The sequence below is a fragment of the Meleagris gallopavo genome, chromosome 12, assembly GCF_000146605.3.
Source record: "Meleagris gallopavo isolate NT-WF06-2002-E0010 breed Aviagen turkey brand Nicholas breeding stock chromosome 12, Turkey_5.1, whole genome shotgun sequence".
Taxonomy (NCBI): domain Eukaryota; kingdom Metazoa; phylum Chordata; class Aves; order Galliformes; family Phasianidae; genus Meleagris; species Meleagris gallopavo.
In genome coordinates, this window is record NC_015022.2 from 18568026 (window position 1) to 18636554 (window position 68529).

At 49.5% G+C, this 68529-nt stretch overlaps 3 protein-coding genes and 1 long non-coding RNA gene across 18 annotated transcripts in view; all 4 read left to right on the forward strand.

Moving 5' to 3' along the window:
* The first annotated feature begins 5449 nt into the window (after positions 1 to 5449).
* On the forward strand, positions 5450 to 15905 carry GLCE (glucuronic acid epimerase). 2 transcript variants are annotated; one of them, XM_003209595.4, is made up of 4 exons: positions 5450 to 5537; positions 7178 to 7737; positions 9776 to 10021; positions 12255 to 15905. In XM_003209595.4, the coding sequence occupies exons 2-4, from the start codon at positions 7191 to 7193 to the stop codon at positions 13277 to 13279; spliced, it is 1818 nt and encodes a 605-aa protein (XP_003209643.1). In that variant the 5' UTR covers positions 5450 to 5537; positions 7178 to 7190; the 3' UTR covers positions 13280 to 15905. The 2 variants fall into 2 exon arrangements, with proteins under 2 accessions (XP_003209643.1, XP_019475146.1); XM_019619601.2 differs by lacking the exon at positions 5450 to 5537 and having other exon boundaries at positions 7409 to 7547; positions 7622 to 7737.
* Positions 15906 to 19804: 3899 nt separating this feature from the next.
* Positions 19805 to 27209, forward strand: PAQR5 (progestin and adipoQ receptor family member 5). The gene is made up of 9 exons (XM_031555371.1): positions 19805 to 20190; positions 21930 to 21970; positions 22199 to 22370; positions 22495 to 22622; positions 22696 to 22898; positions 23076 to 23202; positions 24753 to 24849; positions 25147 to 25288; positions 25428 to 27209. The coding sequence occupies exons 3-9, from the start codon at positions 22320 to 22322 to the stop codon at positions 25661 to 25663; spliced, it is 984 nt and encodes a 327-aa protein (XP_031411231.1). The 5' UTR covers positions 19805 to 20190; positions 21930 to 21970; positions 22199 to 22319; the 3' UTR covers positions 25664 to 27209.
* A 192-nt stretch (positions 27210 to 27401) lies between these two features.
* Positions 27402 to 44873, forward strand: KIF23 (kinesin family member 23). 14 transcript variants are annotated; one of them, XM_031555360.1, is made up of 24 exons: positions 27402 to 27510; positions 27609 to 27678; positions 27755 to 27883; positions 29692 to 29797; positions 30476 to 30612; positions 31223 to 31332; positions 32195 to 32365; positions 33293 to 33334; positions 33756 to 33868; positions 34014 to 34135; positions 34698 to 34800; positions 35137 to 35216; positions 35300 to 35419; positions 35934 to 36123; positions 36649 to 36816; positions 37042 to 37199; positions 37363 to 37536; positions 38237 to 38416; positions 38772 to 39077; positions 40989 to 41219; positions 41828 to 41910; positions 42210 to 42291; positions 42405 to 42475; positions 44090 to 44873. In XM_031555360.1, exons 1-24 carry the CDS (start codon positions 27500 to 27502, stop codon positions 44103 to 44105), a joined length of 2973 nt encoding a protein of 990 aa, XP_031411220.1. In that variant the 5' UTR covers positions 27402 to 27499; the 3' UTR covers positions 44106 to 44873. The 14 variants fall into 14 exon arrangements, with proteins under 14 accessions (XP_031411220.1, XP_031411223.1, XP_031411224.1 ...); XM_031555363.1 differs by having other exon boundaries at positions 38796 to 39077; XM_031555364.1 differs by having other exon boundaries at positions 35934 to 36093.
* A 9201-nt stretch (positions 44874 to 54074) lies between these two features.
* The window catches only part of LOC116217110, a 26809-nt gene continuing 12354 nt past the window's right edge, over positions 54075 to 68529 (forward strand). Inside the window, exons 1-3 of the long non-coding RNA XR_004161128.1 lie at positions 54075 to 54221; positions 54332 to 54529; positions 56663 to 68529. The exon at positions 56663 to 68529 is cut by the window's right edge and continues 486 nt beyond it. This is a non-coding gene — a long non-coding RNA (uncharacterized LOC116217110). The remainder of the gene's footprint in view (positions 54222 to 54331; positions 54530 to 56662) is intronic.

A 68529-nucleotide genomic window follows, 5' to 3' on the forward strand; every position in this document is an offset into this window, starting at 1 on the left:
TCCCCATGCTGGGTGCTTGGGGGTCTGCAGGTCACGGTGGGAGAGCAGAATCCCAGAAGGATGCAGGCTGTCCCTGCCCTGGTAAGGAGAAGGCAGCACAAGGAGCAAAGCCACGGCCCCTTAGACTGGGTTGGAATGAAACCAACTAGGAAATGAGGTAGAATGGTCCATTCCCAAAGAAACACAACCAACCAGTTGTTCACACTGAACTGGAATCTCAGAACACAGCACAGAAGCAGTGGGCGGCAATGCTGCACCTCTCCCCATACAGCGACTGTGGCACTCCCTGAGCTGCTCCTCCCAAAGAGAGGTGTCCTTGGAAGTGCTTCATGTCCTCCCAGCAATTGTTCTGACCTGTCCCTTCTCTGTGGGTGTGTGTTTTAGCTGTTTAACAGCAATCACCTTCAGTATTAAATAATGCAAATAAACCAGAGTGCAGGATGACTCGCAGCTGGAGCCGTTTGCATGGAGCGCCTTTCAGCTCGCTTTTATATCATTTCTAATTTTACTCTGCCCTCCTTTCTCATCAGCTCTTCTAAGGAGCTGAAGTAGAAAGGATTAGGAAGAAAAAAAAGGTAGCTAAAAGGCCGTCTCTCTCTTATACCTTATTACATGCTACCTGCGTTCGTGGGCTGCATTCCGGAAACCAGAACTGAAGTTACTGTGATGCAGTACATGGAAGCTGGAGCTGCTTTTGCTGTGAGCTTCAATGAAAGCAGCATCTGTGCGTTAGCTTGGGCTTCCTGTACCGGTGCTGGGCTGCCTTGTCAGCTCTGAATAGGAAAAACCTGGGCTGGGGTTAATGGTAGTCTGAACACAAGATCTGGGGCAAGTTGAGCAGGGGGGTTCAGAGCTGTGGGCTGGAGACCTGTGGTCCCAAGCATGGTACACGTCTGGTCCTAAAATGAGGGACCTGTGCCTGCTCCTACGGACAGCATGGGAGCACTGGGAAGGTACTGGGAAAGCAATTGCAATCTGAGCTTCAGAAGCTTCCTGGGAACATCACTTTTGCAGTGCTTATTGTTGTGTAGGTCATTTCCTTTGGAAATAGCTAATTTTGCTGCAGCTGCCATCGGTAGCTCTGCCCAAGCAACTGTCTGTGCACAGTGCTGGTGTTTGCCATGCAATAAAAGCAGGGCACTTTTAGCCAGTTGCCGTGACTTAAAGCATGTCTTATTTATCTGCTGTAAAGCACTGTGCTCCTTAACCTCTGCTTTCTGCATGGGGAAAGCAGCAGTGATGTAGCTTTGAAATACATACGAGTGTGAATATGAATGCTTTGCTCTGATAGCAAGCGGTGCAGCAAAGCAGCAGGTTTGGAGTTTGCAGGAGCTCCAAGGAGAGCTCTTCAGAGCAGTGCACGGGGATGCTGCATGCAGGCAGGCATGCCAAATCCTTGCCAGATGTCTGAGCTGTCGTTTGGAGCACGCTCTGTGCTGAATTCTTGTAGGCATTGTCATGAGCTGGCAGCAGAAGTGCCTGCATCTCTCTGCTCCGTGGCTCTGTTGTTTGCGCAGCGCTGCTGGGAAGGAAAGCGTGGATCCCTGAGGTACTTCCAGCTGGGGTGTCCCAGTCCCAAAAAGGTGTTGTGTGGGACGGCTGGAGCTGCAGAATGTACTGCTGATGTTTATGGAATTGTGTGACGACGTTCCAACGCTGCTGATGAGCCAGGAGCAGCAATGGGGCAATGTGAAATGATGGTGAAAACTCTTCTGATCTGAACTTCTGTGTTTTTTCCATTGATTTGCAGTGAGGTTGCATCGCTGACAGAAGCAGCAGCAGTGCTCTCCTGCAGCAGCCACTCTTGGGGGCTGTCAGAGGATCGGATGGTTTTGATGCTGCCCTCGCTTCTCAAAAGCAAGGAGAGCAAAGCTTTGCATTTTAGTTCACTCCCCGTGGGTTTGCAGTAGAGACAGGTAAATGCATAAGGGGTCCATGTGGTTCCCACCCAGCTCATTGAGGCTGAGCTCCCAGCAAGGAGTTCCCCGTGCACCAGGTCTGTGTGCTCCTGTCCCCTGCTGCTGGGGCATCCCTGCGTTCAGCTCAGCTTGTGGCTGGATGTCATCTGCTTGTGCTCTATGCTGTGATGCTGTAACTGTGCTCTCCTTCCTTTTCATTATGGTTTGGCTGCTCCGTGACTCTACCTTGACACTTCCCCACCACTGAGATGGAAGTCCTCGTGGCTGACTGCAGGCTTCTATCAGCAAAGCACTCTGAGGATGTGAATTAGCACGCTGCTGCTCAGAAACCCCGTGTATTCTTCATACTTTAACACTTCTTTGTAGCAATTCTGCATTGCAGAGCTCACATAAGGGTGTTGGGACACGATGCGTTGTGAGAATCACAGCTGCTAATTGCTCTGTCTTGCACCGACTCCACCAATCACTTAAAATAACTTCTGCACAAAAATCCATCTTGTGCTCAGATGCTGATCTGCTGGGAAAGGCCAACTGCTGCTGCATGGGCATGGTGTGGGCAGAACGTGTGAGCTTGCAGCGCACAGGTTGGCACCAGGTCTAGGGCATCCCACCTGTCCATGCAGGCAGCACTGCCCCTCACTACGCTTTACAGGTGTAAAGAGAGGACCTCACCTGTATGTTCTGGTGTTGGATCCCACATTTCCTCCCAAAGCCTGAATGCAGAGACTGATGAAATGGTTCTGTTGTGCTTAATCTGTGCGGTAAGAGCGCAATACTAGGTAGTTTAGGAAGAGGCATTGCAGTGCCTTCGTGAGCAGCAGCCAGATCTTGGAGTTATTTGTGCCGTTAGTGAGGGGTTTAATAGCTTAATCCATCTGGAAAGCAAGGAGATTGATTGGGCTGTACGATGAATGGGCTGATGATTAGCACAGCAGTCCCTCCGAACCACGCACCCCGGTAAGGCAGCATGGCACACAGCAGGCACTGAGCTGGAGTTCTTAGCAGTGCTCTATGGCACGTTTACTGGCAGAACAAAGGCACCTTGGCAGTGCTCTAATGGGTGAGTGCTGTTTCAGGTTCAGGAAACGGGCCAGGCCAATGCACACAGAGCAGTTGTGCAAAGAAATGGCCCTGGGTGCATTGCTGGCAGTACGGGTGGGTGCCTGCCTGCCATCCTCAGCACTCCTTTGTTTCCTTGGTGTGCACTTCAGGTTGCAATTATACTTTGGAGCTGCAGTTGATTTTCAGTTAGTACAGGCTGATAAACGCCCTTCAAAGCGTGCGGTGTGTGCAGGGTTTGAGAAGGAAGACCTGTGCTTGCTGTATGGAGTGAGAAACATAAGCGTGTTTGGGTGCTTGGGGATTGTGCTGTGGATTTTTGTGCCAACAGCACCCTCAAAAAACCACAGTCAAAAAAGCACTGCCACCACCACTGACAAACAGAGTCCTATAATGAGTGCATCTGATGCTGAAATGAGCTGCAAATCTCCGTTTCCACCAGAGGATCACTTGGGTGTCTGTAGGTGCTGTGCCTTTTTCAAGAGCTGCTGCACAGCAATAGGCATTTCTCCTGGTGCTTGATGGGTGTGTGGGTATTAGTGAAGCTCTGTAAGGCTCTCGGTGCACTGGGAAGCTGTGGGGTGGACTCGTGGCTGCAGTTTCTGTGTGTTAGATCCTTCCTGCCCAGCAATCCAGTGAGGATTATACAGCAGATCTGTGCTGAAGAGCCGACAGAGGAGCAGAGCCGTTAGAAGTTGGAGCCTTTCACCAATATCCCATTTTGAGGCTTTGGCAATAGGTCAGAAGTTTTGATAGAATGGTTTTCCAAGGTTACTAAAAACAAGGCCTGAGTTCTTTATTATTTTTTTATTGTGTAACCAGCATTTCATTGCAGGAAGGGGAAAAGCAGGCTGAGCCGTGTGCGTGGCCTTTAGGTCAGGGCACGTATTGAAGTTCTGCTCTTCTCTTCTTGAAACATTGGGTTGGACGTGTGAACAGAACTGCCAATCTGAGACGTTTTTTCTCTCTGTTCTCAGCAGCTCAGTGTGGCACACAGGCTTCAAAGTCAGGCGCTGCCTTATCGCAGTGCAGCAGGAACCCAACTCCTCGCTGGGAGCAGCACTGTGTGTCCCAGAGCTCTGCAGCTCACTCCCTTCTGATCCTTGTTTGAGCACGGAGAATTTCCATGGGAGTGCCCTAAACTGCTGCCAGCGCCGTGGGTTGGGGAAGTAAGTCGCCTTGGGGTTTGTTTTTCTGGGTCTTCCTCAGCTCCTGTGGGGCTGGGCTGTGTGCTCAAGGCTCGTTGGTCCCGTTTGTTAAATGCTGTCTGTACAGCACGAGCAGAAATTGAAGCGAGGCTGCTTCAATGCCTGCCTGCCCTTGGCACACCCAGCCTTCCCGTAGGAGCTTTGTGCAGGAGGAGGAATTGTGCTGTGCAATGTGGGGCAGTGGAAAGGAGACATTCCTGCTAGAAATAAGAAGTCATTTTCTCTCTCCTTGGAAAATAAGATAGGTGCATGAAGTGCGTGGCTGTCTGTGTTCAGAGCAGGGTTAAAGTCATTCCTGCTCCCCATGTGAGCCATGCAGATGAGCAGAGGTGTTTTGGGGTGGGACAAAATGCAAGAAAAGACCTCTTAAAACACCTTGTGTTCCATAGGGCTGATTGCCTGGGAAAAGTCCAGCAACAAGAAGCGAGCAGGCAGCATAGGAATGAGAGGGGTGTCTGCTTTCCAGGGAAGCACAGCTTCTCTGCTCCGGTTTAGGGGAGCTTAATGCCAGCAGCCTGTGATGCCCGGGGCTGTGGGCACCCCCATCTCTTACCAAGGATTAAAAGTCCCTTCAATAAATCCAGGGCTTCCCTCAGGAACTCTATTTTATCCTTATTGTGCCAGGAATTATTATTCTGGTTTAGGTGCCATTCCTCTGTTTGCATTTCCTTTCATCTTCCGGGACGGCTCAGCCCAGCACAGGAGCCGTCCTGTTTGGTGGATGTATGGGGCTCTGTGCAGAGCAGTGATGATAGAGGAAAGGCATCTGAGCTGCTGGAAATTTGGCTCGGGCGTCTTGGAATTTTCCAAAAGAAAGAGTCCTCGTCGTGTTTTCAACCCTAAAACTTCTCCAGGAAGGAATGAAATGCCAGTGGTGAGAGAAGAGTTCAAGGAGAGGCTCTGATGGGCACAGAGCTGGGAATGCTGATGGCGCATGTGCAGCATGGGATGCCAAAGTTTGTCCTTCCTGCAGGCAGAAGTCACAAAGCCACAGCAAAATCCAGTTGGTTTGTTTGTTTAGCCCGGTGCTTCTTGATGTCTACCCACCTTTGTACCAGCAAACAGGAGAAAACAACTTCCCCCCCCTCCCCCCCGCCCTTCATGCCTTTAAAATGCTTTCCCATCCTGTGATCATCAAATCCTTTAAGTATCATATGATGAAATGCTTTTTATAAGAGCACGGAGGGAATAGGCCCATTTAACACAGCCCCTCTGCAGCTTTAAATTACTTTTTTCTCTCATGGAAATTCTGAATTCTTTCTTCCACAGCTGGATAAAGAAATCCATCTCTCCATGTACCACACAGTCAGCCTTTCTCCTGCACTGGCAGCTCTGGATGTTTCAGTGCCTGGTGAGATTTCATGCAATGAAAACTCCACTTTTCTTCCTGAGTCCTCTTCTGCTCATCTGTAGTTCATAAAAGCTCGGTATCACTGCAGCTCACACTGTGCTGGAGCTGAGCATCAGCATCTCCTATTCGGGGTCCCAAAAGCTGCTGCGTGCCCCATCCCTCTGCCTTTCTGTGGTTGGGGTTTTGCACGTGTGCTTCCAGAGCAGAACCAAGCTGAGCTAAAAGGGCTTTGAGGCAGCATGGCCAGGGACTGTGCACAGCTGGGGGATAACACATGGGGCTGTTTGAAAACAGTCACGCACATGGGGTAGTGGGAAGAGCATGGTGGTGATGTTCCCCATCCCTTTGCTCATCCCCTGCTAATCCAGATGAGTTAGTTAATGTTGAGTTTCCTAGGTAGGAGTCAGAACTGTTATTCACTCTTTAAAAGTGAATTATGCCCGTGTGTAAAAAGAGCAGAACGTGTTTGTTGAGGTCATCCCAGAAGCATCATCGCTGAAAACCATCTGCTGATGCAGAAAATTGGATTTATTCTTATGCTAGAGTTTCCATAAAAATACAATTAGGTAGAAATTTATGCTCTCTAAAAGCTTACAGCAAGCCAGGCTTTTGGCAAATAAGACACTTCTCTTTTAAAGTCCGGTTTTAACTGACCAGATGGTGCTTACAGTGCAGGAGCATAAGACTGGTGGGAGATAATTGATTGTTTCCATTTGAAAATAATAATAATTTTAAAAAAAAGGTGATTTCAGCTGTGTGAACTACTGCTAGGCTCCAGGCTTTGGTTATGGGGCTGTTCCATTGGAGATCCTCTCGTTGCTCTGGGCACGGTGGTGGTTTTTCCATCTGAATGTGAAGGTTTATGGTGATGTTGTGATGGCTGCTCAGCCTCTCATTGATGGTGAGAGCGTGGAACGGCACGGTCCCGGATGTACAACACAATGTAGGGGACAAGAGGAAAGTCTCCTCTGCTGGAGGCTTTAAAGGCAAGGCTGGATCAGGCCCTGGGCAGCCTGATGTAGCTGTGGTGTCTGCGTGCATTGCAGGGAGTTGGACTGGATGGCCTTCAGAGGTCCGTTCCAACTCCAAGGATTTTAGGTTCTAAGTGGCTGAGTGATGCCTGCAGAGATGGGTCTGGGGGTAAACTCAACAGGGAGGAAGTTAAGAAGGGCTCTGCACCTGATGGTGGTGCGTACAGCCCTGAACTGCTGGAACTGGGGCACTGCTCTTGGGTCAGCTGAGTTTACCTTGGTTTAACTGATTGCCCTGCGTAGAGTCAGGAATTGGACTTGGCATTCCTCATGGGTCCATTCCAACACAGGGTATTCTGTGATTATTTTCTTTAATTTGTTCAAGCGTTGGAATGGACTGCTTAGGGGAGTGCTGGAGTCCCCATCCCTGGCGACATTCAGGAGCCGTGGCACCAAGGGATGCGTGATTGGACTCAAACATCCAATTATGCATCAAGCTCAGAAATAAAACCCCCAAATTATCCATTAAACAAGCAAACGAAAGCCAGAAATCCAGTGGTTGGACGTGAGGACCTCGAAGGTCTTTGCCAAATGCGTGGTTCTGCCAGCAGCTCCAGCACCAGGGCCGCTCGGCACCGCGCCCTGAACGCCTCTCCCTTTGTTTTGCAGGTATGGTGTGAATATGCGTTGCTTGGCAGCTCGGGTCAACTACAAGACTCTGATCATCATCTGCGCTCTCTTCACGCTGGTGACGGTGCTGCTGTGGAACAGATGCTCCTCGGATGGGGCCGGCCCGTTCCCCCGCAGCCCAGGTGGCCCCGAGCGCCGCGCCGCCGCTGCCAGCAGTGGCCCCGCACGGGATGTGGCCAAGCAGAGCGAGGAAGCATCACCCCAGGAACAGCAGAAGGCTCCTCCCGTCGTGGGAGGCTTCAACAGAGCCCCGGGGCTGAAGTATGAAGAGATAGACTGTCTGATCAACGACGAGCACACCATCAAAGGGAGGAGGGAAGGCAGCGAGGTCTTCCTGCCGTTCAGCTGGGTAGAGAAATACTTTGAGGTTTATGGGAAAATTGCTCAGTACGATGGTTATGACAGGTTTGAATTCTCTCATAGCTACTCCAAAGTATACACACAGAGAGCACCTTACCACCCGGATGGGGTCTTTATGTCCTTCGAGGGCTACAACGTAGAGGTTCGAGACAGAGTGAAGTGCATAAGTGGTGTTGAAGGTTTGTGCTCCACGTTTTCCTTCTCAGTTGAAATGCTTCTGGAAACTTGCTGTTGTCATTTGAGATGCAGAGCGCTCCTAATTTTGTCACGACAGCGTGGATAAAAATGCACTGGGGATCAAGAAATGTGGTGCAGTCTGCAGCATCACATCGACTTGTTTTTCGAGGTTACTTTGTCTTTTTCACTTGGGCATGAGCCAAACAAGGGCTTCAGGTTCAAGATCCTTTGTCCAAATGCCAAATAGGTTTTGCAGAAGGGAAAAGGACCGCTTTGGATGGGGGTAACCTACTGTGGTGATTAAGCTGGTTGTTAAAAGGGCTGACATCTCTCAGCTCAAGTTCTGAACTTTCCCTACGCTTGTTTTTATGGCATGATTATGTGTGCTGGGAGCAGGATGTAGGCAGAGCCCTCCTGGAACACCTTCGTTACCAAAGGTGTGAGCACATCCCAGTAGCTATGCATCCTCTGTATGCAAGAGGCTGGGGAGAGAGGTTCCTTTCCTCTTGCTGCAGTAATTGCTGACTGAATGCAGCTTAGGGAACAGGCACATTTCACACCTGACTGTTTGATTATCCCTCTATTGGCCTCGCTTTTTTTGCAGCAAGTGATTTAAGAGCCATTCTTGTGAAACGCAGCGCCAGAGCCTGGCTATTGCAAAGGCAATAGTTAACAGCCAGCAAACAGGGCTGAGAAATGCTTGTAGAGGAGGAGTTTGAGTATTAAAACACTCAGCCAGGTTTAGCTCTTGCCTCGCATGCTTCCAGCCCTGGAAATGCTCACGTTGTTGCGCGATGAAAACCTCGTGCTGTATTTTCACCTTCTCCCTTTCTGCAAGGTTAATGCGTTGCTATGTCCTATGACCTGGAGAATTTAATCTTGTCATCTTGTATGAATTTCAAGTCAAGCTCTTCCAGCGCATTTTTCTTTTTTCTTTTTTCTTTTTTTTTTTTGCATCTTTCAGTCTCAACGAGTTCACCCTTTAACTGCAGATGCTTAACACTAATGAGCAGCTGGCTTCCAGGAACAGAGATAGCACACGAGACTCAAATATCTCCTCTGATGGTTTTCAGGCAGCAGTAAACCATCACATCCCCATCAATTATATTTATTAGGAACGTGAAGCACAGAAATATGTATGAAAATGTATCTTTTCCCATTGAGTTTAAGCAATATTTTCACTGCAGTATTAGTTTCTGAGCTTGACATTGCCAAAGGGGAGAGTGGTGCGAATGCCAACTTGTTTATTTGCATCTTCCTTTTTCTCTTCTTACATGCACATGAAAGCTTGCAGTGCTAAATATGCTGCAAGAGGGTCACAGTGGTGTATTCCCACTTTGGATTCTTACACTGCAATTGGGAATTTGCCCCAAACAAAATGTAGGGCTTTGGGAAATCCTGCTTTCCTCCATTCTATCCTAAGCAATGTGTGTTTGCCTTGTTCTGTACACATGTGGCTGGGTTAATTGGCACATCCCAGCCAAGGTAATGGGGGCAGCTCGGGGTTGGGAGGTTCCTCCTTTAGCACCAAGTGACTCAAACCACAGTCCAGCGATAACACAGCCATTTGATTTGAAAAGATGCATGCAGTGTTAAAGGGATTGTGTTATATGGGATGTCGTGTGGGGGTTGAGTGATCGCCAGGGTTGGGGAGGAAAATCCGTTAGGGCATTTTAAATGCATGTTAAAGTCAGTATGATGCATCAGGATGCAGTTAGATGGGAATGCATGGAGGACCACGATAAGGACTGCTCTGCCCTTCCCCTCTGCTCAGTTCTGCCCCATCGCAGATCCCAGTGCCAACGGGGATGGTTCATTCCATGAATGGGACTTTCCTTGAGTCCAGCTGGTGGTGAAGCTTTTGTGGTTGGACTCGATGATCCTGAAGGTCTTTTCCAACCTGAGTTATTCTGTGATTCTCACGTCGTCTGCCAGGATCATCGGTGGTGGGGAAGGAATGGGGAAGGGAGCGTGCAGCACTGCAAACGCTCACGTGTGGAACTGTGCCAACGAAACACTCACGTTGCTCCTCTCTCCTAGGTGTGCCCTTATCCACCCAGTGGGGACCTCAGGGCTACTTCTATCCCATCCAGATCGCACAGTACGGGTTGAGTCACTACAGCAAAAACCTGACAGAGAAGCCCCCGCACATCGAGGTGTACGAAACGGCTGAGGAGAAGGACAGGGGCAGCAGGGCAGCCGAGTGGATCGTGCCCAAGGGCTGCTCCCTTTCCACAGTGCCCGATAAAGCCAAGTTCACCAGTGTTAAGCACTTTGTTGCTCCAGGTGGGTGATGGCAGACAGACTGTTGGCTCGGTCAGCGGGGGGCCCTCCTCCATTTCCTCTGGTTTTGTTTGTATGAAGAGCTTTCCATCCCGAGGACCTTACCTGAAAACATCATTGAGTTGTGTATTTTTTTATTTTTTTTTACTGTTTTTTTCTCCATCACTGCTCTTTGAAACATGTGAGTATATTTTGGGAGGGATGCTGAGCATTGCAGCTCAGCAGAGCAGCTGTGCTCACATTTCCTGAGCCTGCTTGCTTCTGTCCCAGAATGGAAGCAAAGCACTCCAGCCCACAGTGCTGGAGTATGATGTGAGAGCTGGTATGTGAAGCGGGGTATGATGTGAGGTGACAGAGGGGGGCACTTTTCAGCCTGAGCAGATGTCCCATGCAGGACTGCTGCTGGGACCCTGCATCTCTTCATTGGAATGCCACTATTTTTGTAGCTTGAGGGCCAGACCTCATTCTGGTTTAATTGGGTTGCCGTAATGATGCAGCAAGAGGATGTGGTGTATTTGCAGGTAGTTAGGGGTGGTTTCTTATGCTCTTTGCCCTCTCTCAGTATAACTAAATCAGCTTCTGTGTTGCAGTGACCGTATATAGGTGATGAATGTTTTTCCAGGGGAGGAAAGGAAAACCCCCTAATGGGCAGATGGGCATCAAGAGACCCCCAGCAGCTCCCAGTGTTGGTGGCATTGTCAGGCTGCAGTACCACTGCCTCCAGGCTCATGGAGGTGGCCCACCACGTCCCCACAGCCTTGGCTTTGTGGGCTGTGTGGGCTCTCACACCACTGCACACCACATGCCTGCTGTTACCCGCTTGACTTTCCCCTGTTCTGCTTCGTCCTGAGCAGAGGTTTATTTTGAGAAGTGGATTATTTCATGCAGGAGTTTCCTTTGTGCTCAGACAGATTCGTTAATAAGGACGTAATGTATTTTTCCTCAATCAATACCCATTAGAATTAATGAGTCCATTACTTAAAAAGACAATGAAGTAATTTTCAGTTGGCACCTTAGGCTCAGGCCTCTGGGGAAAAGCTGCCGAACACTCTCATGTCTTTGTAGTAGAGAAATACAGGGAGAGAGGAGGCTGAAAGAGCTGCTGTGTGTTCTGTCCTCATCCTTTATTGATGGCAGAGTGCTGTGCAGGGCTGAAGGCTGCAGTCTGCATCCACTGGTCTGAGATGGCTGTAAGTAATGGCTTTAGAGGCGCTTATGGCTGTAGAAGGAGCACGCAGCCTTCAGGTTTCCTTCTTAAAGCACCTTTTCCCATCATAGTTCACTTTGTTGTGGCACCAGAAGTTATTTACATGGAACTGTGCACGATATTCAGGGCACAGCACAGTGGTACTGCAGTGCACGGTGCAGAAGAGCCCAAGATATGAAATGCAGTGGGAGTGGTTGGAGATGGGGAAGCCATTGCCACAGCCCTCTGTTTGCACGTTATGGGATATTTTACATGTCAGGAGGTAGCAGAATGGAAACAGTGGTCTTCCATGGGAGGGTTTTAATTCTGTTAATTTAAAACATCTGCCTTTTAAGTGTTGGTCAGCCCTCAAAGCTGTGGGATTTGCACGTGGCATTACAGATGCATTAGCTGCACTAGGTGCTACTACCTGGGAGCTTTATTTATTGTTGTGTTTTAAACTGAACTGAATTTTGCCAACTGAGAGGTTAATAAACACTTTTAATATTATCTTCTTTCTATATACCACGGGGATATGGCACTGAGGGACGTGGGCAGTGGGCATGGTGGGGTGGGTTGGGGATCTCAGAGGGCATTTCCAGCTGTCATGATTCTATGGTTCTACTAAACATTAAGGTCTGTTTGTGGCCGTATTAAGGTCGTACCCTACCCCAAATTCCTGGCCTGTGTCCTCCCAGCACCACCTGAAGGCGCGGTGGAATCCCCTATGACTCTCCTTGCCTCGGCTTTTCTCTGCCCAAATCCTGCTGCGTTGGATCCCCAGCAGTGGCTGCCTGGGCTGTGTGCTGAGCCCCTGGCACGCTCAGCTACTGTGGGCTGCTCCCTGCCACAGCCATCGCTCACGGCTTTACTTTTATGCTTAATTAAATAATACATGTACAGAAAGCAGAGGCCGTTTGAATTATTGATCAACTCGCCTAAAAGCATTTGAGTTTTGTCTGGTTACCTCTGGATGCTGCGCTCTGTATCTCTGATATCTTTAAAGAAAGGAACTCTTTCCCACCGAACAACTGTTTATTTGTTTTGCAGAGAACACCGAGGGGGTTTCCCTGCAGCTCGGGAACACCAGAGATTTCATTATTTCTTTCGATCTCAAGTTCGTAACCAACGGGAGCATTTCTGTGCTGCTGGAGACCACGGAAAAGAACCAGCTCTTCACCGTGCACTACGTCTCCAACACGCAGCTCATCGCCTTCAGGGAGCGCGACATCTACTACGGCATCGGGGCCCGCACCGCCTGGAGCACCGTCACACGGGACCTGGTGACCGACCTGCGCAAGGGCGTGGGGCTGTCCAACACCAAGGCCGTCAAGCAGACCAAAATAATGCCTAAGAAGGTGGTGAGGCTGATCGCGAAGGGGCGGGGGTTCCTCGACAACGTCACCATATCGGCCACCGCGCACATGGCGGCTTTCTTCGCGGCCAGCAACTGGCTGGTGAGGAACCAGGACGAGCGGGGCGGCTGGCCCATCATGGTGACCAGGAAGCTGGGGGAAGGCTTCAAGTCCTTGGACCCGGGCTGGTACTCGGCCATGGCGCAGGGCCAGGCCATCTCCACGCTGGTGCGGGCCTACCTGCTGACCAAGGAGCACGCCTTCCTCAGCGCCGCGCTGCGGGCCACTGCGCCCTACAAGCTGCCATCAGAGCAGCACGGGGTGAAGGCTGTGTTCATGAACAGGCACGACTGGTACGAGGAGTACCCCACCTCGCCCAGCTCCTTTGTGCTCAACGGCTTCATGTACTCGCTCATCGGGCTCTACGACCTGAAGGAGACCGCGGGGGAGAAGCTGGGCAAAGAGGCACGGCTGCTGTATGAGCGTGGCATGGAGTCCCTGAAGGCCATGCTGCCCCTCTACGACACCGGCTCCGGGACCATCTACGACCTGCGGCACTTCATGCTGGGCACCGCTCCCAACCTGGCGCGCTGGGACTACCACACCACCCACATCAACCAGCTCCAGCTGCTCAGCACCATCGACGAGGCCCCGATTTTTAAAGAGTTTGTCAGGAGGTGGAAGAGCTACCTGCGGGGCGGCAGGGCAAAGCACAACTAGAGCTGACAACCAAAGCCCTCGTGCCTGCTGGCGGCGAAGGTTCGGGCTTCTGGAGCTCGGCGAGGGGACACCTGAAAAGGTCGCATCCTAAATTCGTACGGACCGTTTCGAAGAAGTGATCCTTAAAACTGATCTCCTGAAATAATTGCATTCCAGTGTGAAAACCTTTGGGTCTGATGGGCAGGAATCGAGGACTTCAGCTCACTCTCTGTAGCACTCCACCGTGACGTTACCCGCACGAAGCAAAACCCATCTGTGCACTGAGCTGGGGGACGATTTTGTTTTCCTTTTTGCAGGAAGATATTTACGGAAGCCATACAGGTCTCTAAAGTCCAGCACTTGCCTGACAAGTTAGTATGTGGCCTCTTTGGAAATGGAGCTATTTGTGTATATGTTGGAACAGCGTCGCCGGTGGTGTGGTGTAATGCTGTAAACGTGTGTTTCCTTGTAGCCTGGGTAGTGGACAGCGTAGCTTTTTCAAGGTGTTTCCTTTCTGTATGGATTCTCTCCCTGGGGTGACACGGCCTTTTTTATTCTCTGTCTGGAGGTCCTGTAGCCGTATGGCTTTGCGTTGCACCACGTAAGCACAAGTTGGTGGCTCATGGATGGCCCAGCGCTGCGGCTGCAGCAGCCCTGACCTGGGAGCCAGGCACACGTGGGGTGCTGGCAGCACATCCCCCTCCCCCCCGGTAGCTGGAGTCTTTTCTCGTGGAGCCCGACGTTCTGTTCTGTATTTTTTTCATCACATCTGAGAGGTTTCTGTAAGCATTGGCTTGGTTCTGTAGGAGACCCGTGTTGAATTCCTGTGTGGCGTGGAGCTCGTTTCGAGTAGCGTGCAGGAAATGTAATTTGAAATGGTGAGCATTTTCCTATGGGGGTTTTCATTTTTAACCTGCTTCCCAAGATCCAGCACTTGAAAAATGACAATCAGCCCATAGGGCTCTACAGCTCCGTCTGTGCTTTAGCGCTGCTTGGCCTTTGCTGCCCGACACCAGTCATCAAACAGAACCCCAGCACTTCCACTGTGCTGGCAGCACGCAGAGGAGCAGATGGTCTGCATCTCGTCTTTGTGAACCCATGCCCACGCCATGGTCTGCCTTCACAGCGTGGAGATTTCTGGTGGATCTGGAAGGGTAAAAACGATGGCATCATCAGATGGCAATGGTGTGGCTTGGTAGCACAGCAAACACCAGCTCGTCAGCTCTGTGCAGGCGTGCTGGGCTTTGCTCTCCCATCCCATCCCAGGCACGAAAGCTCCCAACACGTCCTGGCGTGCTGTGATCACGTCTCGCTGTGGGGCTTTTCCATTGATCCCATGACGTGCTGCAGGTGTCGGTGTGCTTTGGCTTAAGGTGCTCCTACAGAGGACAGAGCTGCTTCAGATTGCAGAGAGGCTGGGCACGAGGACGGCGTGCATCTCGGTTTTTGTTTGCTTTTGTTGCTTTTTCAGTGCTTTTTCTTGCAGATATTTGAAGCGACTTTGTAATTACTTGATCTCTGCAAACGCGTGCTGTGTGATCGTATCAGTTAATGTGAAAAGCAGCTGTCGCAGGAGAAATCTCAATACCAAAGTTAGCAGAGCTGATTTTTATTTTTAGTGTTGTTTTTTTCTTTTTAACACGTGTGCACAGAGAAAACAACCCAAACGACGTGCTTCCTTCCAGCGACCGGTCCTCGCTGCAAGCAGAGCATCTCCCCCTGTGCATCCCCTCTGGTTTTTGCCCATTTTGGATTTGGGGAAGCGAGAGACACTTCCAGGGCACTGCTCTGCAGCGGTGCCGGTGCCTTACCGAGGCCACCGTGCCCTCTTTTTATTATTATTTAATTCCTTTCTTCTTGTTTTTAATATCGGGTTGATAATGGCAGTGATGGTAGCGTTGGGGTGGGTCGGCCCCGGAGCGTTGGTGGCAGTGCCACTGCTCTGGGCACACCGTGTCCTCGATACCACGCTGCGTTCCTGTTGGCCTTGGCACCTGTGTCACTTCAGCCCGCTGCCCCCAGGGGCCGTGGGGCCAAAGGGATTTGGTGTGAGGGCTCTTCTTGGGATCGTGTTTTCCATACAGAGCTGGGAGGGGATGGTCGGAGGTGGGCGCCCGTCACTTGGCTGAAGTCAGTAACTTTTATCCCTGCGCTTTCCCAGTGGTCAACATGACAAAGGTCGTGGGGACTCAGATCAGCTCGACGTTCCCGTGAGGCTCGCTGTACGTAGACCTGATTGGAGGCGTGGTGTATGCACACCAGTGACACACAAGCACAACCGTACGCGTGTGGCCGTGCTGTTTTCTCAGCCATTGTGCAAGACATTCACCGAAAGCTGCTATTTCCCTTCACCTTGTAATTGTACTTTATTTTTTCTACATTTTTACATGTGGGGTATACACCATGTGTTAAATATGCAATAAATTGTTTACAGGATGCTCTTGTAAAGGGTGGTCCTTTGTAAAGCTGTACAGACTTTGCAGTTTAAGCACAATGTGCACATGTTAGTTTTATATACGGCGAGACGTGACTTTTTGCAGAGGGAAAGGTTCTACTATGTTTATATACAAAGTAAATGGATCAATGTTTGTGCTTCATGTAAAGCTGCTTTATAAGATTGTAAAATAAATTCCTTTTTTTATCTTAAGGTTAAGCATTGAGTGCTCGTGTTATTTTGGTCAGTACCTTCCCCCCCTCCCTATGGCTGCAGCTCACTGAGGCTGGAAGAGGCCACTGAGTCCACCGCCACGTCCAGTGCATCAGCCAGCCATCGGCCCGCCATCCTCATGGCCTTCGAGGCATCTCCTGGTGGGGAATTTGGAAGGGTTTTGACTCAAAATGAGGTGGCAGGCTTTGCTCCGCAGTCCCGATGTGCAACCTGTCACCAGGATTCCCCAAAAGCCAAGCTGGAGTCCTAGAAATGCACAGAGCGGAGCTGCTGGGGTCCCCTCCTGTGGGCATGGGGGAAATCACAGGTTTCCCTTTCTTTGCAGTTTGTTATGCATTGAAACATGGAGGAGGACTTACATATGTTGTCTTGGTGATGGGTCTGAATGTTTGCTGCTCAGTTTGTGGTGAAAGGAGATACGTTTACCATCTGCTGAGGATGACTGATGGCTCCCGTGGATGCGCTGCTCTTCCCCAATGCTGAACAGCGTTGTCTGCGCTCTGCTCATCTCCTGCATGGGAAGGAGCCATTTGGGTGCCAAGCTGTGCATCGCGCTGTGTCACACGAAGCTCACGTTTGTCCTGGTGAAGTGCGAGGGCTCAAAGCCACCCTGAACATTCACCATCAGGGCAGGGAGTGCTTTAACAGCTCCTCTTGTTGCATGGCCTCAAAGCACTTTGCTGAATGGCACTCAGGTGGTTTAGCTGAGGATGAGCAACAGGCGGCACCCAGTGTGGCACCTATAACCACGTAGGAGTGCAAGAGTGGGAGAGCATCCCCTGTCCTGCACGCAGCCCCCATCCTGTGGGCCCATCGCTGCCTCCTGACCCTCCTCCATCAGCGGGGCCACGGCTCTGAGCCCTGCCTGCTGTCCCCCTGCTCGCCCATTGCCAACCTGGGCTGAAGCAATGCCTTGAGGCACTCACTTCTAAACCATCACGGTGTAGTGGTGCTCTGTCACCCCACTGAGAAAATGCATGAGAGCCCCAGCGCACAGTGCAGTCTCTGCAGGTGGAGGGCTCTAACAGGGCGCTTTCCTCACACCCTGGAATAACACAGCAGGTGATGCAGGGCTGGCTTTCCTGCTCCTGCACGATGCTCCTCACCTTCCTCAGTGCTGGGGCTTCACCCCGCAGGGCAGGAGCCCAGTGGATGCAGCACCTTGGGCTTTTTAATGGGAGAATCACAGCTATTCTCCAACACTGGCACGTCCCAGCAGTCCTTCAGAGCTGGGATCTGTGCAACCCAAGGCCCTGGGGATGCTCCTGGTGCCAGCACTGCCCCTGCTGCCTCCCAGCCCAGATACTGCAGGCACGTGTGTGCAGGGAGCACCTAAACAGATTTGCTTCTGCAAAGCCCATTACCAGAGGGAAAATAACACAGAATCCAAATGGCATTGCTTGGGTGGGGAATGCTAACCCATTAATTTGATCATAAAGAGGCCTTCTTATGGAAATCCCCACTTTATCCTCAGTACCGGCACAGATTGGTGCGATCCCATTAACCCCGAGCTGTGCTGCTGGATCTTCGTGTTTTCCCCTTCAAACAAGGCTCTGTCAGCAGAGGCAGCTGGTGAGGAGCTGCCACCTCCCCCTGCCCAGGGGCTGAGCTGCTCACAGCGCATTAACTATGGATGCAGAGCACTGGGCTCCATAATGCTTTGAGCCCTCTGTGCACGGCAGGGCTGAGCCAGCTGTGCTGGGCGCTGTGGCCAGAAGCCACTGAGGATGAGGAGGGTGGGAGGAAGCGCTTCCCAATGCTGGGTGCCATTGGCCCATAGGGTGGGTTTTTAGGCTGGCACGTCCCCAGCTTTTGCTCCCATCATTCTGCCCCATCTGTGGGCAAGATCCAGGTTTTGCAGGGCTGCAACTCAAGGCAGATCACGTCAATAAATTAAATGGGCATAATTAAACATGCAGGCTTGGGGCTGCATTAAATATTAACCACTTCTGCCTTGGCACCTCCACGAGCAGTAGGTCTGCAAGGACTGGGAGCAGCTCACGGCTCTGCTCCTCCTTTGGGTGGCTTTGTCCTGAGATTTTAGGCTCTTCCCATGGTTGATCTTTGCACCGATAATGGAATTTTGAGAGAGTCCATGATCTGATTGTGGAATTCATGTAAAGAATTTAAACAGTGGAAAAAAGCAAACATGCTCAGAGCCATCACCACCATCTGCATCAGGCTGGGATGTGCAGGATGGAAGAGCACCACTGCCCTGGGCTGCTGGGGGCCTGGGCTGTGCAGGGCTGTGCAACCCCTGTGTGGGGTTGGAGCATTTCTGGAGGGGCTGCACAGCTGTGGGAGTGTGCACAGCTGGGAGGTGTTGGTGCACATTGAGGTGTGCACAGCTGGGAGGTGTTGGTGCACACTGGGGTGTGCACAGCTGGGAGGTGTTGGTGCACATTGAGGTGTGCACAGCTGGGAGGTGTTGGTGCACACTGGGTTGTGCACAGCTGGGAGGTGTTGGTGCACATTGAGGTGTGCACAGCTGGGAGGTGTTGGTGCACACTGGGTTGTGCACAGCTGGGAGGTGTTGGTGCACACTGGGGTGTGCACAGCTGGGAGGTGTTGGTGCACACTGGGGTGTGCACAGCTGGGAGGTGTTGGGGCACACTGGGGTGTGCACAGCTGGGAAGTGTTGGTGCACACTGGGTTGTGCACAGCTGGGGTGGGTGTGCATCTCCAGAGGGCTCTGTCTGTATCACCAAGTGCTCCGTCCATGTCCCTTGCTTTGTGACCTTTATCCTACGCCTGCGCTGTGCAGCCTGCATCTTTTCCACTGCAAATGCCTTCTCCTGCTGGTTTGACTCCAGGGATAAGAGGCAGCAGCAGCCCATGGCCAACCCGTGCTTGCAGCTCTTTCCAGATCCCCATGCTGTCCCGTGTGCACGCCTGCGTGTCAGCTCCATTCCTATTTAGCTGCAAACAATGTCACGAGGGTTGTGCCCCGAGCTCGTTAAACACCTTTTACAGCTGGGGGAGTTTCCACTGGTTTCCAACTGAGCACACCGGTTACTGCTGGGAAGCTTTGCTGTGCTGTGGGTGTGGGGCCAGCACCATATAGGGAGCTGCCAGGTAATAGTGCTGGCAGGCAGCAGCTGCCGTGCAGGAGAGGGGTGAGTAGGAGACGTCTGCACCCCTGTCCTTATAGGGCACAACGATGTCACCTCAGGGAGGGCATCGCCCAGATAAGCAGACCCAAACGGTGATATGGCACAGGGCTGGGGGCACCTCGGAGCAACAACTAGGAGATGGTGTGGAGGAGAAAAAAGGCAGAAGTGTAGGAAATGGCTCAAAGTGCACACTGAGTGGCAACAGCACTTTGGGGACGGTGGCACCGGGCAGCGGGGTCAGCAGCAGCACCTCCCGCTGTGGGGCCGCACAGCTGGATGCAGGTGTGCACATCCAGCCCAGCCACCTTTGCATCCACCCTGTGCTCCAAAGCAAACCCAAACATGTTGTTTAGAGAGGAGGGATGGCTCACACGGCTCAGGGAAATGCTTTCACGCTGTCCATGTTGGCTGGGCTGAACGGGTTGAGACGAGCATTAATTCTCCCCGTGCTGTGTGAATGGTGCATTAGGTCTGGATGCAGTGCTGAGGGTAATGGCTGTGGGTATGTCTGCACGCCATTCCTTCGGCTCTTTACAGTAATGGCCACGCAGTGCTCTCCAGTGACTCCCAGTCCTCTCTCTGCCGCTCTATAAGAATGCTGTGAGCTCCGCGGAGCTGCATGCGGAACAGGGGTCGATGCAGCACCAAGGGAGCGATGCGAGGACACCTCTGGGCAGCAGCACGTCCCTCCCTACACTGCGCTTTGCACTTTTCCAGTCTCCTTGGAGACAGTTGAGCAACTTTCTGCTCCTTTCCGGCGCTAGAGCGGCGGGGCCGGGAGCTGCGCGCAGGGAGCAGCCTGGCAGCTCGCATTTTTCCTGCTTCCTCCCAGCCTGGCTGAAGCCGATCGGAGCGCGATCCGACAGAGTTTGGCTGCGGCGATTTCCGGTGGTGTTTTGTTGTGGGTTTTACTTTTTTCCCCCATTCCCTTCGCGCCCGGCCAGAACTCCTTGGCTCCAACCCAACCGTGCGCGCTGACCTCCCCGCGTCCTTCCCGCGCCCAGCGGGATCCGTCCCCAGGCGGCCCCGTCCCGTCCCACCGTCCCCTCCCATGCAGCTCCATCGCTGGGCCATGTGGGCTCTGTTTGTACACAGATGAGCAACAGCTCGGCGCCAGCGCGGCATCGCCCAGCCCTGCGCCCGGCCGCTGTGTAAGTACGGCACGCTCGCTTCGCCCTGCTCCGCCGCCGCGCTTTGTGCTGCTATCCCAAGGGCTGCTGTGCTGCTGTGCTGCTGTGCTGCTGCTTTCCGGCTGTGCAAGGCCCAGGGATGTGTGGGTTTGTGCGTGGGGCAGATGGAACTCTTCTCTTGGTGGAGAAGTGCTGTGGGCACCCGGCTCGGCTTGGGTACCTCCGAGCTGCTTGCGCACAACCCAATGGTGCCAGCGGCCCCTGCGCAGCAGCTCTGTTGCTCAGCCGGTTCCTGCTCCTGTGCTGCTCCTGAAAAGCTGTGAAAGTTAACAATTAACAGCTAAAATACCTTCCCCTTCACTGGCACGCACGGCTCCACACGCACACTGAGCCGACGCAGCGGTGGGGACGCGTTGGGGCTGTGCATGGCCGTGGGGATGGGAAGAAAGAGGAGGAGGAGGAATAGCGGGAGAAGGAGGAGGAGAAGGGTGTGTTTGCAGCACGCCTCCAGGCTTTGCAGCTTGCTGCCACAGAGGTCGCAGCTCAACATATGTCCGTCCTTCCCACCAGGGTGATGTCCCCCATCCCTGCCCCACTGTCTGCGTCTCACCAAATGTGCCCTTGGAGCAGGAAGGAGTGGGGCTGCAGGGTGTGCCTGCTGCTCCTGCGGCCTCAGGCCAGTGACTCATTTTGCTCATAAAAACACAAACTGGTTGTTGCAGCTGGGGAGCTCCCTGCTGAGAGAGGCTGGGTCCCTCCAGCTGTCCCCAGGCGCTGTCCCCACCACGTCACCCACAGCCAACCCATTGTGTTTCCCCCTGGGAGCAGGAAGCTTTGGAGCCACCCATCATTTTCTGTTTGTTTCTCAATTTGCTGAAGTCACTTTGTCATCCTGAGCACCCTATGCCACTCAGAGAAGTTATGCATGCAGTGGGGCAATGCTCGTATTGCTGTTCCTTGCATTGGGTTGTTCCTTCTAGCCAGGCAAGAGGAGAAGATGCATAGATGCATGGGCAGGCATCTCTGTCCCCATCCCCATCCCCATCCCCATCCCCATCCCCATCCCCATCCCCATCCCCATCCCCTGCCCACATCCCTCTCCCCATCCCTATTTTGCACTCCTGCAAACCCAGCTGCTACCCCCATGTATTTGCAGCCCAGCACGTGCCTGGTGCCAGCTCGTCACACAGCTCGCACCTTCTTATCTCCAAGATAAGAAAAAGTATTTCTGTTCCATCCCATCGTTGAGCTCATTTGTGTTCCTATCAGTGGGGACGGGAGCAGGCAGAGCTCTGTGCCTTTGCTGGTGGAGAATGCAAATACTTGCACACTGCTGGTGCAATAGCCAAGAGAAAGGTCCCAAATGGAGACTAATCTTTAACTAAAGGCATTTCCAACTTCATTCCATGTCAGGTTTATTGCTCTGTCGCCTCGTTAATTTTTCCCTTGTTAACCACCTCCTGACTGCTGTCCTTTCTGGGCACCCCTGTGCCCCTGGCCCCATCTGCAGGGATCAGGGCACAGCCTGGGCAGGGGCACACAGTGGGAAGCACTGGGAGCAGGGAGTGCTTCCCAAAGGGCTTTGGTAGGGCTCTGTGGCCGCTCTGTGCAGCAGCAAGGTGTGACAAATCCCCGCTCTGGGAGGTTATGGGGAGGGCGAGGAGGAGGCGTGGGTGCAGTGGTGCACATAGCAGGGTGCTGCCCACAGCTCTGCTGCTCTCCACACTGGGAATTCAGCTTTCTTCACCTTTACTCCACAGCCCCGTGGTGCAGGCAGGGAGCGGAGGGACAGTGCAGTTGGGTAAGTGCTGGAGGTGCCGGGGTTGCTCCGTGTTCTCCGGTGTCTGATGTGGAAAGAGCAGGTGGGAGAGCCCCACATTCCCCAACCCTGTCCCCATATGAATGGCAGTGGGGGACCCCACGAAGCCCCATGCTGGCTACAGGGGGTGCCATCCTCCATCCCCAACATCCACGCCTTCGGCGCCACTGCGTTGGAGACCACAACCCCACCAACACTTGTGTTCCCCAGGCCACCCATCCTGAGCGCAGAGCCATCGCCACGGGGCAGCCACATCCCCACCATTCCTGGTGCCACCCCCACGGCAGGGATGTGAGGCACCGTCCCACGGAGCCGCGGTCCTGACGGCGCAATGCTGAGCCTGAAGCTGCCGCCACTGCTGAGCATCCACCAAGTGCCTAAGGTCAGAGGGTAGCTTCCATCCCCTGGGGCTGGGAGGGATGCGGGACCCTCACCCTGCATGCACCCAAGGTGCTGACGGCCGGACCTCTCCTTGGGGGACACTGCCACCACTCTGTACCTCACAGGGGTACCAGGAGCAGGGCATCCTCTGTGGGTACCGCCCCCCGAGGATCTCAGCAGCTGATTGTGTCCTCAGCGCCTTCCAGATGACCAACGAAACACTCAACATCTGGACACACTTCCTCCCTGCATGGTGCGTCTCACGGCTGTCACCCCGCCGTCGGGGCAGGGGACGCACGGGTGTGACGCTCACCCTGTGCTCACAGGTACTTCGTGTGGATGCTGGTGGGGCGGCTGTGGGGTCCAGGGGGCCGGGACCCCCCCGCCTGGCCACTGCTCGCCTACCTGCTGAGCTGCTGCATCTACCCGCTGGCCTCCAGCTGCGCCCACACCTTCAGCCCCATGTCGGCCCGCGCCCGGCACATCTGCTACTTCTTTGACTACGCGGCGCTCAGCATGTACAGCTTGGGTGAGGATGGGGGGTTCACCCCGGGATAAGGAACCTGCGGGAAATTCTGTGGGGATGGGAGGGCTTGGGGTGCAGCCATGCAGCACTGCTGGCCCAAATGCCGGTGAAATTTGGGATTTGGAGAGCCGCCGTTGGGCAGAGAGCAGCTCCTCACCACGTCCTCCCCTCTTCATCCAGGTTCGGCCCTGGCGTATTCAGCATATGTGTTCCCAGAAGAGTGGGTTGGTAGCACCTTCCACTGCTGCTATGTCCCCGTCGCAGTGTTCAACACGGTGCTGAGCACCAGCCTGGCCTGCTACTCCAGGTGTGTGCCCTCTGCTGTACCTCCCCAATTGCTTCAGCATAATCATCAAGTAGTGTCACTAATAGAGCTTTGGGACTGGTAGGCTGTATTGTAACAAGGCAGGGGAAGAAGAGAGTTTTGTGCTGCTGCATGCTGGCACCAGGAGAGCGTGACAAACAGAATGCAGAACAACTGCTTTAATTTTAGAAAGCCCAAGAGGTATTTTTGCATGGTGCGTGGCTCCAGCCCTGTGTTACAGAGCTGCAAGGAGGGACTGCAGCCCTCCTGCATCAGTCTTACTGCACGGATAGCAGTATGTGTGCAGTATTTGGCTCCCGAGCAGACTCAGACCATTTGTTTGGAATAACTCTAAAAAATATCTCAATGTCTCAGCTGCATTCCAGCTGAGCTGGTTTGTTTTTTTTTTTTGTGTAGTCAATTCCTGGCTGATCACCTCTGTCACAGGACCAGCATGGCCAGGTGGGCTGCAATGAGCATGCATGACCTTCATGCGATTTGCCCCACAGGAGGAGCAGCCCTACAAGGGCTCCTTTCATGCCTGCGGGTTTGGAGGCTCCTGCACAGAGCAGACAAACCTGTCTGTGCTTCCTTGCTGCAATAGAAGGCATTCCTGCCCATGAATGGGGCCCTGTGCTGTTCCTGGCCTCCTGCCCCACGTTTTGGCACCAGGAGGTTCTGTGAGATCTGGATCTGAACAAGGAGAGCCCCACAGCTCCACTGCTGCTTTATTTTGGGGGGTGGCTCTTCAGTTACTGCGTGATTTCAGCCATTCCAGTGTTTCACCAGTGTTGATTTCCTGGGCAACACAGTGCAGAATGTCACTCCCCATCCAGACATAGGCTTTCTGCCTCAGATATGGCCTGATGATAACCAACAGGCTCCTACATCTGTTGCAAGTTTGATGCCATAAAAAAAGCAACTGATTAAGTTAATTAACTCTCAGATTTCAGTCACTCTTTCCATGCATTCCCCGAAATGACAATTGCAGAGTCTTGGCAGGGTGTGAGACAGAAGCACACAGAGATGTTCCATGCCTCTCAGGCACGGGCTGCAATACAGCTTAATTAACAAACATCATTGGCTGCAGCCTGAGAGCTGCATTACCACAAAGCATGGCAGGGCCCAAAGCAAGGCAAAACCTAAAGCAAGGCAGGGTCCAAAGCATAGCAGGTCCCAAAGCAATGCAGGTGCATCCTGCTTGCAATCCTAGCTCTTAAAGCTTGGATCAAAAACCAAGAGTGAAAACTCAGTTAGCAACAGCAGGGGCGGCAGTTGTTTGCTGCTGATGGGAAACAGCAAATGAACGGCAGCAAAAAGCAGCAGCAAAATCAGGAGAGTATAAAAAAGAATTGCTTTGTGGTGTGCCCTAAGCGATGGATGGAAACATGCCAAGGGTGGCAGCCGGAGAGATGGCCTCTCCCTGTTCTGGGAGTCAGAGCAGGAGGGTGAGGGCATCGTGCACCACGCTGCAGCTCAGTGATGGTGGCAGCAGTGACCAGCAGACCCCAGCACTGCTGCAGCCTCACTTGGTGCTGCTCTGCTCCCTGCAGGTTCCTGGAGCTGGAGCGACCGTGGCTCAGCAAGGCGTCCCGCACGCTGGCCTTCGTGTACCCGTACCTCTTCGACAGCATTCCACTCTTCTACAGGGTATGCTCACAGTGCAGGGCTGCTCAGCCCGCAAGCGCTTGGGAAAATATGTCCTTTTTTTAAAAAGAAAAACAAACTCCTGCAGGAAGAGAGATTGCGTTATTTTTTCCTGCACCCATCCAGGCGCAGCACTCACTGAAGCTGCGTGTTGCTGTCGGATCATAGTCACAGGCTGGTGGCTCGGCTTGGGAGGGACTTGAACATCTTCGGGGGTGGGCGTTTTGCCGGTGTGGGGCTGGTGATGCTGGGACCCAGGGGGCCAAGCTGCTCACTCTGTCCCACCACCACCTCCCTTAGTTCTCTCTGTGCGCAGCACGGAGCTGTGCGGATCCCACGGTCGCTGCCCACTACAGGCACACTGCCTTCGCCTTCCTCACCTGCTTCATCTTTGCCACCCACCTGCCCGAGAGGCTCGCGCCGGGACACTTTGACTACATCGGTAAGCGGCAGGAGGCTGAGCTTTGCTTCCTCGTCAGGCAGAACACATATTTATAAGCACAGCTCCAGGAGGGGATGTCTCTGGCGGTCGCGTTTGAACAAAGCCTGAGTTGCTTTAAGTACTTTTGGCTTCCTCGCAGGACACAGCCACCAGGTGTTCCACGTCTGCGGCATCCTAGGCACGCACTTCCAGCTGGAAGCCATCCTGATGGACATGAGTGAGAGGCAGGCACGGCTCCCAGCCACATCGCTGCTGCAGGTGCTGGCACCCATGGGCACGTGCATGGCCATCGGGTTGGCGGTCATTGCACAGTGCTCTGCACAGCTCTGCCAGGCACCAGAACCCTCACGCAGGGAGAAGCTGCATGGGCAGTAGGGCATCTGGTCTGCAGGATGGGGGTTCCTGGTTTGCTGCTGCACAGGACAGAACGTAGCCAGCTGCTGCGTGGGGTGAACGCAGCGTTTCATTGCGTGCGCTCTATGAGAAGTGTTTGTTGGCGAATCCTCGAGGGCGAAACGTATTGCACTGGTGTTTGTACATATGGCTTTCAGGCTGGGGATGGGTTATGAAATGCTTTTAATCGAGCTGATATTTCATCACCAGAAATATTTAAAATAATCTTTAACGGTTCTTCTGCAAAAGGGAGATATGTGCCAATGCTTTCCAGAGCAAGAGGCATTCACCAGTTCTGCCTTATGGAGGGGCACAGGTGTCCTTGCTGTCAGGGGGAGTGGTTTTAAACTGAGAAAGGAGAGATGTGTTCAGATGCTGGGGGAAATCCATTACTCAGAGGCAGTGGCACTGCTGCCCAGAGCTGGAGGTGCCCCATTGCTGGAGGTGCCCAAGGCTGGAGAAGGAGCTCTGGGTGACCTGCTCAACCCCTCTGTGGCAGCAGGTTGGAACTGGGTGTGCTTTGGGGTCCCTTCCACCCCAGCCATTCTGTGATTCCATGATGCTGATCAGCAGCAGGGCCCCATGGCAGGATGTGAACGCAGTGCAAGCTGCCACGTCCAGGGCTGAGCCCAACATTTCTGGTGCTGGGGGTATAACCCCGACTATCTGACACTCCACCCAAGTGCCTGACCAATGTGGGGCTGGGGTGGACCGCAGCCTGCCTTACATTTAGTTTTAAGGGAACATCCAGGGCACCTCAGTTCTCCGTGGATTGAACGGCCTTCCAAGGGAATCACTTCTCCAAGAACACGCGGAATAACTCCGCAGGGCTTTGAGGATGCTTGCCACGGGGCTGTCAGTAGGTTTTACCCAGAACCTCACACGTGATGCAGTGATGCCTGCTGTGGAGCACTATCTCTCGTAATCATACGGGTGTATAACTGGTTTTGTGTGTAATTACCTCTCGCAAGGTAGAAGAGATGCACTTTGGAGTGACAACACAGCAGCTCGTTAAAGATATGATGGGGCTACTAAGTCTTTTGATAACAAACTTTCCTTTGAAAGCTGACCAAGATATTAATATTTATAAGCACTGGAATGTAATTGTTTATTCAACATGTTGAATTCAATGTTTGTTTCATTAAGAGAGGAAACTAATAGAGCGATGGCACTGATGTATTCTAACCTGATTTGGATGGTTCTGTTTCTGCCTGTGAAAATAATTGCTTCGGAGATAATTGCTGATAATTGCAAAGCTTATTTACCTGGAGTACATGTGCAGCCGGAAAGAAACCTGGCATGATTTAGGACTCTGCCAACTTTATGTTCACCATTCCGGTTTTTTTGCTCGGTAGTTTGGCTTTGGCCTCTGAGCAGCCCTCTGGTCCTCCCAGCGTGAACAAATTAACAGGCGCGGTGCTCCTGGGGGCAGCACACATCTGGTTCACCTGGAGATGGCCTTGAGAAGCGGTTTGGTGGATTGCGCTGTATTCACATCTGGAAATAAAAGCTTTGGGGCAGATTGCAATGAGGGATATTTATTGCCTCGAACAAATCTCTTTCCGGGCACCGCTCCTCCAAACCCCCAGCCCGACAGGGGGCGCTCTGACCGCAGGCGGCGCTATGCCGTTACCATAGCAACGCTTGCGGCCTACGCCCCGGGGCGGGCACGGGCGGTGGCACCCCCCGACGTAACGCTGCGTGATGACGCCACGCGGGCGTGCGCGCCGATTGGTTGGATTTGAACCGAACGGGCGCGCGGCCGTCGGGTGAGGCAGCGCGGAGTTCGGGTCGTGAGGCGGTCGCTGTCCCCGCAGCATGAAGGCGGCGTAAGTCCATCCCGGTCCCTCGACCGTCATCTCGGTTCGGTTCGTCCCGCTCTCACGCGGTGTCCGGGCCGCCCCTCACGCCTCGTTCTTTCCCCCAGTAGGGCCAAGACCCCACGGAGACCGGCGCTGAAGAAGCCGTCGCCGTCCGGCCAGAAGGACCCCGTGGGGGTGAGTGCGGAGCTGCGGAGGGGGCCGTACCGGGCCGTGCAGTGCCGGGCCGTGGCTCAGCCTTGTCCTTCCCCAGGTGTACTGCAGGGTGCGGCCGCTGAGCCGCCCGGACCAGGAGTGCTGCATCGAGGTGATCAACGAGAGCACGGTGCAGATCCACCCGCCCGACGGATACAGGATATTCCGCAACGGGGAGTACCGGGAGGTAACGGCCCGCGGGCTCCTTTCCCCGCTGCCGGGGTTCCTGCGGGGCTCCTTGGGCCCGGTGCGGGCGGTGCTCTGAGAGAAGAGAGGTTTCAAATCCCAAAGCCCCTTTGGAGCAGAAAGGTGCCGTCTCCTTCCTTTGGCATCGATATACAGAATCGCCGTACAGATCAGAAGAGTAGAAAAGCCCTCTGAAATCCTCGAGCCCAGCCCTCCGTGCACACTGCTTGTGTCCCCCAGTGCCACATCTCTGTGTTCTGTGGGTGCCACTGGGGGTGGTGACCCCGACACTGCATCACTGCTCTTATGGAGAAGAAACGTCTCCTGATATCCAGTCTAAACCTCCTCTGGTACAACATCAGGCCATCACTTCTCATTGCTGTTCTTGAGAACAGGCTGATCCCCCACTTCACTACAGCCTCCTTTCAGGTGTTGTAGAAAGTAAAGAGGTCTCCCCTGAGCTTCCCCTTGGCTGACAATCCCAGTTCCCTCAGCTGCTCCCCATAAAGCTGCTTTCCTTTGCAGCTTTGTTGCCCCTTTTGGACAGGCTTCAGGGTCTCCATGTCTTTCCGTATCCTCTATATCTAAAAAGGCTTCTGCAGGGTGGAAGGGTGAGAGCAAAAGAGGAAAAAAGATAAAACTGGCAAAACTTCTTGAAGGTTTTGTTCACAAAGCTCTGATTCTTAGAAACTAGCTCTGAACAAAATCAGGCACGAATGAGTTAAGAGTTGGTATATCCTTAAGCTTAGCAAAGGGCAATGTTTTCCTGTGTGTGCTGAAGGGGAAAGCTGTAGTTAATGTATAAAGAGAGAAGAGTGGGTGTATAGTTTCTTCTCTCTGTGACCAGTGAGATACGTAAACAGCACAATGCTGTGCCATGGAGGATCAAAGTGAGTATCAGGAAACATTTAGTTACAATGAAGATACTGAAATAGGCTTCCTAGCAGGGTGGGTGGTGTCCTCAGTGATAGGCTTTAACTTTTGGTTAACCCTGATGAGGTCAGGCAGTTGGATTTGATCTTTGTAGGCTCTTTCTAACCAACCTGTTCTGAAGTGGTGAAATGGTGTGAAGTAGGAAGAAGGTGGCAGGTCACTTATAGCAAGCAGCTGTTGTGCTTACTGGAAAGGAGACTTTAGGGCATGTGTACAGAATGAAGAGCTAGAGTGCTACAGATCTGAGCATGCAAAGTGCAATAGTTCTAAGTGAGAGAATCTCTTTCTGGGGGTAAGGCATAATGAATGTTAGCTGGCACGCAGGCTGCTTTGTTTCTGAGTTTGTGCTGGGAGAATCTGAAAGCATATGAAGTGATATTTAAATATTTACAAGTGTTTTGAAGGAAGGTGGCTGGATCTGTCCAAGTACGTAGCAAACCTATGCCTGGAAACAGGCTGGGCAGGGAAAAGACATGAATTTAAAAGCAAGAATATTAAATTCTGGAGCGTGACTTTATCTGTTGCCAGTGTCCGTGGTGTTCCTTCAGTACCTGTGTAGATGAAGGTTGGGGATCAAACAGAAACTTGAGCTTGAAACTGAAGGTTGTGAGCTTATCTGTTTGCACGTGAGGTCAGGCTTTCTGATCACTGTGGTTATTGATGGACATAAGCTCTATGAACACCAAGGGTTGCTGTTCTTTGATATACAAACTTAAGTGATTATTAGAAGAGCTTTAGTGGAGCTCTTTATGTTCAAACATGGGTGTAATCTTAAGGCAGTTTGTTGTTCTGTTGAGCTAAGGGAAAAAGAATGCAGCAACAAACTTCTGGGCAGGGAAACTTAAGATTTAGGGTGATGTGTCTTCTTTACTTCAGACGCAGTATTCATTTAAGGAAGTGTTTGGTACCCTTGTTGCTCAAAAGGAGCTTTTTGACGTAGTGGCTAAACCTCTCGTGGAAGATCTCATTCGTGGGAAAAACGGTAAGGGTTTCCTTGTTTTCTGTCATGTCTTTGTACGTCTCTTTTTTTGGTATTGTTATGATTTTGCATGTCTTAAGGTTTCTTATCTTGTCTAGGTAAAATATATACGTTTATCATTATATATATGCATACATCTTATTTGCAATGGAAACAGTTGTGGTTCAGCTCCTCTGTACAACTTCCTTGGGAGCTGCTCTTGTGTAATGCTGTGCGTGCTTTGTATGTCCAGGTGTAATCTTTTTGTGCACTGTTAACTGAAGAAGCACATTTTTTTTCAGGGGAAAGATGCCAGTTACTCTCCTAAAGACTGACTATAGAAACAAATCAGTTTGTCCTAGGCACACTTTGATACTTTGAGGTATCTGGTTAATGTCAAGCTCCCTTTTAACAGCCAGAGTAAATCAGACTGCTACACCGGGGACTTAGTGGCTACGTTTGTTTTCCTTTCCAAATGCATGATCCCAAACCAGGGCAAATATTAGCAGTTGAAGTGTGACTCATCCAGATGGTCAGTACTTGTATTGACTAGGAGTGGCTTTTGCTGGACTGGAGAGAGCTTACTGATAGCTCAGCAGGAGTCTTTTTTCATAAGAACACTTTACACAAGAAACAGTGTGAATGTAACTGATGCTTTTTCAGGCTGTAAGCACGATTACAGGACTCTTCTGTCTTTCCTAGGTCTCCTTTTTACATATGGGGTGACAGGCAGTGGGAAAACCCACACTATGACAGGATCTCCTGGTGATGGAGGGCTTCTTCCACGGTGTTTGGCGATGATCTTCAACAGCATAGGACCGTTCCAGGCCAAGAGATTTGTGAGTAGTTTTGTACCAAATTCTCTCACTCTGCTCACAACAACCTAAAGCACTGCTCAGAATGCCTCCTGTGTTAAACAACAACAGAAAGTACCCCCAGGAAACTGGGTTTCTGAAGCAGGACCAAGGAGATGGGCCTGGTATCTGGGACAGACGTATCAAGAAGTTGTATGGTCTAACTGTTCTTCTAATTGTTACTCATTTTTTTTAATTACTTCAGTAAAAAAAGAAGAGTCTGAGCTATGATTTTGTGACTTTTGTATCTTGAGACAAATCTCATTCCGTATTTGAAGTAACATAGAAAATGATGTTTTTCTTTTGTTCAGAAGTCTTTTTTTTTTTTCCCAATCCAAATATATCTGGAACAATACTGGAAGCTTTTTTCTTGGTAGCATGCTAGCTTGGCAGCCTTTGTGAAATATTTTTGTTTTGGAAGTACCTGTTTTCTGTCAAATCTACTTGGAATTAGCTAGCAGATTGAGTGTTAGTGAGGGGGTGTGGTATTTGCTGGCTGCCAGACGGCTTGATCAAATAACTTGTCTTTTGCTGGCCAACACCTTATGTTCACTACCGTTTGTCATTATATTGTCTAAACATGTTCACTGTTCAGGTTTTTAAGCTTGATGACAAGAATGGTGTGGATGTTCAGTGTGAAGTAGATGCTCTGTTAGAGCGACAAAAAAGAGATGCCATGCCTGTTCCCAAAACTCCTTCTGGCAAGTAAGTAACTATTGTAACATGCAGAAAAAAGTAGTTAATGTAAATGTTATTCTGAAACTGATTTCAAGTTATCTCAATGTCTTTATCTTATTCTTGTGGAAAAAAAACCCAACAAATAAGCAGAAGACACTCATGGCTATTTAGTGTACTGTGTTCCATGTAGGATGGAAAATTGCATAGGGAAATACTTTGATTCTAAGCTTTAAAATTGAGCAACATAAGGCTATATATATATTTTTTTTGTATCTGTTTCCACATAAGTAAAATGCTGTGATTTGACCACATACAATAATAGAATGGCTTGGGTTGGAAGGGACCTCGAGGATCGTGAATCTCCAATCCCCCATCACGTGCAGGGCCACCAGTCTCCACATTTCATAGCAACCCAGGCTGCCCAGGACCTCATCCAACCTGGCCTTGAACACCTTCAGGGATGGACGGGCATCCACAACCTTTCTGGGCAGCTGTTCCAGCACCTCACCACTCTCATAGTAAAGAACTTCCCCCTAATATTCGACCTAAATCTTCCCTTCTTCAACTTAAAACCATTTCCCCTTGTCCTGCTATTATCTACCCTTGTAAAGAGTTGACTCTCCTCCTGTTTATATAGGGTACTATGAAGTTAAACTTGAGGATGTTTTGCAAAATAGTGAGATTGTGAGTGGTGTATGATTCCAATTCAACTGTCTATTTAAATTCTTCTGAGTGCACCTGAAACTGGATTTGTTGGCTTCAGTTTCTAATGTGTTTCTATACTCCAGTCACACCAACTATCAGTAAGCTTGTTCTTTGGCTGTTCAGTCAGACAAGGTAGCTGGCTGTGGGTGCTCCATCACAACCACTTTCTGTGTGTGATCAACAGGCGACAGATAGATCCAGAGTTTGCTGATATGATCAACGTGCAAGATCACTGCAAAGTGGAAGAAGTTGATGAAGATAATGTCTACAGTGTCTTTGTCTCCTACATCGAGATCTACAACAACTACATTTATGACCTCCTGGAAGAGACTCCATTTGACCTGATAAAACCCAAGTTAGTAGGAATAGCAATATTGATGAAGTTACAGAAGTTATGCTTTTGTGAGGATTGCATGTCTTTGTGACTGTAGTCTTTGCAAATCTGGCTCAATTCAGGTGAATTGCTTCCAAAAATCACAGAGAATGAGGTGATGCCTAAGGAATCCAGACAATAGTATTGAAGTGCACCGAGCTGTTCTGTTGCTGCTAAGATTTAGTGCTTGTTTTCCTAATGTAATGAAAGATAAATAAGTAAATATTTAATTTCTTAGGCAGCATTGTGTCCTACTGAGGTTTTAAGTCTATTGGAGCTATTCTGCAAGTGCTATTCCTAGCTTGTGACCATGGCTTGAAGAGCAGACTATTCCACAGCTGGCATTTTCCTCTGGAAAACTGCGTGTTGGGCAAAAGCTTGTGTATTATTTCCATTCAGTGCCAATCATTTCCTTAGCACCAGAGGTGAATAGTCTCAAATGAAATTCTGGATTTTTTTTTTTTTTGGAAAGGTATCTGCTTGGCCATGATTCAGACCAGTAAATCTTGTTGTTTTTTTTATTTTTTGGAAAGGCAGTCTGTAAATCAAACTTATTTGTACATATCCTTAAAATTCTAAATCCACTAAAGAAAGTTATGTGTACCTTCCAGTACGTGGGTTAATTAAGGAGATGGCCAATCTACAAAGGCTAAACTAGAATAAAACAAGTCGCTACATTGAAACACTGAGAGCATTCTCCACGGGACTGCTTTGAAATGGGTTTGAATATCTGAATGCTTTCTAAATAAGAATGAAATCTGGTTTAGTTTGTTGCTTATCATATCCAGAAATCAGCCTAGGAAAAGTCTTGAATTATTTCCATTTATGGAAAGTGCAGTGCATTAAAAATGAAAAGATCTTGGACATGGGCTGAAGGACTTAATATTTCTAATCCTGTTTTTTTGGTAGGTGGAACAATTGCAACACTCCAGTGCGAAACGGTGACTTTATGTATGTGCCTAAGCAAACTACTCCCAGTATTGAAGAGTGATTTATTTTTTTTTTTAGTAGAAGCAGAAAATAAACTGACTCCTTATCTCTTCTTTGCTTTACTAGTGAACGTAGAACGCTGTTGAAGCCATCTTGCTTCTATATGAGCCACATGCATGTAGTAAAGCAATAGCTGCCACACAAACCAATGATTTCCAGTGAGAATTGCAATTAAACGTGGCTTCTAAATTAGTAGCTGGAGTGTAACTAATCTTGGCTGAGTGTGTGTCCTTGTACTTCTGCTTCCATCTGCTGTGTGAATAATTGATGTATTTAGACTGAATTGTGTACTTAAATAAAAGAGATCTTGCATGAGTTGATATACTACTGTATATCCAGCTCCACTGAAATGTAGTGCTTTCCTTTCTTCCTTGCCCTCAAGACCTCCACAATCCAAAATACTTCGTGAGGACCAGAATCACAACATGTATGTCACAGGATGCACGGAAGTAGAGGTGAAATCCACAGAGGAAGCTTTTGAAGTCTTTTGGAAAGGTAAACAGTCTTGAGATGCTACTTAAAAGATTACGTCTGTATGGAGTTTACATTATCGTGCTGGAAACAGAAGTGGCTTTGGTAGGTGGCAAATCTGTTGCACACAGCAGGTGTTTGGAGGGAACGTTGTCATTCTTTCCAACAGGGCAGAAGAAGAGGCGCATTGCAAACACTCAGCTGAACCGAGAATCTAGTCGGTCTCATGGAGTTTTCATGATCAAGTTGGCTCAGGCACCTCTGGATGCAGACGGAGATAATGTGCTGCAGGTAAATTCTGGGGCATGCTGTTGAAGGAGGAGTGTGTCTGTGTCTCTGTGCGTGTGTGTATGGATATAAAAGTGAGGAAAAGTGGTGAATCTTGCAGCATGGCCTACTTACTTAAACTTATGCATATTGAAACTTGCATACTTTTGGTGAAGTGAATCAAAATTATAGAGTTTGTAAAGTATTTAATTTCTCTCCTTCCTGTAAATAGAGCATTGAAGTGAGCAGCAAAGCTGCTCTTTCATTTACTCTTCCTCTGTTTTGAGCAAAACATCTTAGCATAAGAACATGACTTAGAAGTTTTGAACAAGAGCACTTGATATAATCTATCTTGTGCCACAAGACAAAGGGTTTGATAAACTTGTTCACAAAAACCCCAGTGAGGCATGGATTAAGGGCTATAAAAACATTCTCAATCTTAGTCTGAAGGTGTAATATGTGTTTAAGTCTGCTGGCTTGGGGTTGTGAGGGATATTCCCCTGCACCCCACCCACCCAGTGCCCCCTTACAAGGCAGAGAATATACAGCTAATAATTAGCCTAATCTAATTTCTTTCCCATAACAGGAGAAGGAACAGATTACTTTAAGCCAGCTGTCCTTAGTTGATCTAGCTGGAAGTGAAAGGACTAATAGAACAAAAGCTGAAGGGAACAGGTTGCGGGAAGCAGGTATGTACCGTGTTTAGACAGCCTGTGAGTTTTATAGGCTAGGCTATGCGTGTGTTAATCTTGTCTCCTGGTAAAGAAACCATAAGAAGATTCATTAAGTGTTCTGTTTTGATGTTTGGTTATCTCATTTGATGGTCTTCAATCCTCCAGTTTGGAAACTGGAATTTTTGGCAGCATCTATTGCATTTGTGTGTACTTCAGATTACTTGGAAAGGCTGTCAGTAACAAATGACTTGTGGGTACAGACAGTTTATCTTAAAAAATAAATTAAAAAAAAATGGAAATATGATGCAAATAGATGCTTACAGAGATTTTTTTTTATATTATTATTTTAAGGTAATATTAATCAGTCATTAATGACGCTAAGAACATGTATTGAAGTTCTGCGGGAAAACCAGATGTATGGAACAAATAAGGTATGCAGCCTGCCATTCAATTATCTCTTGAATAAGCTGATGTGATAAAAGCTTACTAGAACTTCCTTCTGCTTTGTTTTAAGATGGTGCCCTACAGAGATTCCAAACTGACTCATCTCTTCAAGAACTATTTTGATGGCGAAGGGAAAGTGCGTATGATTGTATGTGTTAATCCTAAAGCAGAGGACTATGAAGAAAGCCTGGTAACTTGCAATTCTTATCCTTGCCTACTCTCACATCTAGCTCTGAATTATTGTACTAGTTTAGTAGGTGGCAGGGATGATAACTTACACTGTTTGAACACTTCAGGCAGTCAGATGTAATGCAGGGCAAACATGCCCTCGAGGTTTTAATTTTTCCTCTCAAAAATGCTAGTATGCTTGTGTGCAATATAGGAAGTTTCTCTTATTTACAGCAGTCCAAATAGCTGTATTTAGGTGCTTTTTCCCCAGTAGGACAGTATTTTCAAGAACTTCAGATATCTGCACAGTCAGGTTTGTGGCTCTTTGAGGGATGAAGGGAGGGAAGGTGTTGCTAGGGAAGGATTTTTAGATGCTCTACTTCAGATTTGCAAGCTATCTAGCAGGGAAACACTTCAGGTTCTATGTTGATAATGTCTCTGCTAAAACTTCTATTGATCTAAGATATCACTTTCAAACTTGCTTTGGACAGCTGCTGTTTTGTGGCATTGCTGAGCTTGCTTTTGTCCTTTTGCAGCAAGTCATGCGTTTTGCAGAGATGACGCAGGAGGTGGAGGTTGCAAGGCCTGTCGACAGACCACTGTGTGGTTTGACACCAGGACGACGCTTCAGGAATCAGGCCTTCAGAGAGGAGCTGGCCAGGAAACTGGAGATTCGAGGTGGTCCAATTAATGGAGGTAAACAGGAGAATGCAGTGTTCACAGCAGGTGCCTTTTTTTCTGTTCTTAGGGGTTGAGGGCTTCTTTAAGCATAAATTTGAGCCTTGAGAGCACACAAGGAGCTGCCTTTAACTGTTAGTGGTGAGCTTTCTCTGTAGTAGCTGCACCTGAATTGCTCTTTTCATGCTGTGCTACTGTTTACACAGTAATTGGGCTTAAGCTACAATTCTCAAAGCAATTCTTTGTTGTTGATGTTGAGCTGAATTCAGGGTCCCATTACTGCAGCTCTGGAAAAGAGATTGTGTTGAAGATAATGCTTTGATGCTTTTATACGCTCTGGGTTTACTTTAGAAATTAGGACTTGCCTGGAGGTATTGTAAGGAATGAATCAAAAATGTCCCATTTAATCTCTTCTCAATACTGTCGTCTATTCTGAAAACGTGTAGTTCTCATTAATAATTCTACACTCTGTCTCCTTCATAATTCTGTGGAATGATCTGTGGCTATGCGTTGTCAAATGAGAACTTTGTTCTCTAGCTTGCTGACAGACTTCCTTGGCTTTAAATCTTACAGAAACAGAAGAGCAATCTGCTTCAGAAATATTTTTGCAGAACTTTCCTCCCTTGCCTTCGTGTGAGCTATTGGATATTAATGATGATCAAACGCTTCCAAGGCTTACTGAAGTCCTGGAAGAACGCCATAAACTACGACAAAAGTTGTCAGAGGAGTTTGCCAAAAATGGTAAGAATTTGAGCACTGATGTAGAGCTCGATTTTTATTTTATTTTATTTTTTTTTGGTGCCCTCATTGCTACTCAAGCATCTCTTCTACACTAATGTGGAATAATTATTTTGTCTAGGTTGATGGTTTAAAAACCCTTTCATTGAGGTAATGAAGTAGCTGGTAGTGTCGAGTTAGTAGGAGAAAGGAAGGATGAGAAAGTAAAGTATGTTGAATCTCTTGCAGTGCTTACATTTAAAACTGTGCTACGAGAACTGGATTCCAACGTTATGTCCAAAGAAAACTATGTTCAAGGAAAGTTGTCTGAGAAAGAGAAAATAATAACAGGACAGAAAACAGAGTTAGAACGCCTGGAGAAGAAAATTAAAACTTTGGAATACAAGGTTAGTTTTCTTTCATTGTTCTGAGCTATGCAGCTCCTAAGCATGGGACGCTTTTTCTGTCTGCCACTTGGCAGTCTTCTTCACATCATAAGCACAAGCATTTCTGGGCTTAGATGGTTGTGTTGCCTGGGGGTATAGCAAAGTTCTTCCTCTCTTCTTCCAGATTGAGATTTTAGAGAAAACTGCTACAATTTATGAAGAAGATAAGCGTCATCTTCAGCAGGAACTAGAGAGCAAGAGCCAGAAACTGCAACGTCAGGCTTCTGACAAGCGTAGGTTGGAGGCCCGGCTGCAAGGCATGGTTGCTGAAACAACCATGAAATGGGAGAAGGAGTGTGTGAGTACATTGCCCTACGTGAGAGCTGTCTAAAGGAGTAATGCTGGAGGGAGCTGGGGAGCTTGATTGTTCTTAAGGTTTTCCTTTTTCTTTGTTTTCTTAATGCTGTTAAGAGGGAAGATATATTTGGCTTTTAATTGAGTACTTGAACAGATGTTTTCTTCTTAAATTTTATAAATGTTGTATGATAAGATGAATTCCTCAAGGGCCCATGATGCAACTGGAGCAGCTCTCTTGTGCACTTCGTTTTGGTATCTGGAACTTGTTCTTTTGGGCTTATGGTTCTCTGAGGAGGGATTCTTTTGTTCTGGCAGCTGTCAGGAGAAGCCTAATCTCAGGCTTTCCCCATTATCCTCATGTAAACTCTTGTTCAGATACGTACTTCATGAGCAATAAGGAAAGAAAGTCTGAGGAATTAATTTACACTACTACAGGACTGATTAGTTCTTCAGGGCTATCGACAGATCTACAGTTAGACAGTGGTCTGATTTGCCCTCATGATTTAGAAAGCAAAATATTTATGGCATTAGACATAACCTTGGCAGTCTTTCTTATTAGCTTGATACATCATTACTTTGATCAGCTTGTATCTCAGAGGGAAAGAATATCCTTCCACGTAGAGTATAGAACTATCTACACGCTTGTAGCCCAAATACTCTGTGTGAAGTACTTCATGCTTTTCTTCTCTTTGTCCTTGTAGGAGCGTCGTGTAGCAGCAAAACAGCTGGAAATGCAGAACAAACTTTGGGTCAAAGATGAAAAACTGAAGCAGCTGAAGGCCATTGTTACTGAACCAAAGAGTGAAAAGCCAGAGAGGCCTTCACGGGAGAGAGACAGAGAGAAGCCTATTCAGAGATCAGTCTCTCCACCACCAGTACCTGTAAGTTGCCTTTAAAGCACTTCTTGGTGAAGGGACAAGTGTACTTCTAAGAATGAACTAAAATGCAGAGCACTTTTCTCTAGTGGCTAGAAAACGTTTCCCAAGCACTGGATTTGGATGTTTAAACTACTTTTGAATTCTTCTTCTCTTGTATTTATGTTGATGTTTTTTATTTGTGCTCCTACTTTTCTAATGCCTTCAGTATTGAAGAACATCTGATTCTTTGTGCTGTCACTGCTCTCCAAAACCATAAATTTGGGTAGCTACATTGAATATTGACTGCGTGCAGTGACACTGTCTTATTGCCTTATGAGTTGATAGTTCTGTGTTGTTAACTGCTTTCCATTCTCTTTAGCCTTCTGGTAACTTTATTACTCAGGTTCCTAACAGCCAGCAGCTCGTGAGCAACCAGCAGGTGCACAGACGTTCAAATTCTTGTAGCAGCATTTCTGTGGCTTCCTGTGTTATGGAATGGGAGCAGAAAACCCCTTCACACAAGCATACCGGTGGCAATTCTAAAACAAGGACTAGACAACAAGAACCAGGACAAAGTAGAGACTGTAACACCTCAGACAGAAGGCGAGGGATGTGCTGGACTGGAATCACTGAGGTTCCCAAACGTAGAGATGAGCTAGAAATAGAAGAGGATCAATGCTGCAGGGTTAGTGCTGCTCCTGTCAAAAGCTACGTGTAGTGTTACTTAGTCTGGCTCAAAAGTTCATCACAACTGCTCTTATGTTGAGCATAAAAAAGACTTGAATTTTCCCCTGAATGTATTTCTCATAGGGCAGTACTTTTTCCAAGTTGAGTCTCGCTATTACTCTTTAAATCTTTAATTTGGCATTTAAAAATCTTCAGAAAGCATTCTAAATTTCTTGTTAGTGTGTAGATAGCTGCACAAAGGAACTCTGAACTAACTGGGCCTTTTTTTTTCCTAGCTCTAAGTGTCTTTGTTTTAATTTGTGTCTGTCTCCTCAAATCTATTTTACAGCCTGTAACTTACCATAGTCCTTTTTGGGCAGCTTAAAAGGTGGTCTTATGAGCCAGCCACATGCAAACGTCTACTAGAAATAGTGCTTGGACAAATTTCTCACTTGAATAGCTGTTAACTTTTGCTCTCCTAGAATAGTCTTTCCAATTTTCACATCTGCATTAGAACTGGGGGCTTTGCTTATAGTTGAGAGATGCTTTTCCATTAAATTACTGCGTGCAAATGTTTGTATGGGTGGTGTCTCTGTCATGATGCAACTGTCACAGTGGCTCAGGTAAATTCATGAGAATTGTATTACGTCCTACTCCCAGGATCAGAGCTGTTGAGAGAGCTTCCCAAGAAGAGGGAAGCTTATCATGGTGGGTTTCACTTTTTTGGGTATTGATTTCAGAATTCCTGTTACTTGCTAGTCCCAGCCCTTTGGAGTGTGGGATGTGGTTGAAGCGGATGCTGTTCCAATTAACTAAAACACAAATCACCAGCATCAGATCATGGGAAGTGTTCTCTCCCACAATAACATGTGACTGGTAGTAATGTCTTCCCTTGGACTTAATTTCCAGATTTCTAGGGCACCCTGGCAGAGTTACACTTCTCTACTAAAAAGAGGAGAGATCTTGAGTGTTTTATTCCTAATTTTCGTGTAAAACAACTTTGGAAGCCGTGAGTCTCCAGATACATTTAATCTTTAGAAGCTGCTTTAGCTCTGTAAGAGCTCTACCTGTGAAGGACACAGCTAGTCTTGTGCCTATTGCTGAGAGAAATCCCAATTGCTGTGCGTCACCTGAAAGCACAGTGAAGGAATTTGCGTTCATAGCTTTGGGTTATTTAACATCACTGTGATTTACAGAGATCTGCACACTAGTGAGTAAATAGAACAGGGAGAGCCTGCAGTATTCTTTCAAATGTCTGTTAGAGGATTTTGAAAGGACCCGGGTTTTTAAACAAACTGTTCTCTGGTTTACCTGAGCAACTGACAATGTTCATGAATGTAAGTTAAAAACTTGTGAACCTCCTCCTCCTTGTAGATTTCTAGCAGCTGGGCTTAGAAGCAGTAATGCTAGCAATGGGCACTCTTCCTTTTTCTCTGCTTTTAATACTTCTGAGTAGACAGAGGCTTTGTGTCTTCCACAGATGTTGAAAAGCCATACTCAACCTGTTTTCTTTGCTACATCAAGATTACATCTTGGTCCATTAGTGCATCTGTGGAAACACTTCCAAATTTATCTTTTCAGGTCGGTTAATATGTTCGTGGCAATCAGATCTGGGAAATTTGGGAAGAGTGCTGCCAAGGAGAAGGATGTTCTCCTTGAGGAAACCTTACCACGTAGGGAATGCAACCGATTGGACAAAACTACATCAAATTAGTGGGAAATAATTGGCACAGAAATAAAATCCATTAAGCATTTTTTGCAAGGCTCGTGGTAACAGTATGTTTCAGGATGGATTCTAAAAGCAACAAAGCTTTGATCTTGAGATAAATGCATCTTAACCAGACCTGCACAAATCAGTTTTGCTAATGATAATCCTTTGAGAAGCTTACTGTGTGCTGATTTCTTCTGATTCTCTTCCCACTCTGATCAGAATGCACCTCCAGTTCGTCTCAGACACAGACGGTCGCGCTCAGCTGGGGAGAGATGGGTAGATCATAAGCCACCTTCTAATCTGCCCACTGACACAGTCATGCAGCCGCATGTCCCTCATGCCATCACAGTAGCAGCTGCAAGTGAAAAGGCACTAGCTAAGTGTGACAAGTACATGCTGACGCACCAGGAGCTAGCCTCTGATGGGGAGATTGAAACAAAACTAATTAAGGTAAAGCAAACGCCTCCGTGGTAAACTTGTGATAACCCTGTCAAATCCTATTTCTGGCAATGTATTTGTGCTACGGGCTCGTGCCTTGCAGAAAGGTATGTTTGACTCCATGTGCTAAGAGACTGGGTTTGCAAGTTTTGTGCTGTTGAATTCGGGGGAGACTTTAGTCTGAAAATGCTTTTCTTGAACTTTGTCATTATTTTATGTATGCATCATCATCACATACTTGATCACCGTCTTTCTTGAAAGTAATTAAGGTTTATTTTCCCCTCTAGTAAAACACAATAATCCATTCATAATGAAAGTTCCTTAGACTTGTGACTGCAGCTAATCTTGAAGAGCTGCTCTTGTTGGAATGATATTTGATTTAGGTGGCTGCAGTGACGGATGCTCAAATGCTCCACAACAGAATTCCTAGTATACAAGTAATGAGCAAATTATTATTATTAATGGTGGGATGACTTAAGCTTTGAACTCTTGCAGGTGTATGCTTACTAACTTGAAAGAAAGCTGTAGCAGTAAGTGTTTAAGTTTTGGTGTGCAAACTGACAGTGTTGCTGCCACAGTAACCTCATGGCTGTAACTTCTTACCTGCTTTTGGCTCCCAGGGTGATGTTTTCAAAACCAGAGGTGGTGGACAGGCTGTGCAGTTCACAGAGATAGAGACTCTAAAGCAAGAATCTCCAACTGGGTGAGTTGTACCCTTAACTTTGGGCTCTGGTTCTGCTGGAAATGTTTGACTTTGGTATTTGATGTATAACTGATTCTGGTCCAAATGATTGAGTAAAAAGTTGTTGTGTCTAACTCAAAAGCTCCTCAAAGTTACTTTCATATGATTTTAGGTACTGATGGCCTGACTGCTGTTGAGAGAAAAAGTATTTAATTGAAAAATATATAACGTATTGTATTGTGCATGAGAATCTTGTAGATTCTTGAAAGAAATTGACATTTCTGTAACATTTTCTTATTTGTCCCCATCCTTGTCTACAGTCGAAAGCGAAGATCATCGCCTTCCAATGCTGATCCACCAGAGGATGCTGCAGACTCTGAATGGACTGATGTGGAAACCAGAGTAAGCTACAAAGGAGGGAGAGAGATCTCATGTTTGATCTCGATGAGGGCTTGGAGTAGTGTTGATAGCCGGGTCAGGTTAGGGTGAGAGACTGACTTCCTGTGTCTTCTCAGTGTTCTGTGGCAGTGGAAATGAGGGCGGGATCTGCCCTTGGACCTGGATATCAGCATCATGCTCAGCCCAAGTAAGTGCCTCTCCTCTCTAGTTGGTGCATTGTTCTCTTTCCTGGTGACTCCTAAAATGAGACAACGCTTTCTTTTTCCCCTTCACTTTGTTGCCCTTCCTGCTTTGGGTTTGCGATGCATACGCTTTTAATATACTGTGAAGTGAACAGGCTTGTTGAGTGTGGGAAACACTGACAGTACAGATCTGTAGGGACTTCTACCCAGAAGATGTGTTCTGGCACGTTCTCTGGCATTTAGTGCTGTGAGCAGAATGTCAGGTTTGATCTTGTCCTTCTGCAGCAATTCGGAATGCTCTTAGCTGGACTGCAAAAAGCTGGGGACTGTAGCATGCCTGGCAGGTCACAACTGGAGTGGGATCAAAGGTGACAGTGGCATAGGACTGCACTGCCCTTCTCCAGTCCCTCTAGCCTTTATCAGATTCTGATGTAGCTAAAACAAAACTTTCATCTTTGTATTTTTAGATAAATAAGGCTACAGATACTTCACCACTCATTTTGATGCCTCAGTGAGGGAACTGAGGGAATCATTGGATATACTTAATATATACCTGAATGCAGCTAGTATTTTAGCTGCTACCTGCTATGCAACTGCTGAGCTATCTGCTGAGGAGGCATGGGCTTTAGTCATGCTAGAAGAATCTTTCTTCCTCTTGACATGCATATCCCTGAGTTCATCAGGGCTCTCATCCATCTTTAATGTGATGAGATCAGAGTTGCAGTTACACAGCACACATACCAGATCAGAAGCCTCAACTTCTAGGAAAAGTTGAAATGATGTACTTGGTAAAGTTAGTGCCTAACTCTTGAACCAGACATCCTAAAAAAATCTCTTGCCTAATAAAAGAAATGTTGCAGATGATCTAGTCTTGCTAAACTAGATGTTGCAGAACAGAGCTAAGTATCCAGGTTTGGACTCTTGCAGATAGGTGCTGGCAATGCTGTGGAAGTCACCTGTTCAACTCAGGGGAAGACAATTTGCAGTTTTGCAAGACATGTTTACAGGGAGGAGAGAGGGCTGGAGAAGTAAAGAGGTTTCTACAAAGCCAAAGCAAACCAAACTGATTATCTTTGGAATCAAAATAGTAAGAATTAGTAAAACACAGGTTCTCATCTCTTGTGTGACGTGTATTATTTGTACAAAAGGGGTTTAGAACTGTAGTGGCAAGGTGTTCTGGGGAGTTTCAGAAATGAGTAGTTCCCATTCTGGGTAAGGTCCCAAACGCTTGTTGCTGTGTTGATGTGCACTCCATCACACTTCTCACAGCACCTGCTCAGGGTGGCTGCTGCTACTGGCAGCCTTGCAGCAGCCTTGCAGTACTGTAGTCAATCCTGTAGTTTTCCTGTGTATTGAATTGCAACTTCTATTTGTTTAAAGTTGATAAATTGAAATAAAACTTAGTTTTAAGCCCATGGCTATTTTAAAAAACAAGAAAGCAGAATTCATCTGTTTCTGGATAAATAAGTTCCTTAGTTTGCTTGTAGTGTTTCTCAGCACAGAAAGTACATTAAATTTATGCATACAGCAGAACAGATAAATGAGTTATTGACTGCTGTGACAGAAAACGACCGCTGTGTAAGATCTGAAAGTTGTTTGATTGCCTTCTTTTCTTTTAGGCGAAGAAAGCCATGAACTTAACGTGCTGCTGCGTTGGAATCTTGTTGATTTTTATCAGACTTATCTGCTGCCAGTGATAAATTAACTGCTTTGTTATCACTACAAGCTTCTATTTTTTTAATACTGGCCTATGCTAGGCAATGGTTACATGGAAAATACTTCTTGCAAACCTGAAAAAGCATGTGAGTGGGTGCAAATACTTTCAGTGGACAGGGGAGGTTCTGCCATTGCACGCTGTGGACTTCTGAAGAAATCCTTCTGTCTTGTATTTATGAAGCCCTCGTTATTAAGCTGTATCTTTATAGAGTAATGACACAAGGCTTCTGCCTTGCATGTGTTTCAGCTCTTTATAGGATGTACTTGTGCTCTGGTCACTATCCCTTTCTTGTTAGGCCCTCTGTTTTGAAGAGGTGTAAATGCTGCAATTTATTCAGATGCAGTAACGCACTTTAAGAGTGTTCCTATGCCATTTCATGTATTATTATAGCCAGCAGCAGCTCGGTAATCTAAATTTCTTCTTGGAAGAATTACCTTTAATTATTTAATATACAAATCAGCTTGTGAAATCAATTTCAATCTTCATGGTAACAAAGTGAGAATACCAAGATGATGAATAATGATGACCTGACATCATGGCTACTTTATTTTGTAGTGCAAGTAAGTAATTAAGTATTTTACATCTGTAGATATGGGGTAAAAGGGTAATGTGCTCACTGATATGGTGATGACCTTTATATATGTGGCTCTGCAAGCATGTTAAAATAAATACTTTTATTCAGTGGCTCTTACCAGTCATGTTCTCATCACACCACCATATGCTAAACTACAAAAACGAAGGTAAGCCCTGCGGTTTGTTTTGCTTTTCTTTTCTTTTTTTTTTTTTGGAGGGATTTTGTGAGTTTGATCTAAATGGGCAAATCCTGTACTGTAATGCAGAAATCCTGTACTGTAATGCAGCAGTGGGAAGCTAGTGCCACTAGGTGGTGTGAAACAACCACGGTGGGGTGCTGGCCTTGGGATCCTGCGCTCAGCTGCCCTGCACGGAGGTTGGCTTTGCCTTGAATTCCTCTTTTGAGCACTGCTGAGTTTTGGGGCACTGCTACCCTGTGCACTGTGTCCCCTGTCTGCCACACGTCTCCTGCCTTGGACAGGAAGGGCAACCAGCAGAAATAACAGGCAAAGAAACTCATCAAGGCTGTACTCTTCTGGTGTTTAAATTAACTTCTTTACATGCAGTAAAATAATTTGTCTACTATTAACGATAAGCAAGCTATCAAAGGCATTATCTCTTTGATTTAGATTCAGTCATCCTGTCATCAGCATAAGTCATGTTGAGGTGTTTCTGGGGAGACCTGGGGTGTTCAGAACTTTGTGAAAGAAAGCAGTAGCTGTACAACGTGGCATCATCTGGGTTGCTTCAAAAGCAATGTGAATGAGGAATTCAGCTCTCAACGTGCTGTTTTCTCTGCCGCTTGTGGCAAAGGATGTTTGGCTGAAGTGTCTGTTTCTCAGTCCTCGTGAAGTTCTGTGTCTTGACACAGTGTTTTGCAGGAGCTTTTTTCAGAAGCTCCATGTTTTGAATGAGGATGCACACAGTTGCCGCCTTGTCCAAATAAAGGTTAACATAAAGCAAATCTGAGACCTTGCGAAGGAGGATGCCTGTGTCCTTGGCAGTGCTATGAGGAAGGTGGCAGCTTGTTAACAAGTTGTATCAAGTCTGTGACTTGTTCTTCACATGCTGCCCGTGAGGTCTGTGCGAGCTAGCTGCTCAGGTTTGCGTTTGGAAAGGATCTGAGCTCACAGCAGTGTGCTCTGTGCTCTTGGGATGGATGGAGCACGAGGTCTGGCAGCTTGGGGGGAGGGCACAGGGACTCCTGCACTAGTGATGGCAGCAGAGTTTCAGTGCATATCAAGCTGTTTCCTGGCCCAGATCTAGCAATGCTTCTCCATGGGTGGAATTGCACTCAGTGCCACTCAATTGCATTCCTGTGAAGTCGTTCTTCGTGTCTTTGCGTCTTCTTCACATATTTACTCTAGCACATAGCACTGGCGGTGTTTACTCTGCAAAGATTCCTCTAAGACTCAGCTAAGCACACAATTTACTCAGCTAACAAGGGCTGGCATTTATTGTGGGTATCTTTGTGTACTTGTCATTCTTTCGTCTCCGTTGACATTCAGTGGGAAGCGTTAAAGCAAACAGCAGCACGCAGTAGGAGGGTTGCCTGTACCAAGGCTCCTCTGTGCAATAGCTGAGCGAGGCCTTCTGCTTGGTGTTGGCCCAGCCAGCTCCCCCCATGTGCTGTCAGTGGGGGTGGAAAAGCCTTTATGAGGGAATTGAGCTTCTTGGGGGAAAAAATGATTGGAAATGCAGGTATGGGGCTTTGCTTGTTTTTGCTGTGTGCTACTGCCTACCTTTATTTTTCCCTTGAGCTCTGCGCAGACTGAGGCTAGCATTACTTAAAGCAGGTAAGAATGTAGCCCTATGGAGTAAATAATTTTCAGTTCTTTTTGGGCAGGATCTGGGGAGGTTGGCTCTGTATTTGTTATCCCCCAAGCAGGGGCTCTAAAGCCGAGGACATCTTGGGGTCTCACTAAGTAGGATACTTGAACAGGCTGATCAGGAGAGCTCAATTGTACATGGAACCAAAGCAACCAGGGGGATTAAAGGCACGGGAAATTATGCGATGTTGGTGGTACTTAAAAAATATATTAACTTGAACAGGGAAGATCCTGGTAATTGCTTTCCCCAGTAGCTTCCTCTCAGAGCCCTCCCAGGTTCATTGCAGGTTCCTGTCCCTTCTGCCAGTCCTTCCATTGGCAAGCAGGATCAAACCATATTCCAGTGGGATGCATCACTCCGTTTTGCAGAGGCATGGAGCCCACTGGTGAAAGCAGCTCTTCAGTGCTTTTGTTCTAAGGCTTGTTTTCGTGATCTCTAGTTCCTGCAGCTAGCAGCCAGCAGCGTTTCAGCACTTCAAGTCAGCTTCTCTGGAAGAGAACTGATGAGCAGTGGATGCTCTGTGCTTTCTGCAGGCCAGCCTGGTGTCAGAAGAATCTTGATTAGTTTGCTTGTAGTTAAGTTCTTTGGTATTCTTGGCAAATGCTGCTGTACACTCAGTTTGCTGAACTGAGTTTGTGTTTACCTTTTGAGGTAACGAATTCCTGCCACAATGGGCTGAAGTCTGCAGTTAGTGCTGCCCGTTCTTCCTGCCAGCTCTGGAACATCAGAGTTTCCTACTGGCGTAAGGTGAAGGCTCTGGGCTCTGTTGCCTGTGTTGCTCGGATGTTCTTGGCATTAATTGGCTGCGGCCTCTGCTGAGTAATAAAAAGCAGAAGAATAACATGCAGGCTCGACCCTGGAATCACAGACTTCTCACAGCGAGCTGCAGAAGATCTGTTCTTGAACCTGGGCTTTTCTGAAATCTGTCTCAAAACAGCTCAGGATATGGTATGAAAGTTCAGGGCATCAATCTTATTCCAGGTCGTGTTCCACCCCTTTGCCTCCAAGGCAGTGAATCACTGCTAAGCATGTAAGCACCAGAAGCCTGTAGGATTAGCTGAACTCTTCCCAGTGAAGTTAACGGGATTTTACTGCCTACCTCACTACCCTGCCTGCTCCTCCTGCCAAGTGCTTTGCAAAAAAGGTGCCTGCACTCTGCTCCTGTGAAAGCGTTCTGGCTGAACTCAGCCTGCGTGCTAGGCAGCCTGCCAGAGAGCAGGGGATGAAAAAGCTGATACGGAGGAGCCTGTCTGCTTTTGGACCTGGCAGCTCCCGTGCGTGCTTCACACTTGCATGCTAACATGCTCCAACCCTGACCCCGGCAGCTACAGCTGTTCTCAGCTCAGGGCCTGCCGTTCCCTGGATCCTCCCGTGCTGCCTGGTGGAAGCTATTTGCAGACGGGGATCAAAGGTCCGGCCAGCAAAACTGTCTGCTTGAGGCTGACATGGGTTGTCTGAGGTGGAATCCTTTAGCTTCAAGTCACTGCAGAGCGCTTGCACTGGGGCCATGTGCACTGCTGGAGCTGCTGGCGGTGCCGGCTGCTGCTGCCTCATCCTGGCTCCGAGCAGCTGCTGGGCTGGCACGGGGTGCAGGCATCACCCGGGAGCTGTGCTCCATTCCCACCAAGATCTTTGCTCTGTCCTTCCATCCGTAACGACAGTGGTGCAGACATTGGGCTCCCGGCCGTGCCTCCCCCAGGACAGAGCTGAGGGTCAGGGAGCAGCCGCTGCTGGCTGCCCAGCATGCAGTCACTTCCTAGCAGTCGGTTTTGGTGTAAGGAACTTTCTCACAGCGAGCTGTCTTTCTCGTTTTCTGCTCCCTTTTGTGGTCTCTGTCACATCCAACGCTGATTTTGCAGAACGTGTGTGGCCTCTGTTGGCTTTCGGTGGGGCAGTTCTTGGTGGTGGCCCATAGCAGGGTGAGCTCTGCATCCCTGCAGCCAGGCTGCCAGCAGGACTCAATGTGCCAGAGTTGTGTGCGTGGCACCCGGGGGCTGGGCACAAAGGCTGAGAGCTTTCAGAGCTGGCAGCAGTCAGCTTGAGGTGGCCCGAAGGAATTGGAAGCAGAGCTGCTATTCTTCCGAGAGTAGCCTCGCTGCTCACAGCGCAGCATGAATAATTACAAGCAATAATCCTGGCAGGCTTGAGCGGCCCTCTTGAAATCGTGAAAGTGGATGAACTGCTGGCAAATGGCAGTGCCTGCTCTGGACAATCAGGGTGGCGTGGCACAGGGATGGCATCACAGCTTGCTGTGCTCCCTGCCAGCGTGGTGAAAGCCACCCTGACCGCCCCGCTCAGGGCAGTTGTCACCTTGCATCTGAAGGACGCTGGTGGCTGCCAGCTTGGCAGCGTGCATCGAGTGCAGGGCCTGATCCCTCCTTGTAAACAGGGCAGATGTTTATGTGCAGGAATCCCCCATCGCAGTGCTGGGCTGAGCAGAGTGAGCCCAGGGCTGCCCGCTGCTCCCAGCAGTGTAAGGAGCAGCTCTGCCTGTCCTGCACACAGCGTCTGTCTGCAGCCTCTGTCCTGATTTATGTTGAGCTCAGAGGCTGTTAAAAATAATCCTCCCACATGCTAAAATTACATCGTCCCTGATTTATATTCAGTTTTGTGGACGAAGCGCCTATAAAAAGATGAGTAAAACACTGCTTGTGGTGGCACAGGGGAGAGCAGCCTTCTGTAGGAAAGAGCTCGTCATCTCTTTGGTGCAGGAAAGCAGCACAAGGACAGCACTGGTACGACTGGGATGCCCCAGGTTGGTGCCCAGCAGTGTGAACCCTGCAGGGAGGTCGGCTGTGCCCAGAGGTGTGGGCATCACACATCTCACCAGCAGCTCAGCCCTCTCTAATGGCACAGTCAGCAAGAACTTTGTTTGAGACAGTGGCAAAGCAGCCCCTTCCTGCCCCAACAGCTTGTTCTGCAGCTTTGGGTACTTGGATTTATACTGAAAATACCATGAGCTGCCCTTGTTGTTTTATAAGGAAAAATCTAGAGTCTGTAAAATACAATTCCCTGGGATAGGAGGCTAATCCTCTTATTTCTACACATTTCTGGATGATTAAATGGCTGGATTATTTAAGTAGTGATTTGTTGCTGGATTGCATCATCAAGGAGATCTGAAGCATAAATATTAGCTTTGGGCTTTTGGCTCTTTACTGCTGAAAGGGGTAGAAGGTGTTCTGCAGACAAAAGCCAGGGAAATTAAATTAAATGAGCATGTGGAGTAGCGGGTCACAGCGGAGTCCCTAAACCCTTATTGGCTCCGAGAGCTTTAACCTTTATAAAGAACGTGTCCAGTAAGTAACATCAGCTTTGCCTAGTAAATCTGGTATCCTACTGTGTTTCTAAGTGAACTGGCCCTTCTGCTGTACTTGGAAATGTTTCTGCGGTGTTTGTTAGCTTCTAAGGCTCGGATTAGTCTTTCCCTCGCACCGAGCCAAGTCCTGGCAGCCCTTCATACAGCTTTGCCCAGCGAGTGGGCGTGTGGGATGGGGGCTCAGCGGGAGCCCCAGTGCTGCTCCGTGCTGCTGGGCTGCCCCTCCTGCTCCACTGCAGGCTGGGAGTGAGCTGGGCTGCGTGGATGGGGGTCTGAGGGCTTCCAGCACCCAACGGCAGCATGGGACTGATGTGGGGAGACCAGTGGTGCTGCTGGGATGTGGCCTTTGGAGAATGACTGCAGAAACACGGGGAGAAGCTAAGGAGAGAGGTGGAGATGCTTGGGTTAAAGGGGGCTGTGGGGAGCATCCTGTGTGCTGCGTCCTTGTGCCTCATGGCAAGGCCCAAATGCTGAAGGGCTCCCGTGCTGTGCTTCACCACGTGCTGGACGTCCTCCCAGTGCATGAATTCCCCAGCATGTCGGTGTGAGTGCGGGGTGCTGAGGGATGCGGTTAGTGGTAATGAGTTGGAGGTTGGATTTGGTGCTCTGAGAAGTATTTTCCATGGTTCTTTGATTTGCTGCTCCTGTCTGCCTGGTGCAGGAAGATAAAAGCTGCTGTTGCAAAAACGCTGTGACTTCTAAAGGTGCCCAAAGCACAGCGCATCTTGGTGGAGTGTGCTGCTTGACAAGTCTGGCTCCTCAGCAATGCTGGGGGTGTCCTCATCCTGTCCTTCACGGCACTTAGAAACCTGCAGAGAGGGCAGCGTACAGATGGGGGGAAGGGTGGTGGTGAAATCCCCACCTTGCTGCTTGTTGTATTGCTCTGATGTGAAGGATGCTGGTGGGGGCTGCCTGGGGCTGTGTGAATCCAGCCCTGCCTGCTGTGCAGGAAGCAGAGGCAGGATCCTCTGTGCAAATCATCTGCAGCAATGTCCTTTGCTGACAATATGCATCAAGTCTGATGCCCCTTGGGGAGAGGAGGTGGGAAAAGAAGGGAGAAGCAGGAGAAGCTGTAGCAGGCGGCTGGAGAAGCATGGGGCTTCCAGAGCATGTCCTCCTGTGGGCTCTGGTCAGGTGCTGCTGGTGGATATCATACCTCAAAGCACCTCTGCACCTCCCCCAGGACACTTGGCTATTCCCAAGATGAGTCCAGGCTCCATTTCGGAGCTTCTGGTGCTACTAGCACTGATTGGAGGATGCCTAATTAAGTGTGGCTGTTGTGCATTAGCCAGTGGTTCAACTCCGTGCATGTGCAGCACTGGTTGCATCTAGTGATAGATGGATGGTTGGACTGGATGATTTTCTAGGTCTTTTCCAATCTCGGTGATTCTGGGCAGCATTTATCATAGTACCTCCTACTGCTTTGTGCATTTATTGCAATGCCTTTTACCCCTTTGTACCCACCAGGCTGTGGTTGTGCTCTACAACACAGACCAAAAGCTGTGAGGGGAAAGGATCTTGGCCCAGAACTGCAGTGCAAAATAGTGAGTAGGTAAAGGGATAAGGATGTCCTCAATGGTGGTGGCAATCACTGATACTAAACCCAATGGGACAGTCATACACAGCCTGCTGGGATGTGGTGGTGAGGATGAGAGCACTTAGGACACTTAATGGAGTTGCCTTTGCTGGAAGTTCCCCTCAATGGATGATGGAAGCGAGCAGGGCTGGCTCTGAGCATGCAGCCTGGGTCTGCAGAGACCACTCCTACCTCCAGGCAGCCTGGAGAAACCCACCTGCCTCTGGGTTGTGCTGGCCTTACCTCTCCTGCCTGGGGCTGCAGCCCTGCAGATGCTGGACACAGGCAGTGCACGGTGCCTTGGATCCCTGCAATGTGCTCAGGTGTGGGGACTGGAGTCACTCGAAGGCTGCCAGATGGAGGAGGTATGAGGCTGAAGGTGCAGGACCCTCCTGCTTTGGGTTTCCAAAGTTTGGAAGAAGTGCAATTAGAGTGAACTAATACAAAGAAAGATGCAATAACAGAGGTACATCAAACGTAATACAGGTATGAGAATCAGTGTGTGCAGGAAGAGCGCTTTGCTGCGGACTCAGAACTGGAGCAGAGCTGGAAAGCAGAACTCCGCAGCCACTTTAAGAAATCCAGTTGGAAAATAAGGCAAAGTAAATATTTACTCGTGCCTGGGCTAGCTGCATGCATGATTGCAGTGGGAATTCTTCACACTGCCCCGTTAATGCTCTCATCTGCCGGGTTAATGCATGCTGGCAGCGGGAGGAGCTGCGGGCTGAGCTCCTCCAGGTGCTTTTAGAGCCTCTCTGTTAAACACCACTCCTGCTTTTTAATGAACCCAACCTCCAATGCAAATTAGATTGCAAATAATAAGTAATTAACTTTATCAAATTGACATTACCGTTTATAACAAAATGTCAACACCGCCTTTATAAACAAGGCAGAGCTGCTATTTGCGGAGCCAGTGGGGGGAGAGCGTGGGTAGGAGAATGCAGCGGGGCTGGGATGGAGAACAAATGCTTCGTTCCCTTCCCATGGCTGTTCTTCCACTGCTGCTCGGAGCAGCTCCTCAGTGTCCCGTACCCTTTGCTGACATGAGGTGACACGGATGAGATGCGTTCCCTGCTGGGCGCAGGCACTGTGCCTCGGGGATGGGCGCAGCTATGGGAAAAGCCTTTGTGTTGTGGAGCTCAGGGCCCATTTCTTCATTAAATGGTGCTTAACTGCAGATGAAGGTTTTGCTGATGGTGTTTCCGGAGGTGTAAAGCGCAGCAGAGGTTGCCTCCAGCCTGGATTTCCTCACCTCTTCCTCTGGGTCCCATCTCATAACGGGAGGAACTGCGGAATGAAGGCACGCGGTGCTGCACTGGGTGCCAAGGCTGCGATGGATGGATGGACCTCATAAAAACGTGCAAACGTGCAAAGCGGGAGCCGGCTTAACGAAATAACCGCTGTGTTTGAAGGAGGAAAAAGGAGTGTTTACTCTCACGTATGGAAATGAAATCACTTCTCCGTGTGCACTGGCGGCAGTGCGTGTGTTTCTGTGTTACCAAAGAACTGGAGTTACTCATTCACCTCTGGTGTCCTCTCAAGCAGAGGTTAATAGTTGCAAGAAGGCTCACGGTAATCCTTCCTGCAGGCACCGAGTGGAGCAGAATGGAAACCCAGAAAGGTGGGAGAGCTGCTGCACTGGGGGTCCCATGGGGAACAGCACCTGCTGCCCTGGGTGGTGTGCAAGGGGAGAGTCGTTTGTAGGGCCGTGTGTGGAAGTCTGCCCCAGGGATGCTCTGAAGGAAGCTGCCTTCAACGTGCGTTGGATCGCAGCTCTTTGTTAGATGTTATTTTCATAGCGGGGGAAAAATATCCGTTTTATTGGCATGGGTGTCGCTGTGAATTCGTCGTCTTACCGCAGTTCTGGCAAAGTCGGCCCAAAGTTTGGCAATCCAAAAGGAAACGTTAATATAAAACTGTGTGTAGAGGAAGGACTTGGATGGTTTCTGCCCTAGGAACTGGATGTGCCGGCACAGAGAGGCTTTAATGCTCATAATGAGCCAGGTGCAAAGAAATTATTTATTTTTCTTAAGGTTACCGCTCTTGAGAATCCATTCATCTAGAAGGATGCCAATGGGATTTGTGGCCTTTTCAGTTCATGTCTTGGCAACAAGGAGCGGATGCTGATCCGCTAAAAGGGTCACTTTGGGTTGGGGCAGTGCTGGGGGGCTGTGCTCCATGCCGGGCTCTGGGAGCAGCCCTACCCCTGGGGCAGCCCCTGGGAAATGCATTTGGTTCCATCCCAAAATCCATCTCCGATTTCAGATCTTAAAAAAAAAGAAGGAAAAAAAACCCAACCCGCATTAATCCCATCAGTGGAAATAATCATGTTGGGCCCACGATCTTAATCTTTTATGTCGTACACATCTGGAAAAGTAATTCAGGGAAATAATATAAACTTCAGCTAAGCTGTATAAACCCAACAAGAAAGTGATTTCATTTCGCTGCGGCTCGGCAGACCTTTGTCACACGCCTTCCTGTAACAATATTGACTTTATAACACCTACACTTTGTTCTCTTCCTTAACAGGACAGCTGCTAAGTGCTGGTAAAACAAACATCACATGTTCCGTGGGGCTCCTACAAGGTTTGCAATCAGGCGCTCTCTAATAACTGCTTAAATACTCTCATCAAGCTTGTCCTTGCTGTTTGCTTTAGGACACGGTGTTTTTTTTCTCCCCTCCCTATTTATTCTGCATGAGCGATAGGCAGAGCTAGAGGTCACACAAAGTAAATGCAGGTGGTGCTTTGGTTTTTTTCTTTTTTTTTTTTTTTCCCCTCATTGCTGAGCTTGCCTTTCTGAAGCAGCGGAGCGGATGTCCCCCTAAAAGCATTGCCTTGTTCTTCCAGGCATGGTGATCTCCTGAATGCAGGTCCCTATGAGCTCCTGGCATGTTTTCAAGTCCAAGCAGAGCAAATGCAAGATGACAAGAAGAATAAGAGCTTGCTTAGCAGAGAGAGGAGCACTGAGCCTGATCTGGGGGTGGCTGCCCCTGCAGTGCAGTGATGTATCGCAAAATCGGGTCCCTCTTTTGGATGGCCTTCAAGGTGAGCAGGAATGGGAGAGGATGGAGCTCTGTGCTGGGCCCTATATCCCTGTGCTGGTGTGGCCGTGCCCTGGGCCGTGTCCTGGACCAGCAGCTTCCACCCTGGGCAATCAGAGAGCCATGGGAACATTAAGGTTGCAAAAAAGCTCTCTGCATCCCAGTACGCCGCACCGTGCCCGCTGCCCACATCCCTCAGTGCCACATCCCTGCAGCTCTGGAACACCTCCAGAGATGGTGATCCCACCGCTCCCTGGGCAGCTGTGCCAGTGCAGCACTGCTCTTACGAGCCTGAAATTGTTCCTAATACCTAACCTGAGATGCAGGGGTTGATACCAGCTGCTGTTGGCTTTGCTCACAGCTGTCCCAGTGCAGCTGCACCTCTTCTTCAAACCCACTGTGATGTACAGCAGGCACTATGGGTGGGAGGGACATCAAACCTCACCAAGGTCTACTGGGAGCTGCAGGTGTGAGAAAAGGAGAGCTGCATGGGAGCTGCTGCTTCTGCTGGTTTGGCTCAGGTGGGTGGAAGGGAAGGGGTGAGAACATCTGGGGGGCAGGAATGTTTTTTTTTTCTTGATGCAGTGGCTGTCCTTGTTCCAAATCACTGCATTGTGTGTTCCCTTTAAAAACAAGGGCGATGCTGCACGCTTCCTTGCTTTCAAAGAAAGGGTTTACTCATGCTGAAGTCCTCACCGAACACAGTGCTGAGCTCTGGGCACTCTCCAGGTGTCACAGTCGCTGCACCCAGGAGCCGTGGGTGTGAGCAGGGTGTGTTTGTGCAAGGGGTGATCCTGGTGTCAGGATGGGACCCCGCTTTGTCAGGGTGTGCTTTGCCCCTGGGAGCAGCAGATTAGGGCTGGGGGCTGAGTGAGGATGTGGGGTTCAATCACTGCATAGGAAATCAGTCTGCAGAGCAGGGGAGGCTGATTTTAGATAATTTTTATGGTTGGGCTGTTGATATTTCTGCATAGTGAAAAGCGTTCCGAGGGGGCAGCTGATAGCGTGCCATACCCAGGGTTGCTGGGGTGCAGGATGCAGTGCTGGCAGTAGCAGGCTGCTTACTGAAGCAGTGCTAGATTTAGGAGGACAAAAAAAAAGAGATGATTGCACTGGGAAGCGATGAGCAGATTGGGCATCACACCACTGTGTGGCATGGCTGATTTGTGGCAGTGGCAGCAGGGTGCTCCTCCTGCAGCAAGAGCGTCCTGGGGCTCGTTGGCACTGCTTCCAAATAAGCCAGGCCTTGGTGTAGGTGTTCCCCCCATTCATCCTCCTGGATGGGACAGTGTCCCCTCTCCCCTCGTCGTTGGTGCTGTTGAACCCAGCCCCAGGCAGGAGCTGGTATGCAGCATCCATTACCTTGGTCTCTGCAATCAAAAGCCATTTATAGTAAATGTGTTTGCTTTGTACTGAATTACTCACAATGCTGCCAAGTACAACCACACCAGCTGTTAATTAGAGTTTAGCTTTTATTACCAAAAAGTCTGCTCTGTTGATATGGAAAATGGGAATAAAAAGTCATTTAACCTATTGTGATGTGAAAATAAACGATGACTTGTTGGTTTAATTAAATAGTCTATTTATCTAGCCGTCAAAGTGTTTGAACATACACAGGATTACGAGCGGCGCTATCCTGCCTTGTCTCCTGTTGTCTGCATAATCCTGTTGTTGGAAGGGAGTCACCTGCCGCGTGCCCCATTGAGCCCAACGCGCATCTTTCAGCAGAGGAGCCCCATCATTGCTGCACATCCCTTCCCTTTCCTCCCCAACGTGGAGACACCACCTCCTTTCGTAGAGTTATAGAATGGGTTGGGATGGAAGGGAGCCCAAGGTTCCAACCCTCTCCCACAGGCAGGGCCACCAACCTCCAGATCTGGCACTAGCCCAGGTTGCCCGGTCATCCAACCTGGTCTTTTCCGTGCGCTCGCATTCTGTGCTTCCCAAAAGCACATCCCTTGGGCTCATTCGGGAATTTTGCTGCGTGTTCCATAGCAGAAAGAATCTTAGGACTTCCAGAAACCTGCGTGCTCTTCAATGCCTTCATCTCTTCGTTGAGATGGTGGTGAAAAGGGAGGTTCTCAACGCTCACATCTGACATTCTTTGTATTTTGTGCCATTTCTTTGTCCCTAACAGCTCTGTCTTGAACGGTGCATGGATTTCCAAGAGGAACACGGCCAACCGGAGAGCCTGGAGCCGGCCGCTGGTGGAACCAGCGGATCTCACGCGCACGGGCTGCAGGACGGTGAGGCTCAAAGGACGGGCGTGGGAGCAGGTTTGACCACACGGTTCCTTTGGTCGAACGGTTCACTTGGTTCACCTGGTTGGATGCCAGTCTCTCCTCGGTGTTCCTAACGGGTGTGGGTGCTGCTGCTGTTTGCTCCTGGCCGCGGCGCAGGACGCGCGCGCTGCATCTCCGCCGGAGCGCTGAACTTGTCGGCGCTGTTTACTTACGCCTTCGCACTGTTTGTGTAGTCAGAAGTCTCAATCTCATATTTATCTCCTCTTAAAGCGGCTACAGTTTATACTTTAAACACATTAATCATTTCCAAGCCTTTAAAGGGCTTTTAAGTGGAGACACTGGTTATGTTTGCCTTTTATTTAAAAGTCTCCCTTCCGAATTGGGAGGCGAGTGCTTCAAAGGACATTGAAGGAGCGTGCTCTCAGATGAACTGCAACTAGTAAGCGTTCCCACGTGTGAAAAATAGAGCCAAAAAAGCCTTGTGTTTCAGAGGGCACCTCCGTGCCTGGCTGGGTGTGCATGTTTTTTGGACGCTTCTTGGCCAATGGTTCCTTTTGAAGGATATGGACTCCCCTCGGTGCACATCTCCATCGTAGGCTGTGGTTTGCTTCCTGCAGTCTGTGGTTGGAGCTCTGTGCTCACTCAGGTCTCATGAATCAATCCTGGAGTCTTTCAGCTCCAGCTTAGCAGTGGTAGAGCACAACCCGTGGCAGGATTCTAAGACCCACACCCCCTGCACAGCACAGTATGTGCTGCTCCCAGCTGCACCAGCTCTGCTCCTGGCTCTCGGTTTGGGGCTCCAAACCCATCCTGGTGTTCTCAGGAGGAGGAGCTGGCTCCTGCCTGGGTCACCAAAGCAGCCCAGTGGGGATACTGAACTCAGGAATGCTCCTGGTAAATAATGGCACACTCATTTTTTGGACGGGGAGGAAGTCCTACCAGAATTAAGAACACTCACACAGCATCTGCTTCACGTAGGGTTGGTAACTGCTGTGAGCACTGCTGCTTGGGACTGGAGGTCAGGCACGCACAGCCTTTCCTTAGTGAGGGCTTGGGACCTCAGATGTGTGTGCTGGAAAGCGTGTGGTGCCCATGATGGCTCACAGCCGTCTGCTGGGGGTGTAAATAAAGCAGTGATTGGACTGGTGAAGGATTTTTGGCAAAGGTGTTGCTGCTGGCTTTTGGTGGATGGAGGCTTTTGCTCCCGTGGTATCTCCACACCTGGCTGCTGGGATGTGCTTTGTTTGGAGATTGGTCCTCCAGAAGCCTTATTTTTTTCTTTTCCCATAAAACCATTGGAAACAAGTAAGCTGGAGGTTAAATATCAGACCTGCAGCTCCAAGTTCTCCTCCAGGCTGTGCAAAGAGGTGGTGGGAGTCTTGCTTACATTGCATTAATGGCAGAGAAAATCCTTTGGGTTGGAGCAGCTTCTGCTAGGGTAAGGAGAAATGTCTGTTGGGGAGAAAATTTGGCTTTTCTTCTCTTTCTTTTTTCTTTTCTTTTCTTTTTTTTGGGGGGAGGGCGGGAATTTGCCCTTTAAGATTCCCATTGGCACTGCGTGCTCAGCACCAGGCACTGAGCGGAGCCCATTGCGTTCATCTTCGCTCCCCTTGGCCTCCATGCTCCTCTGCCTCTGTAATTGTAACAAATCCTTTTTCCATAAGATGTCAGTGTGGCACAGGAATTTGGATGCTTGTTTGTTACTTGTGAGTAATCCATCACGGGAAGTGAGGGAAAGCCATCTTCTGGGCCGTCCCCAAGTGTCAGCTCGTTTACGGCTTGCGGCATTAATTTTTCCATTGGCGGAGAGGCAGAGGAATGGCCACACTGATCCCATACCATGGAAGGACGGCTGCTCGCCTTCAGCGAGGTCAGGAAATGTTGAGGAACCAGAAAATGAGTGTGATGTGCTCCCAGCTGCCCGGTTCCTGCTCTCCCTGTTCGGTTCTTCCACCCGACCGATTCACGCGCCCCCAGAACTGAACCTTGAACGCCGTTTCCACCCTTCTGTGCATTTGAAACAACAATCTGGAAAACACATTGGTGTTTTAATAGCGTTATTGGGTAACCCTCTTTTACCGTAGGTATAGCCAAAGCAAGGAGAAAACCCCTCAGGGCTGCAGGACCTAAGGACACATCAAATGCTCCTGCTGACCTCATTGGGAGCTGGACCGATGCCTGGTGGCAGACAAAGGCTGTGTGAGTGGGGTGTGCTCACCCCAGCCCCGCTCTTCCCATGGTGTTGGGGCCCAGGGTACGTATTTCCCCCCTGGCAATGGGCAGACTTGGATGGGTTGGACGTTGTGCAGCTCTCTCCCTTCTCTGGTTTCAGCTCGGTTGTTAAACCCAGTAATATGCGCAATAATCTGCCTGTCTGGGATTAATATAACGTTATATGTTTCTTGAAAGCCTTTCTGATCCCGCAGTTAATTTAATCTTTTATTAACATTAACGAGCTCATGTGGTGTCCAGCAAGCCTGGGGAGAATGCTTTCCAATACCAACAGATGACAAAGAGATGAAAATATAATAGCAGATGAATTCCTCCTTCACCGCAAAGGCAGCGAGGAGGGCAGAGCAGAGCCTCCTGCTCAGCAGAGCACGTACTGCTCGCTAACGTGAGCTGCCAGGAAGCAGTGCTCGTTGTTGAGGCTTTGAAATGGCAAAGGGAGAGATTACTGAGAGGCGTATCTCTGGCCGAGGAGCAGTGCGCACTTAGCAGCTATCAGCGCCCAAGTGCCAAAAGGAAAACGTTAACCTCCCTGGTGCCAAAGAGGCTCAGTGGATCCATTCTTTGGCCTCAGTGCAATGCTATAAAATAGAAATAATGGCAGTCTGGAAAACGGCCATTTCGCTGCTAGGAATTGCTGCTTTGTGCACGTGCCAGGTTCCCACCTCGGGGCGCAGGAGTCGAAGCGCAGGGCAGCAGCGTGCCCAGCCCCAAGCAGTGCCAGGAGCTTCCATCCTCCCTGCATCCCCCCATTGACCCAAGCAGGTGACACCCATCCTGCCCCGGGCTGTTCCTTTGGGCCATGCTTCGGCAGCGGTGCTGAGGGCTCTGCCCAGGCTGGTGCTGGAGGATCAGAGGTGGTGGAGGTTGCGTGGCCGCTGCTCGTGCCGGGCTGCCTTGGCGCATCACCCGAGAGCCGCAGCCAGACCTGGAGGGATCCAGAAGTTTCATTAATTTCCAATTGAGCTGGAGCCGGTGTGGGTCGCTCCTCTCGCTAGAACAAAGTTGTTCTGCACACCCAACAGCACCGGCATTGGATCCAGATGGAAGAAGCTCTGCTCCAGCAGGCAGAGGGAACCCATTAGGAGTGTGCTCCATTCCAAGGAATTCCTCTCCAATTTCCTTCCCGATTATCCTGCTTATCCACGCATGAACCCTCCCTGCTCTGATGCTGCTTTATCTCTTGAACGGATGGGTTTTCTTTTTCCTTTGTGCTCTGTGCTGATGTTGTGGGGCCATGTCGTGGCAGGAGGGGCTGCTGGGTGCAAGGAAAGGGGGTGTCCCTTGGGGCTGCTTTGTCTTTAACGCATAAAGCAGAGACCTGCCAAAATACAGTGCCAAGATCACACGAGGCGCTTGCTCTTAGCAGGAGGCTTTCATAGAAGCATTAAAGGTTGGAAAAGACCTCTGAGATCCCAACCCATCCCACTGTGCCCAATGGTTGTGTCCCCAAGTGCCACATCCCCATGGCTCTGGAATTCCCGCAGGGACTGGGACACCACTGTTCCCTGTGCAACTTGTGCTGGAGCAGCATTGCTCTTTCAGAGGAGAAATCTATTGGGCACGGGGATTGCCTTTTGTGCGCCACCAGCCCTGCTTCTGCACACTGCCCAGGAACGAGCACCGTAAGCAATGGACGTGGGGTGGGTGCACTGCTTTGCACACCAACGTGGGCTGTAAGGGCAGGAAAGAAGCATAAACATGAGCTTATAAAGAGGAGGGCGAACAGGGTTTGACTGGCTCAGTGAGGAGAAATTAGCGATCGAGTTGGAGTTTTCTGAGCCGCAAGCTGCAGTTTACTTTAAACTTTAGGAAAGTGTGGTCTCTGCTGAGGTCTGCACTGTGGTGAACACGGTGCTGCTTTCCAAGCCTCAATGGTTTTGCTGGGCTAATAAAAGCGGTCAGAGGAGGAGGGAAAGATGTGGTGGAATCTGGGCATTGGGGAGGCAGGATCTGAGCTGGAACTTCCCATCGGGGGCTGTTCAGCTCTACATAAAGCAAAGTGAAAGGCAGCTCATGGGCCAACGCACGGGCAGGGTGTGGAGGTGCCAACGTTGCTGTAAGCCATGCAGACTGGGGCTGGCAGATCCAGGTCGCTCAGTTCCCAGATGGTTTCCCACCATTATTATTTATTTTTTTTTTAAGATTTTTTGGCTCTGGGTCAAATTTTAATTTGGTTTTTGCTTTGAGCAAAGGTGCAGCGCTGTGTGCGCGGGGAGGTGCAAGCGGAGGGCGAGCCGTGAAGCGGAGGCAGAGGAGGTGGAAAAATCACAGCCTGGGAAAAAATGGGCTTTGCATATATTTGGGAAGGTTGCTAATTAGTGCAGAGAGTCACCACACCAGGGAATGCCGCATGAAAGGTAAAGCTTGGCTGTGCTCAGGATCGAGATGGCGAGGGAATACTAATGAGAGCTGCTGAGCTTCACCTGAACGCAAACCCATGCAGAAATTCAGGAGTTAGAGCTGCAAAACATCACCGAGCAGGTGAGGAAGGCTGTGGCTGCACCAGGGTTTGCTGGGGACCCCAGCAGTCTGCTCCTGGCTCTGGGATTGGCAGAGCCTGCTTTGGGATGGATGTTTGGATGGGAATTGTGCTTTGTGGTGGGCAAGGTGGTCCCCTATGGGAACCTCGCTTGTAGGCTGTGCAAAAAGCTACGTGCATGTTAAGCTTCTGAGCTATGGTGTCACGTTTAATTTTGGCTTTAAAGTAAGCTCTAGCCCAGCATTTCTCGCGTGTCCACCATTTGGATTGGCTGTTGGGTTCTGTGCACGTGAGCACTTGGGGTTTACTTGATGCCTTTCCTGCTCCCAAAGAGCAGAGCTGAGCTGTGCTTGCAGCTTGCTTTGCAGTTAGAGTGAATGAGAGATTTGGTGCCTACAGCACTGGGGTTTTGGGAAATGTTTTGTGCATCCTTGCAGGAGGCTCCTCCTCCCCAAACCCATCTTCAGCATAAAACTGCTCAAAAGTGCCTTTCCAATCAGCAGCTCGCTCAGCAAGCTGTGTCTTCGTGCACTCTAACACGTGCCCTGTTACGTCTTTGTATTCAGTGGGTGCTTGGCATCTCCTTGGGGTTGGGCTGACTGCAGAGACGCTCCTCCTCCTCGAACATCAGCTGGAAGTTTTTATGGTGCTGTTGAGAAATATACCTGGGACAAATGGTTGGTTTATGTCTCAGGGAGGTAAGAGCAAAGAGGCCTCCAGACACCGCAATGGAACCATCAGCCATTGCAGTGAAGGTGTAATTTGTCTCTCCTTCTCCTTAACGTGGGGCTGGGGGATCCTATCCAGGTAAATACAGCACTCAGCTTCTGCTTGGCACGCTGGGTGGGGGCAAATCCACTTCCTTGGCAGATTATAATGATATACATTAGCCACTCGATTTAGTGAAAAATATTGTTTTCTCCTAATTAAGCAAATTGTTGCAAGCTAGGTCGCTGACTCTTGGGAAGCTGCACTTTCTGCCTTCTAGGCTTGCTGACAAGAGAGTAGATTTATCTCCAATTCAGATCGCTGGAGATGGCGTTTGGTGTTTTATTACCACGTGCAACTCTGTGGATGTTACTGGGAGATTAATGAAGAGGAGAGGGCGGGGGTGAGGGGAGTGCAGCAACAGTCTGTGCATGACAAATAAGAATTACATTTCATTTCATATGCAGATGATGCAATCAGCTGCGCAAGGCTGGAGATAACGCTTTTGTCGAGGTTTGTTTTTTGACCTTGAGAGGCCACGTTTTCCTCCCCTCACCTCTTCCCTGCAAATCAGAGTTCATATCTTAATTACGCTCTGTGATTTGAGTTTCACACGCGCAGATTAGCGGATGTTAACACGCGGGATGGACGTGGTAACCACCTGCAGGTTGGCGCCTCTGCCCTGCACACATCCCCATATACCCAGTTGGTATCCCCATTTACCCAGCTTGATTCTGGGCACGCCCATGCCCGTGGTGTCCCAGTGCCACCCTACCGCCATCCAGGAGGGTATGATGGCCCCTTGGACCCTCAATGGTCTTAGAGGTCTTTTCCAACCTTAATGAGTGTGAATCTATGATGAATGTTGAGACAGGTGTTGGGTGAACAGGGAGTAGAACTGTCCCTTAATCACCTGTATCTAAACATAATGATATCTCTATACCTATCCCTAAGGATGCGCACGCACAGATCTATCTGTAGGTATGCATTTGTGTGATTGGATGTGCCTGTGAGTGTCCAAAAGTAAAAACGTAGCTACCAAAGGCTGTGATGTTCCCTCTGAGTGGTTCTCAGCCAGAATTCCCCCTTTTTATTAAAATGTGATTCAAAGCCTTCACCCTCGGTAGTATATTTTTCTGTCTTTAAGATCTCAGCGCTTCTAAATGTCACCCCCCCCCCGGCTTTTATTTTGTTCCATCAGCTCTCCGAGGCCAAAGATGCGGAGGTTACTGGGGGTGGGGGTGGCTCTGCACCGTGAGCACCACGTCTGCCAGCCCAGGGCAGCGCCCATGCACAGTGAATAACCATAATGGAAAGAGACGCTGTCGGCTTAAATACATCAGGGCTGTTTCCTCGCAGAGTGGCAATTTGCTCTGTCATTTGGAGTTATGCAAAGTAAGGGTAAGACAGCAATATCCTGGTTGCTAATAGCTTACAAGTGACTTGTTGGAGGAGCGCCGCTCAGGGATGCAGGAGGCAGCTGCTGGCAGCCCAGGCTCTGACAGCTCTTTGGGGTTTGTGCCTCCCCCACTTGGGCATATTTCCCTGCTCCTTCTATTCCTCAGCCCTGACAACCAACGCCTTTCATTCACTTTTCCAGCCCTTTGCACCCTGAGCTCCTCATTTTTCTCACGCCCAAAGTGAAGTTGGCGTTCCCAGGGGTGCTCTAATAGCAGAGCTTGCTGAAGATGCTTTGTGTTATTATCTCTGCCAACTGGAACCCCTCCTCCTGCTCCCTAAAAGCTGCTTCTATGATTTGAGAACATAAGGGGAGGATTTCCAGTGCAGTGAGAGCTCAAGCTGACCAGCCCCTGTGTTGCCTGCCTGGGCATCGGCTAATTAATGTGCAGCTGCCTCAGCTAATTAGCAGGCAGCAGCATCCCTTGCTGAGCACAGCTCCTTAGGAAGCAGCTTGTGAAGCACCGGGAGTTTGTTGCGTGGGCTCAAGACGGGATGCTCTGGGGTCCTCCTCTGCTTTTCTGGCCTCTCCCCCATGGAACACGAAGGCTCTCAGCCTTTCCAAGAGTTGTGCCAGGCAGTAGGGAATTGTGCTATTAGGACTGAACAGTGGCTATCTCACACTCTGGGAATGCCCAGGCTGTTTGTAGAATGCTCATCCTCGGGGTATCTAAGAGACGTGTGGATGTGGCACTGAGGGACGTGGTTGGTGCTGGGGCTCGATAGGATGGGTTGGGCTTGATCCTGAAAGTGGTGCTGTGATTCCCTCTGGCTCACGGCTGTGGGAGGTGTCTCCTTCAGGAGCTGTTAGCACTGCTGACATGCCAGCAAAACCCTCTCTGCCTCTGTGAGGTCACTGAGGTGGGAAAACACCTCTCCAAACCCCAACCCTTCCACCATGCCCATTAACCACCACCTCAGTGCCACATCCCCATGTTCTGTGCCTGTGGTGCTGCCGTGTATCCAGGGGCACTCGGGGAAAAGCTGGGGGAAGGCGTTGGCTCCTCTTGCTCGTTTCAAAGTCAGAACAACCCAATTTATGGGATGGTGATGTCTAGGAGCTTGTACCTCTGCCAGCATAGGGCCATCAAGGCCACAGAGACAGCTGTCAGCTTGACAACAGCCCCCAGAGCAGGCTCAGATGCTTTCCTGTGACTCTCATTGGGTGTGTGCCCACTGGTGGTGTCCATCTGTCCTGCTGGGCTCAGCCCCGATGCCCGGAGCCGCTTGGCACGGCGATCCTGCACCATGCCTTGGGTCCTTTGAAGCTGCTTGCCATGAAAAGCGCGGTGAGAACACCCCAACTTCAGTCTAATCCATCAGGTATTTAATTGATTCATCATTTTCTGCCTTCCCTGTATAGGTAAGAGTGTTTTCCTAACCCCTCCAATTCACGCAGCCTTGTTTTTTCCACCGTGGGGCTTTCTTTTCCCCCTCCTCTGCACACAAGCAGACAAGATAGCTTAAGAGCTCTTATCTGCAAAGGAAAAAAAATAGTCTTAATCCCCATTTAATAACATAATATCAGCAGGTAACATGTTCAATATGGCAAAGGAACTCCAGCACCAGGTCAATAGGGTAGCTATAATTTTTAGCAATAAACAAAGCCTGCTTTTAATTACTTCTGCGAAATTGCTTGATCCGTGCATGATTAAATATTCATTCTGTGTAACTAGACAGTTTCTTTGTATATAGATCCATATTAAATTTAGCTGGCATCCTGCCCACACAACACATCTCATAAATTCCTTTTAATGTGCAGCAGCTTTGAAGACGTCCCTCCTCCCTCCTCCCCCCGTGTAAATGGCTGATGGCTCTGCCTTACCTGGGCGGCCGCCGCTCGGGAGACACATGGAATCTTTTAGGAAGGGAAATGATGGAATTTAGGGGAGACATGGGAAAAATAAACCTCCTGATTGCTCCATGATGGATCTGCGAGGGGAAAAAGTGACTCGCAGACCTTGTTTTCTCGCAGGCTTGCCAGCTAACTACTTTGGCAGTGCGTGCGAGGGGAAAAAAATCCCTCCTTTTAAAGTCAAGCCAGGGCTGATGTAAATATTTATGTAATATTTTATTACAATCAGAATTCACTTCTTGATTGAAAAAATTTCCTAGGAACCCTATGAAAAATCCATACTAGTACGGAATTTAAGTGTCTTGATTTATTTTTATCAGTGGTTTGCCGGGAACGCCGATGGCCGTGGGGAAGGAGATTGGGATTGTGGTGTGCCAGCAGGACCAGGCCCTGCCCGGGTGCCAGTCCTGCAGAGTGGGTCTCTCTTTGTCTCTCTGTCGTCGCATGGAGATGCGTTGGTCAGCGCAGCACACAGAGAACGGAGCAGGCGTGGGGCTGCGGGCGGCTGCTTGGGCATCCTGACTGCGGGGCGGTGGGGACTGCTCCCCTTCCAGATCCACCTCCAGCCCTCTCTTATGTATGGTGCTCCCCTCCAGAGCATTCTCTGCTTGTGCTCTGTGAATGCCAGAGGTGTAAATATTTGGAGGGAAGTGGTGGTGGGTGGGCTGCAGTGGGAGGAGATGCGGCAGAGGGATGCTGAGTGTGCACGGGGCTGCGTGTGTGCACGGGTGTGTGCTGCACACCCATGGCCCTGGTGCACAGAGGGATGTGGGTGGGGGGGGTTTTTTGTAGGGCACAAAAAAATCCTGTAAATTCCTCAGAGGCCTCAACGCTTAGGGCTGGAGTCACAGGGCTGCCTTTAAACGTGCTGATGAGGAAACATAGGGGTTGTAACGAGGAGAGGCTGTGCTAAATGAGTGGCAAGCCAATTAGCTTGCTTTAAAACATCATATTAATTAGCATGAAAATAAAGCCGAACTTTTTCAAGATAATTGCATCTTTCAAATATCGGTATTCTTGATCCGTGGTCGTCTCATAAATATGCATTATGACATAATCCTTTAAATACATGCTGTTAATGAGGAACACGAGGAATGCGCTGGATGTTGGAAATGGTGGCACGAAATGGAGCAGCGGTGGCACTGCCCTTCCCGAGGGGTGCAACTTGCGTGTGGCTTTTTGCCGTGAGATATGAACAGAAAGTGGTTGGGAGGTGAATAGAGACAGAGGGAATGGAGCTGGCGTTCCTCTCCTCTGAGTGCTGCTCATGCTCTGAGCTTCGCCGGAACGTCGCGCTCTAAGGCTGAGCTACCAGGAGTTGCTGGCATGTGCAGTTTGGAGCTGATGTTGTAAAAATGGAACTTAGTCATCCCCCGTGGCTTTATTTATGGCTCGGGGAGAAGGAGGCTGGCAAGAAAAAGGAGCTGTGCTCAGCACCGTGCATGGCAGCGTTCAGGCTCTGGGGCAGCCCCCACCCACTGGTCCCACTGCCAGCCCTGTGGGGTTGGGGAGGTGTCTGCATCACCTGCTCAGGCTGTGAGATGGGGGGAAGATTCCCCCAGCCTGTTTGTGTGGATGGCATTGTGCAGAATTTGGGCACTTCCGGAGGTGCAGCCTGCGTGCTGGTAGGTGGCCATAACCCCATCCTGCTGCCCATCCTCACCATGCTGCTTCTCCTTCCTAAACATCGCAGGGGTTGGCTGCTGGGACGGTGCTTCCCTCCCGCTCTCTTTGCCCATCTGCAGAATCATAGGATCGTAGGAAAGGTTGGCAAAGGCCTCTGAGATCACCTCATCCAACCAAACCAAGGCGTAAAGGACTTTCACACTGCCAACAGCCCAGGCCGTGGGTTAATCAATGTCTGTATGATATTTTGAGAACATAAAGCTCACGCGTTAGTAAGTTATGGCTCTGTTATGGCCAAAGTGCTGCAGGCTTGGGCTGACAATGCTGCACAACGCCCGTGGAGTCGCAGCAGAACTTCTGTTATTGCGCCCATTATTCCAGTAAGCAGTTGCTGCTCTATGGAGAAACAGGATAACATCCCTTCCACGGGGCAGCCATAAGCAACAGCTGCAGGCTGCGCAGTGGGGTGAATTCAGTTCATGCCGTTTTGCTTTCTTTGCCATTTTCTCCTGGGGTAAATGGGTTCCTGTGGCTCCTGCTGTTTTCCATTCCCTCCTGGCTTTGTTAAGAAGATGAAGCTGCAGAATTGTTGGTGGTGAGCCACCAAGACGGAACTTGTCAGCATGCATCAACCTCTGCCTTTGGAACCTAGATGGATTTTCTTCCTTCCTCACTTATTTTGGTGTCCCCAGAGGATGAGTGGGTGTTCTGGAGGGAGCTGGCAGGTTGGGCAGGCACAGAGGTGAGCAGGGCTGGCAGTGCTGTTATCCCTGCTGGGCACTGGGTTATCCCAGCTCCTCCTGCTGCAGGGAGTGGTGGGAGATGCATTCCCAGCCTCCTTCCTGGAGTGCTTCGCTTTATGGCTGGTTGCACAGACTGCTGCGAACGGAGTGCCCGACTGCGGTGCTGAGTGTTGCCTAAGCGATGCCTGGCATTAAAGAATAATGCTAATTTCTCTTAAGAGATGGCAGTGCTAATGGGTTTTTTGATTGCGCTGTATGCTTTTGTTCTTCTGCTTGGCCAGCAGAGAACAAGTCATTCCTAACGAGTGCAGCGTTTCGAGGCCAGCAGGGGAAGGGATGCCCCGCCAGCTCGTTGGGTGCCTGCTAATGGCACTGCGGTGGCACCTCAGATGTCAAGGATGGGTCACCCACAGCACATTGCAGGTTGTCCCTAAATACCCCCGTACTGCCATCACCAGGAAGTTCACTGGTTCCATGGGGCTGGATGTGCCCTGCCGTAGGGCATGGCATAGATGGGCGAAGCTCTGGGTGCAGAAACCCTCCCCAGACACGAGGCTTTGGCACATGTCAGCAGCTCTTCACGGGTTTAGCGTGACTGCAAACGTGCACTGCTTGGGTTTAATAATTAACCGGGGCTTTATTTAAGTCCGTCGCTGCTCT

Coding starts and splice junctions, on each gene's coding strand:
- GLCE (XM_003209595.4), top strand. CDS start 7,191: ATGCGTTGCTTGGCAGCTCGGGTCAACTACAAGACTCTGATCATCATC. Junction 7,738..9,775: donor GTGCATAAGTGGTGTTGAAG/GTTTGTGCTCCA, acceptor CCTCTCTCCTAG/GTGTGCCCTTATCCACCCAG. Junction 10,022..12,254: donor TAAGCACTTTGTTGCTCCAG/GTGGGTGATGGC, acceptor TTTGTTTTGCAG/AGAACACCGAGGGGGTTTCC.
- PAQR5 (XM_031555371.1), top strand. CDS start 22,320: ATGCTGAGCCTGAAGCTGCCGCCACTGCTGAGCATCCACCAAGTGCCT. Junction 22,371..22,494: donor GCATCCACCAAGTGCCTAAG/GTCAGAGGGTAG, acceptor TGTACCTCACAG/GGGTACCAGGAGCAGGGCAT. Junction 23,203..24,752: donor AGCCTGGCCTGCTACTCCAG/GTGTGTGCCCTC, acceptor TGCTCCCTGCAG/GTTCCTGGAGCTGGAGCGAC.
- KIF23 (XM_031555360.1), top strand. Junction 27,884..29,691: donor GCAACGGGGAGTACCGGGAG/GTAACGGCCCGC, acceptor TCTTTACTTCAG/ACGCAGTATTCATTTAAGGA. Junction 31,333..32,194: donor CCCAAAACTCCTTCTGGCAA/GTAAGTAACTAT, acceptor TGTGATCAACAG/GCGACAGATAGATCCAGAGT.